The sequence below is a fragment of the Populus nigra genome, chromosome 5 (genome assembly GCF_951802175.1).
Source record: "Populus nigra chromosome 5, ddPopNigr1.1, whole genome shotgun sequence".
Classification (NCBI taxonomy): domain Eukaryota; kingdom Viridiplantae; phylum Streptophyta; class Magnoliopsida; order Malpighiales; family Salicaceae; genus Populus; species Populus nigra.
This window is the reverse complement of record NC_084856.1, coordinates 7,073,518-7,145,606: the sequence shown is the minus strand read 5'-3', so window position 1 is coordinate 7,145,606 and position 72,089 is coordinate 7,073,518. Positions and strand designations below refer to the sequence as shown.

General features: G+C 31.7%; 4 protein-coding genes across 8 annotated transcripts in view; 1 reads left to right on the top strand and 3 right to left on the bottom strand.

The window, feature by feature from the left end:
- The first annotated feature begins 5,052 nt into the window (after positions 1-5,052).
- On the top strand, positions 5,053-6,578 carry LOC133693976 (small ribosomal subunit protein uS13c-like). Its single transcript, XM_062115372.1, has 3 exons — positions 5,053-5,314; positions 5,829-6,053; positions 6,135-6,578. Exons 1-3 carry the CDS (start codon positions 5,201-5,203, stop codon positions 6,300-6,302), a joined length of 507 nt encoding a protein of 168 aa, XP_061971356.1. The 5' UTR covers positions 5,053-5,200; the 3' UTR covers positions 6,303-6,578.
- Positions 6,579-26,063: 19,485 nt separating this feature from the next.
- On the bottom strand, positions 26,064-30,977 carry LOC133694759 (phosphatidylinositol 4-phosphate 5-kinase 1-like). The gene is made up of 8 exons (XM_062116442.1): positions 29,399-30,977; positions 29,095-29,259; positions 28,691-28,856; positions 28,391-28,501; positions 28,106-28,299; positions 27,870-28,000; positions 27,692-27,785; positions 26,064-27,124 (listed from the first exon to the last, which is right to left on the bottom strand). The coding sequence occupies exons 1-8, from the start codon at positions 30,595-30,597 to the stop codon at positions 26,815-26,817; spliced, it is 2,370 nt and encodes a 789-aa protein (XP_061972426.1). The 5' UTR covers positions 30,598-30,977; the 3' UTR covers positions 26,064-26,814.
- A 12,980-nt stretch (positions 30,978-43,957) lies between these two features.
- LOC133694487 (oxysterol-binding protein-related protein 1C-like) lies at positions 43,958-53,713 on the bottom strand. Of its 2 annotated transcripts, XM_062116016.1 has the most exons (10): positions 52,684-53,713; positions 52,069-52,425; positions 49,306-49,411; positions 48,111-48,562; positions 46,459-46,614; positions 45,554-45,721; positions 45,350-45,490; positions 44,850-45,080; positions 44,554-44,667; positions 43,958-44,266 (listed from the first exon to the last, which is right to left on the bottom strand). In XM_062116016.1, exons 1-10 carry the CDS (start codon positions 53,230-53,232, stop codon positions 44,099-44,101), a joined length of 2,442 nt encoding a protein of 813 aa, XP_061972000.1. In that variant the 5' UTR covers positions 53,233-53,713; the 3' UTR covers positions 43,958-44,098. The 2 variants fall into 2 exon arrangements, with proteins under 2 accessions (XP_061972000.1, XP_061972001.1); XM_062116017.1 differs by lacking the exons at positions 52,069-52,425; positions 52,684-53,713 and adding an exon at positions 50,493-50,732.
- Positions 53,714-62,852: 9,139 nt separating this feature from the next.
- Positions 62,853-72,089, bottom strand: part of LOC133693685 (biotin--protein ligase 2-like) — a 9,583-nt gene continuing 346 nt past the window's right edge. Inside the window, exons 2-12 of one of the 4 annotated variants that reach the window (XR_009842154.1) lie at positions 71,948-72,089; positions 71,801-71,862; positions 71,572-71,720; positions 71,138-71,258; positions 70,815-70,970; positions 66,530-66,575; positions 65,359-65,425; positions 64,986-65,062; positions 64,329-64,466; positions 63,953-64,148; positions 62,853-63,782 (exon numbers count right to left, since the gene is read on the bottom strand). The exon at positions 71,948-72,089 is cut by the window's right edge and continues 135 nt beyond it. Coding sequence is in view for 2 of the 4 variants with exons in the window: in XM_062114952.1 (XP_061970936.1) it covers positions 64,732-64,807; positions 64,986-65,062; positions 65,359-65,425; positions 66,530-66,575; positions 70,815-70,970; positions 71,138-71,258; positions 71,572-71,720; positions 71,801-71,862; positions 71,948-72,089 (896 nt within the window). In the remaining 2 variants the exon portion in view is untranslated. Of the gene's footprint in view, positions 63,783-63,952; positions 64,149-64,328; positions 64,808-64,985; positions 65,063-65,358; positions 65,426-66,529; positions 66,576-70,814; positions 70,971-71,025; positions 71,059-71,137; positions 71,259-71,571; positions 71,721-71,800; positions 71,863-71,947 lie in introns of those variants that run through there. The other 3 variants (XR_009842153.1, XM_062114954.1, XM_062114952.1) reach the window with 3 other exon arrangements.

Below are 72,089 nucleotides of genomic sequence, written 5' to 3'. Positions count from 1 at the left end.
CGCAACTGTTCAATTTTACGACAACAATCATAATTCTCAATCCGATAGTTGGATCGGGCGAAAATTTTACGTGGAGTCTCCTGACATGTCATCCTACCTTGGGTTAAAATTTCAGGTCAATCAGAGTTCGGGAAGGCACCGCAATACTGGTCAACAGAGGCTGTATGAATTTTGTTATTTACTTCATTTTGACTTGTGAACTTTCTATTTGGCTAGGATTCTTTTTGTAAAAGGAAGTGACAGCTTGTTTCGGGAATTTTTTAGTTTTACAAAGATCTTTAATGGACTGTAATATAATTTCAAAGTGTGGCAAGGATTCATAAATGTTTAAGAATTCTTTTCTTACAAGGATTCCTTATTCATCCTAGCTACAACAAGGAAACAAGACTTCATAATTAATTCTACCTTTAAATCAGATTTTCTACTTTATTTGGGACTTCTTAAGGGTGACAAATTTGATTCTAGCATATTTAGGATGGTAATTTTAGGATTTTTATTATTTTTATTATTTTCTTCTTAGTCTTTGGGTTATTATTACTTATTTAGGTCAATTGTAAGGGGGCATCATATATGTCCACCTAAGGGGGGTCCATTAAGGTTTATTTAAATCTAGAATTAGTATAAATAAAGGCATAACCAGACATGTAAGTCAGACAATTCACATTAATAAAACTTCTTATTTGTCGTACTTTGTATGTGTGTGTGTGTGTGTATTGGTGAGATAATCTCCCTTCTATAGTTCTCTAAAGAACTGAAAATGACTTATCGAAGAACAATTGACTTCGTGGCGTCATTCTTATACTTCTCGTTTGCGAATCAATATTTGTTGAATGAGGGTTTTTCATTTCCAATAGTGCTAGTGCCTAGGTATAAGTTATATTTGTGTCACACTCCTATCAAACCTGATTTACTTGGCTTTCCAGGAATTGGTGTCTTTACGTGTGGGTTGCGTGATCACGAGGTTCGCAAACAGGGTGAGATTAAATATGTTTTTTATGCTAACAAGTCGATGACTGTACTTGTGTATAAAAAGGCTTATTTTAATGTTAACGATCTTGATTCTTATGTTTATAGTGTGGCTGTAAAGATATTCCAAGTGGATTACCACCAATTAGAGGAATTGAACATCAAATAGACCTTGTACTCAAAACCACAATTCCAAACCAAACAACCTGCTAAAGTAATCCTGATGAAACAAAGAAACTTTAAAGGCAAGTGAAAAGTTTATGTCAAAGGGGTACATACAGAAAAGCATGAGTCCAAGTGTTGTTTCGGTTTTACTTGTACCTAAAAAGGATGAAACTTGAAGGATATGTGATGATTATCATTTTATTAGCAACATAATGGTAAAGTATAGACATCTTATCCTTGTGTTTGATGACATTTAGATGAGTTGCATGGATCTTGTGTATTTTTGAAAATTGATTTGAAAAGTAAATGTCATCAAAATAGGATGAAATAATGTGATGAATGGAAAATCATGTTTTAAGACTAAATATGATTTATATGAGTGGTTAATCATACCTTTTGGACTTACAAACGCATCTAGTACATTTATACGATTGATGAATCATGTGTTGCATGTGTTTATAAGCAAATTCATAGTTGTGTGCTTTGATGATATCATAATTTATAGCAAGAACTTGATTGATCATGTTGAAACATTTATGCAATGTACTTGATGTGTTATGCTGAAAACAATTGCATGCTAATCTTAGGAAATGTACTTTTTTTATGAAAAACATTGTGTTTCTCAATTATGTTGTAAGTGTACAGGGTATTGAAATTGATAAGGAGAAAGATAAGGTTATCCGAGAATAGCTTACACCTAAATCAATCACTAAGGTAAGAAGCTTTCATAGCCTGGCTAGTTTTTATAAGTGTTTCGTTAAGGATTTTAGTACATTAGTTGTGTCTTTAACTGAAATTATAAAAAGGTCTATTAGATTTAAATAGAGAATTAAATAGGATAATGCATTTAATTTGTTAAAAGAAAAATTATGTTTTACATCTGGTTTATCTTTACCTGACTTTACAAAAGCTTTGAGAGTAAATGAATACATAAGGAATAAGTATTGGAGTTGTTTTAATGGATGATAGAAAGACATTGCCTACTTTAGCATAAAACTCAATGGTGCAACCTTGAACTACCCAATATATGATAAAAAACTTTATGTGCTGATTAGGACTTTAGAGACGTAGCAATATTATTTATGGCTAAGGAATTCATGATTCATTTGAATCATGAATCATTGAAGCATTTGAAATAGTAAGGTAAACTAAATCAGAGACATGTCAAATAGGTGTAATTTATTGAAACCTTCATACATAATCAAATACAAGTAAGGAGAGGAAAACATTGTGGTTAACACGCTATTATGAATGTATATTCTTCTATCTACTTTGAATACAAAAATATTAGAATTTGAGTTTGTGAAGGAATTGTATATAAATGATAGTGGTTTTGCTAATGTATATCATACATGTGAGAATTCATCTTTTGGTAAATTCTATATACTTTATGGATAACTTTATAAAGAGAATAGACTATGTGTGCCTATAGTTTTATCTATGAATTGCTTATTCGTGAAGCACATAAAAAGTGGTTTAATAGGGGGTTTTTAGTGTAACTAAGACTTTGGGTGTGTTGTATGAGCTTTTTTATTAATCCAATATGAAAAAAGATTGTATATTGTATATGTGATAAATATATTACAAGTAGAAAAACCAAGTCTAAGGTCTAATCATATGGTTTGCATACTCTTTTGTTTGTACCTAAAAACCTTGGTAAATATTTCAATAGACTTTGTTTCAGGATTATCTATGTCAAAAGAGGGAATTACACCTTGAATTAGGAGAGACTAAACATGCTAAAACGACATTGTTTCGAGCATGTATGAGGAGTCGGCACGTATGCACACTATTACTTTCTTACTTTCTTCTCTTTTTATAAATGTTATGGAGCAATTTTGAGTACCAATTTCTCTCTCTTACACATCCATTAAATGCTAAGAGACACACCCTTATCTTTACCTTCACTTATACTTCATTTTCAGTCGAAGACTTGCTGCATTGCATTCTTGAAATTGCTGAAAACACATGTCAAAGTAGTCAAATCAAACATGTTGTACAAAGTATGCAACAATGGTGGATGGTCAAGATCGACCAAAGGATTTCAATGAATGAGATTGTTCCACCTAGAAAGGTTTTAAGACCTTCATTCCTTCTTATAAATTGAGGAGCATGGTGAGAAAGAAAGACAACGATTCTAGAGAGAGAAAAACCTAAATTTGAGAAAGATAAAGGAAAAATAAGGTTTGAGCTTAAACCAACTTGCCTAGAGGGTAGAATGAAATGATTAGAAAAAGAAAAGAAAGGAAAAAAAAGAAAAAAAGAGAAAACCAACCCCAAAACCATTAAAACCCGAATAAAGTAGAGAGTGAAAGGTCAATTTTTAGGTTTTAGCGGAAAAGAAGGGATAAAATAGGAATAAAAGGAAGGGAAAAAAAAGAAATGGAAGAAAAAACTAAAGAGAAAAAGGAAATCCTATTCTAGAGAGAAAAAACCACCAAAACCCTTTACCACCACTAACCAACCATCATTGTTGCCATCAGGGACCACCACAACACCTCCCTATAGGCTAGAACCACCTTTAAGGTGAGTCGCAAACTCTCTTCCCTCTTTTTCTTTATTTAAGGTTTATGACAAAATAATGCAAAATAATACTTTATATACTTTTTATTTTTAAAATGCATTAATATAAAGCTCAAGATGGTATTTTTAGGCTATAGTTAGGTTTCATCTAGTTATTATATTATATCTTTAATCACAAAAATATGAAAATGTATGACTAAATTGGTGTTTAGGGTTTCTTAAAAAATGCATGAATGAAAAAAAAATGGTGTGTTTTAGTTTCTTTATTTAGGTTAATTTTAGATATTAGATGTTTCATAAAATTATATAAATTGTGGCTAAATATGTGTTTTTTATATATCTAAAAAATGCATGGATAAACTTAAAGTCTGGTTTATTTTAGGCTTATTTGTGTTTTATTTAGGTTTTGGTATGCCTTTCATTTTTTTATATAAAAAAAGAGTTAAAAGTTTAAATTTGTGGTTTTGAAAACAAATGCATGAATAAATCTTTAATTTTCATTAGGGTTTAGTTATGTTATGTCCAAAGAATGCTAATATTTGATGTTCACCTTCCAAGAAAGCATGTTAGCCTTTTAATTGGTGATGCATACCATAAACATGATAAACATGACAACCTAGAGTTTTTGGTCTTATGATTGTTGTAATTATTTCCATTCTATATTCATACTATAAAAAAATTAGTTAAAATTCTATGCATTTTAGCCGAGCCTCTCACACGTTAAAAATATTTTTATATCTAATTGGTATTCATGCAAGTTTTGTTAATCATTTTTGTCATTAAATATTTTTATCTTGCTTAAGCATGTTCTTATTTCTAAAAAAAATAAAAGCAAAAAAAATAATTGTCATATTACATATATATTAGATTTTATAACTTATTTATAAAACTTATTGAGATTTAACACATATTAAAAAGGCTTTTGTAGGTTGACATTCTAAAATCCCTTCAAAATAAAATTTTTAAAAAATAAAAATCATATAAAATTTAAATATTTTATTATTCACTAATACATGTATTCTTGTTTGAAGTTTGCTTATCTTTCGCTTGTAAGTTTACTAAAAGCACTTAATTTAATTTAAGAAAATGGATTTTATTGTATGGTTTCATTTGAATAATTAAACACTATACTGTTTATTGTAATCAAGTTATTCTTGGAAAATCAAAGGTAATAATCTTTTATGCAGACGGTGGTTCGAAATGTCTTCAGCATTACCATGGAAAATTATTTTTGTATCGTTAACATTACGTGGGCCTAATTGCTCACATTATGTGGGCCTATGTTACTGAGGAAAATAACTTTTGCTTCGGGCCAGATCAACCTTGAATTGTGGGCCTGGAGACATGTTATCCAAAGTGGCCCTTGATGAAGACGAGGGCCAATGTTTCTTCTACCTAAGCGAGTACGCTTATCATTCATCGTTTACAGGATAAGCAATCCAGCGACGCCTGGAGCTCATTGCACTCTGTTTGGCCACCTGGAAACTCCAGCTCCAGGAAAACAGAAACTCATCTCACTAGCAGTGTTTGACAGACAGAAACGAAAATGGCGCAAACACTGGCAATGCCTGTGGTACCCTCTCTTTCTGCAATATGCAACGGACTCAAGAATACTTCTCTCTCCAGCTCCATCTCTCCCCCTGTCTCAAACCCTCCTAAGGTAGCACTCCCATTTTTGTTTTTATTGTAGTTTCAGGTTTTTATTTGGATTTTTTCTGGAGAAGTATGTGTGAAAGGGGAGTGATTAGTTTTAGTAGAGGACTCAGAAGTTTGACTTTCTTTTTTCTCGGTATGTTTTTTTATTCTTCAATTTTCTTCACTCAGTTGTTACAGGTGTGCCAATTAATTAGTCTCATATGAACTTGGGTGAGCTAAGTAATAGTTGTTCGTCCCTTTCTAATTGGAGGCATCAGGCATAGATTGGGCAGGTCATTTATATTGAAGAAATATAACTTCTATGTTGTAATTATGTAATTCAATACTTAATTTCTCTCGTTGCAGTAGTGATTAGCTTAATCTCATCTGGGTTTTTTTCCCTCCTTGCAATGTCCTGTATAATAAAAAAAATCGAAGAATTAAAAACAATTTTTCCCTTTATGTTTTGCTGAGGAATTAAATGTGAGCTATTGCCTGGTGATTTATGTGTTGCTTTATTTCTCTCCTGTTATGTTTAGGTTTGCAGCCTCAGCATACGATGTGCCCGTGTTGGAGGAGTGGAGATTCCTAATAGCAAGCGAGTCCAATACTCTCTTCAGTACATTCATGGAATTGGCCGCTCTATAGCTCGCCAAATCCTTTCTGATCTCACCATGGAAAACAAAATCACTAAGGACTTATCGGAGGATGAGCTCATTACTCTTCGTGATGAAGTTTCCAAGTACATGATCGAAGGAGATTTGGTAATCTTTTTTTCTTTCATGTGCCTGATCTTTGATACTTGAGTGCAGCTTTTATAAGTAATTTGAGCCCGCATGTTGCAGAGGCGGTTTAATGCCCTCAATATAAGGAGGTTGAAGGAGATTCAGTGCTATAGAGGGGTCAGGCATATTCAGGGTTTGCCATGCAGGGGGCAGCGCACGAAGAACAATTGCCGGACCTTGAAGGGGAAGAGAGTTTCTATTCCAGGAAAGAAGAAAGCTCCTCGCTAATCAAGTGGGTTCTGTTGATCTTATTTAGTATTTTGTAATTTGCTATTTGAATTTTGTTCGGATCAATCTGCACTACTGATGCACTTACCTGAGTCAATCAGATTGAGTTTCTGATCCATGCAAGTGGTTTTGGCATGATTCAAGAATTTCCACTCAATTTCGATGTTCTGAAGGGTATGGTACTTGTGCTTCATCATTCTTTTGACATTAAAATTAATTTTTGTATGCAATAATCCTGGGTGCTTGAAAATATACATGATTTGATCCTTCTGGAAATTGTGAGCATGTCTAAATATCTGTGAAACTTTGAAACTAATATACCATAAAGCTACGTGTAATGATGGCATGTCCATTTCCAGAACTTCGTAGCATTCTTGCACAGTTAGCTCCAACAATCCCTTCGTCTGTCGTCCACTGTTATGATGGATGATGTTCGAAATCACGGCTCAAGCCTTGTTATTTTCGTATACATTTTTACACTTGGTGATGGCCTTGCTCGGTTTTCCCAGGAAAGTATCTCCTTGCTGTTTACCTGTGCTCATTTAGTCACTAACACTTGGGCAAATAATTTCTTAAACCATTTGATTTTGATTTACCCACAGACCAAGAATCTCAATAGGGATAAAAACCGTTGAGAGTTTCTTATTCAACCATAAGAGTATATTCTCCTATCAATTTACATGCTAATCTCTTTTTTGAGAAATTTTTTAGTTCTTTTTTGAGCTGTTTAAAGGACCCAATAAGTTTAAGGGCATTTATGACTCTCTTTTTTGCGTTTTAAAAATGGTTTTTTTTTAAATTTATTTTCTTATTTTTTTAAAACTATTTTTTTTATGTTTTTGAATTGTTATGTTAAAAATAATTTTTTAAAAATAAAAAAAATTATTTTAATATATTTTTAAATAAAATATATTTTAAAATGGTATTACATTTTAAATATCTCCTTATAATTTTATTTTATTTAGGTAGGTTTGAATTAAGAGGAAAGAAAGTAAATCCTCTTACCTACCCATCAATTTCTTATAATTGACAACCATAGAAAACGTAAAAAAGTAGATAACATAACAAAATAGAAGTGGAAGAAGGCATTTTTCAACATAAAATACTATTAAATTAATCATGGTCAATATTATTACAAAATCATTAATTAGTTTTAATACTATATATATATTAATTGATTTGTTTTTATATACTATAGAGAATGGACAGTTGTCAAGCCCAATGATCTGGGTCTTGACCGTACATTCGCGTTCTTATATGGTTACTTTGAATATGTTTAGTATTGTGGTAACTGTTATAGTTGTGATTTAAAAAAAAATTATTTTATAAAAGGTATTTTTAATTGAGGTTGGTTTGAAAAAATAAATGTTTGGTTAAAATTGTGATTGAAATTGAGGTTGAAAAAAAGTAGTTTAATGTATTTAGTTAATAATACTTTTGAAATTGAGGTTATAAAATAATTTTAAAAAATATATATTAATATTGATAGTTTTTAATTTAAATATTGTAGATTTAACTTTTGTTATTACATCATGAAATAAATAATACTTTATATAAAATATTTTTTATTGTTCCATTAAAATATCTACAATTACATCACGTATGAAATACATCCGACAAGGACTATAATTTTTTTGGTTTTTTAAGCGCGCAATAACATCAGGAAAAATATAATCAAGAACGAAATTGGGATTGTGATCAAATTCTGCAAATGTTACTTTATCAAGCGATCTCTATCTAATTTATATAGTATCATTAAATAATTTTAAATACTAGTTTTTTGAATAAAAAACAATTAAAAAATTAAAAATTATTTTTATTTTACTAGGTTGGACCTGGTTCAATGTATTTTAAACTTTGAACCAAAACCAGTTTGGCCGGAACCGGTCCGACCAGAACTGTATGCATGTGTACACTGTTCATGCTAATTAATTAGTATGAACAGTATAACATACATACAGTGTACAATGTATGCAAGTTACACGTACAATGTATGCAAGTTACATTGTGCATGCTAATTAATTAGCATGCACAGTGCGTAAATATGTGTTTCCTATTGTTTATTGTTAAAACAAAAGCAGCCTCCTGCTGCTTTGTAATTATTGAATTTGCAATACAGTAAAAGATGATATCCATGAATAGTTAACGACATTTTTTTTTTATAACCAAACATATATTTGCTGTGTTTTATTTCAACCGCAGCCACAATCACGTAAACAAATAAACCCAAAAAATCTGTCTGATAAATTGCCTTGTTAGTTTGCTTTATACATGGTACAGACTATAGAGAATAAATATTATATCTTTGCTAAATTGTCATCTTAAGACCTTAGAAAGCACGACACACAATAAATAATCAACAAAATTGATGGGGTTACAAACATGAAACTTTAAATTTATAATTTTATTTTTAAAAAATAAAATCTGCCTTTTAAAGAGAAGAGGTATGGAGGTATACAATATCTTTAAATATACTAGAAAACTAACCAATTTTAAGTAATAAAATCAGATTCCTAAAGCATAAAGAAAAATAACATAACTAATCTAAAAAAAAATCAATGAAAAATAGCAAAACATGAAATATATGTAGCAAATGGGTTTTTTTTTTTACTCTTATAATTCTAGATAGAGAAAAAAAAAACTAAAATATCTCTTGGTGGCCAGGGTTTTTGGTGGAAGAAATGAGGCTAGAGACTATATGTGAGAGAGCTAAGGATATGTTTCTTGTGTGGTGGCTCCCTCTTCACTGCAATTTATTTATTTATTTAAAACCCACAAATTTTATGATCTTTTTGTAGTTCCTTGGTCTCTAAAGAAAACAAAATTTTTGTTTTGGCCTCATTTTTTTTATTTTATACTTTAGCACAATTGATTTTTGTCATTTTTTTTTAATTATTTGATCTCCAAGCAACTCCATTTTATTTTGATCATTCATTTTTATTATTTTGCACTTTAACCCCTTGATCATTTGCCCCTCTATTTTATTTTATTCTTAATTTTCTTATTTTTTATATTTTTATTTTTCTCAAAAAACAATGCTAACATTAATTTAATAAGAAAAGTGATTAAGAAATACAAAGGGATACGAATGTGTCGAAAATATATTTCTTTGAATTTGATTTTTTGGTTGAAATGCATCGAAAACATATTTTATTGATTTATTTATTTTAATTTTTTGGATTTTTTAAAAATATTTTGGAATTGAAGATCAAAAATTGGGTTATGACATTTCTTAGACAACATTCTATCATTAATTCAAAAGTAAGTTTCAATTATAAAAAAAAAAACTTTATAAGAATTATAACGCGGGTGTATTAAAAAACATAAGAATAATATAATGATCGTACATTGCCAGGGGAGTTCTTTGGAAGTGTCATTAAACTAAGCCTAACAAATTAATCTCGAAACCTTATAACTCGACTCCTTACCTAACCTATGTATCATATTAAGAGCTTGTTTAGCATTGTAACAACTTTTTTTTTCTTTTTAAAGTGTTTTTTTAATTTTTTTTACATGAAAAGGCATCAAATTAATACTTTTAAGTGTTTTCGATGGTTTTGATATGCTAATTTAAAAAATAAAAAAAAATCATATAAAAAAATTATTTTAATGCATTTTGAATTTGAAAAGCACTTTGTAAGGGGTCTCATTCAAATGGGTGGGTCAAAGGGCAACTTATGCAACTATTAAAAACCCTGGATGACTTAAGAAAATTAAAGATGACATATTTTTTCTTAAATACTAAGATGATAATATCTTGAATCCACTCGAATCAATCCGGGTTAACTTACTAAACACAAGACTCAAGTCATGAACTAGATTGCGTTTAATAACTTTGTCTTCTAAAACTATTTTTTATTTAATTATTTGATAATAAAAATAGACAATGGAATCAAAGCAAGTAGATAAAATTAAAACAAAAACAATAATAGTGGGTTGTAAAAAAAATGCTTGTTAATTTATAAAAAGACTGCTATAATTTTATTTAAGAATAAAGTAAAAATATTTAATAAATAATATCTAAAACACATTCTTAATTAAATTTTAAAATTTAATAAAATAATACATTTGGTATATTTTAAATCAATTAATTTGAAAGAAAGTAAATTAAAATCAAAGGAAAAATCCCAAAAATCAAAAACAAAAAAAAAAAGCTGAATAAAAAGGCTAGCCATGCATGCCTAGGGTGCCCCATCACGCCTAACCAATAAAAAAATAAGCCCAAGCATGAGGGGCTGCCAAATTAGGTCTGCATGCCAAGGATCTTTTATTTTTTAAAATTTGTCGGATAATGTGTTGTTTGACAACCTTATTTTCACTGGAGAGATAGTTGAGAAATTGGACTAAAATGTTTTAAACCTAAAAAACTAATTTTAAAGTCGTATTCACATAAAAACACTTAAAAAACACTTTTATAACCCCCAATAAAATAATTCCTCAATCTAAAACAAATCTTAAAATCAGTTTAAAAGCACAAAATTAAACTAAAAAACAAAATCTCTCTCCACTCCAATTTAATTTTTCAAAACAAAAAACTTAATGGAACTCGTGTAGTTAAATAGAACTATTAACATATAAAACAATTTGTTTCATCGTTGAAATTCTAATACAATGTAGTTTAAAAAATATGAAATATGAAAGTGATTTTCAAGAAATAAATATAAAAAAATTTAGAAAGTGATTCTAATAAAAAATAAACACAATTGTAATTCTAATACAATGTAGTTTAAAAAATATGAAATTGTAGCCTAGCGGCAGAGGTAAGGTTTCCTTGTCTCTGTCACCTGGGTTCGAGTCTCAGCGTGTACGCCTGTCATCCCCGCGGTGTCTTACCTGTTTGCTGGGCTTGCAGGGTGCTTAGTGGGTCCGGAGATTAGTTGTGGTGCATGTAAGCTGATCCGAACACCTCGGGTTACAAAAAAAAAGAATATATATATATATATATATATGAAATAGATGATATTTGCATGTACAAAACGACATTTGACTGCAATACCAGCAGGTGCCAAAAAAAACATATGTATCGTTGTGTCAAATTGGGCCCTTGACTTGAGTAGTTGACTTGGGGCCTCTTAGGCTTGGGTTTTAAGCTGGGAATTTTGTGGCTTTGGTTTGGGCTCCACGGGTTTTGGGATTGCTTTTCTCTACTTTTGATTTTTTTTCAATCGTTGGCCGACAATTTTTGATAGTTTTTTTTCTTTTCCCAATTCTTTCAAGAAAATTCAAACCGAATAATATAAAATAAATTTTAAAAATTAAAGAATATGAATAATTAAAATGCTCATATGATACATAAGAATTAAATTTCCATAAAAAAAAATTGGTTACAAAACAAGGTGTCTAAAATGAGCACAAGTAGGATTATATACAATAGATATTAAATAATTAGATGCATCACTGAAATTATGCTAAATAATTTTAAAAACTCACACATAACATCAAATATTAAGAAATTAAAATGGGTGAAAATTTCTATTTTATCTTAAAATATAACATGAAGGATTAAATAAAAAAAAGTTTTATGTCCATTCTTGCAATTAAAGGTGAGTAAAAAAACCAAAAAACCGATTAAACTTTTGAAAAAACCAGAAAAAATAACCAAAGAACCGATTAAAATTTTGAAAAAACCGACTAGTTTAGTTTTATAAGCTTAAAACTAAAAAAACCGAACCAAACCTAAACCGAAAACACCGGAAAAAAACCGAGCCAAACCGGAAAAAACCGAGTCAAACTGGTTTGAATAGATTTTTGTCCTAAAAAATCAAATCGAACCGAAACTAGTCGGTTTGAAGCGGTTTCATTTTTTTTAAAAAATTTCAGTTTAGTTATTTTTTTTAAATAAAAACTGAACTGAGCAAAAAATGATCACCTCTTCTTGCAATCACCTCTGCGTACAAAATTATTTTATTTACTTAGTTGTAATTAAAAAGTGAAGCAACCATTACTTGAGGTCATTGTGCAACCTTGGAATTTATAATCTTCTAATAATTTCAATTTTTTTTTTTTTTTTTGCACGATGATATCAGCAAAGCTTATGAGTCTTCACCCAACCATTCTCTTGAACGAGGAAGGTAAAATTGTCCTTAATATTGCAGCGAACGTTTTCTTTCCTATTTTTTATTCTTAAATTACCTTGTTTTTTTTTTTTCAGTGGTAAGAAATTATTTTTGTTTATGAACGTTTTGGTAAAGCAAAGACAACCATCCTATTTTTTCTTTTGGTCGTTTCATTTGCCATCGGTGGGAGTGCATAGGGCCGGGCCCGGATTCATTCATTTACGCCACAAGTGTAATGGGCTGGACTATTGATTTAACCTGAAAATATAGAGAGAGTTAACTCGCTTGCTTGCTGTGTTTTTGTTTAATCTGTTTCTTTTCTTTTTGCGGGTTTTTCTTTCGATTGGAAGTAAGTTCAGAAATTAATAATTAGATTGAAGCACATATATATCAAGTTAATAGATTTTTATATTATTTTTTTTAAATTGGTTTTATATATATACGTTTTGATATACTTATGTAAAAATAATTTTAAAAAAATAAAAAATAATTATTTTAATATAAATTAAAAATAACCACTACAAAAACCTTAAACAACTTGAAAATTCATGTTCAGCTGATTAATACTGGAAGCATATCTCTCTCTCTCTCTCTCTCTCTCTCTATCTATATATATATATATATATATATATATATATATATATATATATATATATATAAAAGAGCAACGTTGTGATCCATGGTCCCTAGGCTTGGGGGGGCCTAGATAGCAAATGCAGTTGGAGGGGTCGGACTCGCCATTCATGTGATTGAGTTGGACTCATCAAGATAAGTGCTCAAAGCATGTCTTGTCAATTGATATTTAACATTTCAGCAATTTAAGAAAATGTCGTGCCTCCCTTTGTAGCTTGGAGCCTTCCTCTGTATATCCAAGCGAGCCCGACAGCACAATCTAATTGCACATGACCAACCGAAGCCCCATCACTCCTTTTTAGTTGATTGATCTTATTGTCCCCGCAAGATTTGGAGCATCTGCCGATCATCTGATTATCTGTAATGTTGTTATGCCAGAAGCATCACTTCAAACTGATATTGTCTCCAATGTTGATGGTTGCTTAGGCCGTTAGGGTGGGGTTTTTTGTTGTCATAATTAGAGACCTCATATTTAACCTCTGCCTTGCTACATGGAAAAGCAATGTGCTATAGTCTACACCATAGTTTTTAGACCCGGTCCAGTTTAAGGCTCGGGTTTTGAGTTTTGACCGAGTCACCGGATCGTCCGGGTTTTTTTTAAAATCAAAACGACATCATTATACTAAAAAAACAAAAATTAAAGGATTGCAACCGGGTTTTTAGTATAAATAATTTTTTATTATAAAGAAATATTTAATCCTAGACACTCACTGAGGATCCTTTCACTAAAAGGGAGCATGTGGGCTAAATACCATATCATAACTTGATAGATTTAGTCATACTTGTTTTTTACCTAATTTTCTTGATTGTTTTTGAAAAAATCATAAAAATAGAAGAAAACAACAAAATTTTTTGATGTATTTGCGCTATATGTTTTGCATTTCCAATGTCTTTTTAAAAGAATTAAAAATTCAAAAATTTACTTTCAACGCGTTTAATTTTTAACACGCTTATTGCAAAATCATTGATTTATTTTTCTCACCAAATCGATTTTAACATTGCTTTTAAAAAAATTTTAAAAAATAAAATATTTAGACAAGGAAACCAAAAATACAAAAAACAAATGAGGGACCAAAGTGATTATTGAGTTGCTTGGTCACCAAGCATGCTTGGAAACAAACAATTGGGAGAAAAAAAATTCATTTTGCAATGAAGAAATCTCACACATAAAATGAAGAATTATTTAGAGCAAAATAAAAAACAAACATTAATTCAACCAAAAAAAAAAAAAAATTCTAACACCACTAGCTAACTTTAGCTGCTTGCTAAGTGCATATTTAATATTGTAATAGTGATTATTTTTTAAAATATTTTTATTTAAAAATATATCTAAATAATATTTTTTTTATTTTTTAAAATTTTATTTTTAACATCAAAATAATTTAAAAATATTTTAAAAAAAATTAAAAAATAAAGCAGCAGCAGCATTCTCAAACTCAAACGCTTCCTCAATCCACAATGTGGAATTTTTAACTGAGTTGAAGGGCCTTGTGTCTTTATTTGAATAACTTTCAAAAGGGCCCGTCACACATGTATGGGGGGGCGGGAGAGACATGGATGGTGGAGGTGGGGTTTAAGATTAGGAGGGTACACGTGGGCTTCATAAAAGCTGCTTTTTGACCAATCAGCCTTGTGATAACATTATCTTTAATTGTTTTCGCGTTTGGTCAAGGGTATCCTCGTATAAATTGTCAAAAAGAGGAAGAAGCTGTTCTTGATCATGCATGTTTTAATAAGAAATACTGTCAGGTAAAAGAAGAGAGAAATATATTTGCTTCTCAATTTCAAATTGCAATGAAACCTAAAGATGGCCAAAAGTTCTCAGTACTGTCCGAGATGAAGCAAAAACATGGGAATAATAATAATAATAATAAAGTATAGAGATTTTAGTTAGGAGTATTACGCTATTATAATACGATTTCTAACATAATTTCCTCCCTTAGGTAAATGAGCTATAATTGATATGTCCAAGCATTTAATAATGGGGGATTGTTTGTCCCCCTTCCAACAAGCCTCATGCTGGGTATGATTGTGCCTTTTCCCCGACATATGGCCGCACCCTACTTATGAATTGGAGGCCAGACAACTCACTGGTTCTTATCGCTGTCGTTATGTCAGCTTAGATCATACAATTTCCAGTGTCAACGTACGTAACTTGGGCCCTATGAGAATAATACAAAACTCAAGCGTTTTTTTTAGTTCTCGCACAAATTTTAGCTCATTCTATATCATTTCCAGCACGCCCTATCACAACTTGCATATTTGAAATGAAGCCAACCGTATCTAGATCTTTCATGAAGTAGGCGAGACCGATTCAAGGTTTTGGTTGGTTAAGGCAGGTCCATTTCGAAGGGTTTTTTTAGCTTTAGGTATAGTCTCCGTCGCTCTTAACTCTCATTATTGCATGGAGGTTGCATGCTGGGTCCTCTCCACGGGAAGCTAGCTAGATGTGATTGTGAAATAACTTGCACACACACAGCTATTGCACACGGGATTTCTCTCATTTCATGGCTCAAAAGGAGGACACTCGGCTCTCCTACCGCCTAGAATGCGGTGGGTTTGACATCTAAGTACAACTTGGCCACACGTGCTCTCATAAATCCATTACATGCATCATTTAATTCCTGCCAACTCAACTTGTAGGATGTTATTTGAGCATGGATGCGAAAAAGTGGAATTAAGCATAGCTTACTGCACAATTATTTTTAGGATGAATGTTGCTATTGACCCAACTCCTAAACAAAATGTCGAGAGTAGATGAGAAAAGTTGGTATGCTTATGAAGCATATACAGATTTGAAATGTTTGTTCAATTTATCAGAATACAAATGTTTGTAAAATTTTATTAGCTTAGATTGATCTTCCTTTCCTGAAAACACCGCAAAAAAAGAGTTAAAAAGCCGAATAAACTACGAAAGATTGTTTATTGAATGATTAATTAATGAGTTTGGCTGAGTTTCAGTGCCTTTGCAAGCTAAATGAGAAGACATTCTGAAACAAACGTAATGAATGCTCTCAATCTGAATGTAATTATTCGACGCCAACACGTATATTTGCTTCTTCTCGAAAAAGATCGACCGGTTTTATTAACTACGTTGCTAAATTGTTCATAAAAGCCTCGTTAAGAACGTAAAATTTAAATGGCTCGATAAAAAATTAAGGAGCTTTAATGTATAACGAGCCACTAGTCTTAGATGATGTTCTTGAATAAAAAAATAGTGAATACATAACAAAACATGAAAATAAACATAAAATAAAATTTAATGTATAAAACACATTAAAAACATTTATTACAAGACAAGCATCATGATGAACAAACACTTATTCCACAACCAGAAAATTGATAAATACAAACAGAAATACCGAGAAAATATTTCTGTCGGTAAATTTCCGAGACATTTTACTGACAAAAATATTTCCTTGCTATATACCGAGAAAATTACAGTGAGAAAAAAAATTTAAAACAAAGCAAAAAAAAATGATGACATGTCATTTTTACCAACGAAATTACCGACAGAAATTGCATTGTTAATTCCTACCGAGAAAATAATTCTGTCGGTATTTTTCAAAGAGCTCCAGAACTGTTCACTTTCCAATTGCATTGTTAATTGTTGTTCTTTACAGACAAAATCACCGACGGATTGAAAAGTCGTCGGTGTTATTTGATGGTTTTCTGAAAAATTCAATTAATTTAAAATTTTCATTTAAATATTACAGACGGAATCACCGACGGATTAAAAAATCATCAGTGATTGTTGGCGGTTTCTGAAAACTTTTTATGAAATTGAAATTTTAAATTAAATATTATAGACAGAATTACCGACGGAATAATTAAAAAATATTAATATTTAATTATTCGTCGGTAAAACCGTCGCTAACGTGCCCCAATAAAAAGCTTGAATCCCCTTATTTCACAATAAACAGACTCATTTCTTATTCTTCTACTTCTTCTTCTTCTTCTTCTTCTTTTTCACTATATGTAAAAAATATCAATATCTATTTCTTTCTCTTCTCTTCTCTCATCATCTCCTTCTCTTCTCCTCCATGCTCGGGTATGTCTTCTTTTTCTTTCTTCTTTTATCCTCTTAATTTTTTTTTAATTAATATGCTTTACGAAATTTTTTCTCTCTCCTTAGCCTCACTTGTAACTACATTAAGGTAAGATTTTTTTTTTCTTCCTTTTTCATGATTTTTTTCACTATATTTGTTTTTTATTTTATTTTTAATTGTTTTTGCTCTTAATAATTGTATAAATGTTGTTGTGAGATTTTTTATATATATATGAAATCAATTTTTAGTTGATTTATTTATAGGATTTTTAAATTTTTCACAATTGTAACTTCATTTTTTTCATATGAATTTTTTTAGTTGAATTTATTTTTTCATTTTATTTATTTGTTGCAAATTTGTTTGAGTTGATTTTCTTATTCTTTTTTTCCAAGCATTTTGAGTATATATTATAGAGTGTTGGTTTATGTTAATTTAATTATTTTATAATTTTATAAAATGGATTTTTAAAAAATATTTTTAAATGATTACCGATGGTCTTTTTCGAGGGATATACCGATGAAATGAAGCAGGTAATTTTTTTTACGTGTCTGGTCCGTCAGTAAATTCGTCGTTAATAATATTTTTTTTATTACCAACGGATAAAAAATTACCAATGAAAGATTCATCGACGAAGCATTTTCGTCGGTGATTTCGTTGGTAAATTAATTATTGACGGAATGTGTGTCTTACGCCGACGAAAAAATTTCATCGGTAAAACTGTTAAATGTTGTAGTGTTCACCCTTATGATTTCAACAGTGAGAACAATCATTATATTTTGGATAAATCAAATTTGAACTCAATCCTCTCAACCCTATTTTCCATCCTCAAAGAATATTAATTCCTTGACAGCTTCATACCTTCGAGGTTGTCACGCAATGATGCGCACTTATAACACTTCATTTATTCACCAATATACGCAACAATCATAATATTATAAATCATTCAAAAAATAAATAAAGATTAATAATATTACAAATTATTTGGAAAAATAAAACAAAATCAATAATATTACAATTTATGAAAAAAAAAATCATATGTGTTAAGGTTCAAAAACAACCTTAGAAGCTACTAACATCGATCGAAAGTTACTAAAATCAAACCAAGTAATGACGGCACATGGCTTACATGCACGAGTGTGGAGAATGTGTTGGACAGTGATGGCACGTGTGTATCCTACAAGTTGGATATATTCTATAAAAAATACCATGAATAGGCATGATTTTGGGCTTATTTAATTGTTATTACTTTTAGGTTTGTTCGTGCTATGATTAAGGTGATTTTAAGGTTGATTAATGTTGATTTTTGACTAGTTTGGTGAGAAAAGGCTATGTTTTCTGGTTGTTTAATTGGGTGGATATTGAGGCCAATTTCAACAGAAGAAAGGTGGTTGTGGGTGACTATATTTGGCCAAATAGAGATCGTGGTCAATCAGGCAGTAGGGTTGTTCAATTTAGAAGATATTATCATGATGGTGCATGGTAGTTGTTGTGGAAATTAGGTGAGAGAGTTGGAGGTTGTGCAGGTGTTTTGGTGGACTTGTTATTGTCAAGTTTGGGATGATGAAGAGTGGGCTAGTTGTCGACACTTTTCCTTTGGGTTTGGAAGGAGATAAAGGGAAAGGGTGGTTAGGTTTTTGACTTAGAGAGAGAAGGAAGGAGATGAATAGGGTTTTTTTTTTATGAACTATTCTCTCTTTGCCTTTCTTTTTTAGCTAGACTTCTCTTTCTATCTATTTATATCTTTTTTTGTATCCCGAACTCCTATATATAGTGTTGAACCCCTGAAAAATAAAAATATGACAATTAATTAACACGTCTTTTTCCTTTTTATGAGAGATCTTGAATTTAGGAATTTTAAAGATTAATATTTTCATTCTTAACCATATAAGATCTTTTCATTTCCTTATTGATAATTATTTATGACAAACTAATGGTGTTGAGGAGATTATGCTCCCTATGATTAAAAATAAAGTTGTCATTGTCATGTTACATTTACTTTCTCTACTCAAATATAATTTTTCATTACTTGTTTCATTCAAGGAAGGTTATGTCAGGAAACATTTATAATTTCTCCTACAAAAATAGTTATAGACTTTATTAATTAGGGTTTTAGCAATAGGTTCAAGTAGATTTTTCATGTTGAATATTTTTTCATTAAACCTTTTGAGATATGTTTTGATGCTCTCATCTTCTTGTTGTTATATTATGGCACTAAGCTTACTGATTCTCTTTTTAACTGGTATGCTTGTGTTGAAATGATAAATAAATTTAGCATAGAGATCACCAAATTCATAGATGGAGTCAAGCTCTATGTTGTGTTACCACACTCAAGCAGATTCATTAAATGTTACTAGGAGGATTTTTCATATAGTGTTGTCTTGCCTTACAAACTTTAATACTTTGTTCATTTTGTAAATTCTTTCTAAGTTCTATAAGGCACATTGTAGTTATCTAAGTTGACTTTCATAGAGATGCAATTCTTAGAGAGAGGAGTTTGCAACACCTGACAACAAAGTGGAGAGTCTCTCAGTAGGTGGTGGTAATGTTCCTCAAGAACTTGTATAGTTGTTGATCTTGACTCATGTCAAGATTGTTTTTTACAAGGAGTAGATGAAGAAGGAGATTGATAGTGATAACTACTCATAGAATGTCCAATAGGAAAATGTTTTTTTTAAGTAGGAACGACTTTTTTAGAGAGTTGGAGTATAATTGTTCTCATGCCTACTTGTTTACACGTTCTGACATATTCCTTCAAGAACCTAAAGTTATCTATTTGCATCTATTTTTTTTTGTTCTTGTTAATCTTGTTGGATATGTTAAATGTGTTTTTACCTGTTGACATAAGATACTTTTATACCTCAAGTCTTATGAACTTACCTTATGGAGAGTGGAAATGCAAAAAGTGGCGTAGGCTTCTACATCATACAAGAGAGCAAGGTGCCCTTGTTATTGATGACAATTGTTAGTGTTTATTGGTGGAAAGATTGATGCTTGTAAGGTATTTTTTTGGGGAGACATGCTGGCAGGAGATAACCATTAGGGAGAAAAAAGGTGGCTCTATTTTGCACAAGAATTTGGTGTGCGCCATGAATACTAGTGGATGATTTTAGAGAAGCATTGAAAAAAAATTAGGTGTGTGTCGTGGGTGACATATGATGCCTTTCTAACTTTGAAGAATTTAAAAGGTGTATTAAAATGTGTTCTTGATAATGTATGCTCCGTTGGCATAAGTTAGTTTACGTGGATTAAGAATATATTCCAGTTAATACACACAGAAATTCAAATCTATTTAGTCTGAAAATTTAGTTCGCTTGGGCATGCAGCATGTATTCTATACATGCCAATGAGTAGGCACACCCACCTTATTTAGGCTGAGCACATGACACATTCTAATTATTGTTGATGATTTTTCCTTACGTTGTTGAATTCTTTTTGTTAAATTAAGTGTTAGCTTATTGAATTTATTTATGTAGTGTCTCTGATATCCCAAACTTTTTTTCTTTTTATCCATTTCTTTCCCACTCATGTCTAGGAATACGTGTATAGTCTCCTTTTTTTTTTCCTCCTCTCCTTTGCTTTTGTATTGCTCAGTCATTTAAATTCTTTCAAAAAAAATGTATATATGTCAGTCTTGTCCCTGTTTTTTATATTATATATCTCCATGTTTTGCATTTCAACTCCTTTTTTGCATTATATGGGATTTTTTAAATAATGAACATCAAGTTCATATACAACGATAATAAATTTGAGAGTTAGCGGGAACAAAAGAGCTAAGTTGACCTTCTTTTGACATGATAATCTTGTCATTGGGCTAAAGACGATATTGGTAATTGTTATCCCAGAATTGATACGAGTGAAAAATACAAGTGATCAATCACCCAACTTTCATGAAATGGCAGTAACATGCCTCGTTGAAGAAGTTGTGTTCTGTAAAAGATCACACTTCAATTGATTAGAAGAAAAGGAAGGATCCTTCTATCTTGTTATTTCCTGGGATTTTGTGAACCTCACCTTAATCATTTAATTTCTAGACATTGATTTTCATGTTATTCTAATTGGGACTTTCTTATGCATATTCCTCATAAATAAATTATTTTCAGAAGAAATCTCTAAAAGAAAGATTGTAATCTACAGCTAAGACATTCAAGTTTCTAGCTTATCGAACACACAGTACTATTATAATTATGTGTCACAGCATGGACATACAGAAGACAACTAGCCCAGCTAGGTGAGCGTAAATACTTGGACAAACAATAAGGTAGTGAAAATCAAAGACTAACACGTTACAACTAATGCATGTCTGCCACAGACGATGATTCTGTCTGAATTAACGTAGACAGGCACTTGGAGAGTACCATTTTATTAAATTCTTTCTACTATATATATGCATCTGCATCGGTGACATCTGACAACATAAGCCCATAAAACAAGCACTAGAGATTTCACTTAGATCCGTATTAGATTAAAGATCCATTCGTACCCTTTTTTGAGTAAATAAGCTTAATATTTATGCTTTTGAGGTAATGTGCATTGTGCAAAGCATCCCATCTGCGTTATACAACTGTAACTCTATTCTATACGTCAGTTTAATTTGAGAATTCTGCAGCTATGCTTCATCTGTTCCATCTTTAGCTGTTTGCTTGCAAACCAAATTTTGTTAGAGGAAATGGAAGAGTTGGAGTAATCATTAGGTGTTTTTCATCTGACGACTTTACAGAAGAAAATAAAAAACTGGAGGTGCCGTTAAAGTTTTTGAAAATCATCCCAAAACGAAGAACAATAATTTTCTTAGAGCAATAAATAAAGAATTTTTATTATGGCATCTGCATGTAAAATGAACTTCCTTTTCGAACTAGCTGGCTTACTGTAGCCTCATTAAATTAGTAGGAGACGAGGTAGAAACTCTAAATCCATGGGTGCCTAGTGTGAAGTAGATCAGTAGAGGCTTTTGTTTCAAAATATCGTGGCCAATATTTGTTACAAATTAAAAACTCTAAAAAAGCATCAATTACTCTAGTCTGCTAGCCAGGCATGCTTCTGGGATCATAATCAAAAGAAAAATATATATTAAACCAAGATCTTGTCTTAACTCACAAACTTCTTAAATATATAGCACATCTACTTATGAAATGGTATTGATTGAAGTATTCTGACTTCTTAAGCTTTGACCCGGTATGAATATTACGCAGATCATATGCCCATCTACATACGTGGGATATAAAATATATAATGCTACCAGTAGAATGTGTTATCCGTGAGCGTATATCTGCATCCATTTGTTAAAAAAAAATTAAAATTTGATTTCAAAGGCCCACTTCATCTCTATAAGTATTTTTTGTTTTAAATAATTATTTCAAAACTGGATTGTTGCAAACCAAGTCATCCAAGTATCTGGTTTCTAATGATAATTTACACGAACCATTAATAAAAAATCTTCTAAATCTTTTTAGAAGAGAGAGATTGTTATTCCTTAGAGTACTAGCTCTTTTGTTTTGTATTTTAGATATTTCTGTATTGTACTCTATTCACCTTATAAAATAAAAGGCATAATATTTTATTTATAAAAAAATTTAAAAACCCTATAAATAGTAAAATATCAATTTGCTCCTTAAATAATATTAAAAATATTATTTTAGACTAATTTTAAAAATTTATTCAATCAAGTCCATAATTATTTCTGAGTCTAGAATTATATTACTCTATATTAATTACATTCTAGTCCTCAATTACTAAAATTTATTTATAATCAAGTCACACTTGATTACCAATGATGGTTTTTATGTATATCACCCATTAGGTTCCCTAATAATTTGGCAAAAATATAAATCATAATTCTAAATAAAATAACAATAAATAAATTAAACAATTTAATTTATTATCAATTCAATAATTGATTAACTTATATTTCAAGATCAAGTACAATGTCTAGCAACTTGTCATGATCCTTCAAATATTAAAAAATTCATAAGTGGTTTAGCTTAACCTTTCAATGACTAGTTTATCAGTGTAATTATTATCCCTTCATCATGAATGTTCCGATCTAGATATTATAACATGGAATATGTCTACTTTGTTAAATCATGTTAGTTTTCAACATTATAATCATTGATTCTTTGAATAAAATTTTGAAACTCTTCTAAAGTCTTATTCTACCTTGATTAATAATTTTACAATAAATACTATTTGAGAACAGATGAAATATTTTCTCTAATTCACCTAAGGTGATGAATCATCTCTTAATCACTTAAATATCTTCATATAGTTTATGCTATACGCAATAGCTGTCCATGTATTACCTTGATTAAGACATGGTTAGGATCAAAACATAACAATTTCTATTTAAGATAACTTAATAATTTTAAGTCTAATAACCACTTACACAACTATCATGTGAGTTTTTCCATAGACAAGTGATCTCTTCATATAAAATTTTTTTACGGGTTAATTCAATGTACATGTCATCTCACAAGTACTTGCATATTAGTTGCAGGTATCCTTTATGAGAGCAACTATTTTCTTTCATAAAAAATGAACATAATATGCATGAGTCTCAACAACTCTAATTAATATCTAGTTTTAATAGAACATTATCTATTAACATTAAGGAATAATGTTTTGATGAAATAGAAATATCATAATTATAACAACTTTATAATTTTCTATGCAAGATATTTTTTTTATCTTTACTCTAGATTCATTAATCAAACATTAGATTCATTAATCAAATATAATTAAATATTAAAGAAAAAGAAAATATTTATTAATAATAAATATATTTTATATGAATAAAATCAGTATTACACATAATCAACTTATTAGTTACATGGCATTTCCACTAACAAGTTTTTCATGGCAAACTACCTTCATTCCTCATTTCTTTATTATCATATTAAGATAGTTGTCTTCTTGCTAAACCTGCTAAACCACATATATATATATATATATATATATATATATATATATATATATATAAAGACAAATAAAAGCACTACGATAGAATAATGAACAAACAATAGTTGTAAATACTTGAATTTGTAATAAAGAATAATGACATTTGTCTTAAAATGATTCTCTTAAAATGATTCTCTTTTACATAAATTTTTACATATTATTCCTCTACTTATTTGAAATTTGATTCCATAATCTTTTTTCAGGGAAAATATCATTACTTTCTAGTCAACTAAAAAGTTAAGAACCTAATTTTTTTTATATCATATATTGGTAAGTTGAAATGAAATGCATGTTGTGGAATTGAAAAAAAAAAACCCTATATATTAAAGATTGTTATAAAATAATATAAATCATATCTTGGAGTCTCACTTAACAGCTTAAGCTTTTGAGTTGATATGATTATTTGACATGGTATCAAAGTCTAATAACCTAATAATGAGTTTAAATCTCATCACTTCTATTATAATTAATAAACAAATATTAAATATAAACTAGTATGTGAGTCTTTGTAAGTTTTAAACCTAAATGACTTTCATTTGAAAGGATATATTAGAGAATAATATAAATTATATTTTAAAATTTCAATTAATAATTTAATCTTTTATTTTATTTAAAATGGTTCTTTAACAAAGTTAAATTAAAAGGAGATAGATGTGAAACCTAATAATGTTTTGCTAATTACAGCCTAGGTTTTAAAATTTATAAAGTACACATTGAACTTTGCATATGTGTATTCATTTAATGATTTTCATAAAAGGTTTCATTATTACGAAGAGAAACCCTAAAATACTTGGGAAAAATTTTGGGAAAAATTAAAGTCATTTGATTATGTAATTTTGATATCAAATCTAATGTAAATAATTGTAGATAATGTTTGGTTATTGTTTTGAAATATAAAAGATAAAGATAATTAAAATAAAAATTATATATCTTCATATGCTTTATGTTTTGAGAATATAAAAATTTATTTTATTATTATTTTAAAAATAAATTTATTTTATATTGTTGTTTCTTTGATGAAACACTTTTCTATCTTTTATGTATATATATATTTTTTATCATGTAACATTCACAAAATGCAAATTTAAAGTTTGTTCTAGTTTTTGTTTTAAGGCAAATGAAAATATTTAAGAATTATTTTAAAAAAATGTGAGAATAAATGCTCAAAAAATCTTATTATCTTGTGTTATAAAAAATTAATAAGATGGAAACAAATGTAAGATTGAATTTTTCCAGAAATCAAACGGCTATAAATCAATTGGATAATACCTTAATTAGCATGATGAACTTGAAAGCGGCACTTATCATCGAGAGATCAAGGCATGGCCCCAGGATTCACAGCGACACAGACCCGTGCCTTGGGTCTGAGTAATCAGATACGAGAAGGTCCCATAAAGAGAACCATAAGGTCAAAAGGAGCTACAAAACCCTATAGTTGTGGGGAGCGTTGGACCCCAGCTACAGCTAGGCTGGACTCCCTCCCTCTGCAACCCTCTTTGACCTCTCCAGTCCCCATGACCCCCCCTCTTTCATCCATCTCCAAGTGACTAAATTACCCTCCCAATCTTCCAGGAATAACAGTAAAAAAATGGGAGAGAGATTCTCAAATTCTGGATAAAAGACAAGGGGATCCAAGTTCAAGTAAATGTCTTTGCGCAGCAGCATAGTTGGATTCCTCCAAACAATGGACAGATTTGCATCCAGTAGCTTTTGTGGCAAGAGATAGAAGGGGAGAATTGTTCTGGGCAGAGCTTGGACATGCAAGGTGGCCTTAGGATTACAAGCTGAAGCTCTAGCGCGTAAAGAGACGGGCATCAAATTGGCTGCCGTTAAGGAATGCTACATGTGATTTTTGAATCAGATGCAAGAAGTGTGGTGTCTGCCATCAAATTGACTGCCATTAATTGCTAATGCAGAACAATGACCGTAGAATTCTTAGCTTGCCAAAAAAGCTATCTTTTTGCATGTACTTGTGATCGGGTAAAATTACCCTTCGCACAGAGAAGCCTTTGGAGCTGTGATATCCAGTCATGTAATGAGATTCAACGTTGATCAAAGAAAAAAAATACTCATTCTTCAAAAGTAGAAGTGTTGAATTTTTATTTTTTATTTCAATGTCTACAGTAAAAGAAGTAAAGGGGTAATAAACAAAGGATGCAAGAGCAAGAAAGGAGCAACAGCGAATCTTTCATGTGCTTTCTCTCCTTTTCATGTCTTAACTCTTCCTGCTCAATGGCCTCCCTTTCACTGCAAAAGTAAAGCAATGACCCCATTTCTATACTGCAGAGAGTGCCCGTTTATATACAAACAACAGTCCAAGGATGAGAGAGCGAGAGAACATGGGACCTCTCTAATGGGAGGTGTGATTTAAACAATTTTTTAAATATATAGCCCTCAAAAAAATCCCATAAACCATTCATCTTTTCTATAAGCTGTACACTTTTCTTATTCCAATGCCCCCTCCCGTTTTGAATCTTCTCTCTGTGGGGAAAAAATAACATTTCCCCGTTCCCTATACCTATCTTTCAAACCTTCACAAAATCCTTGGTCGCCACAAAAATCTCCGAGATATTTTAAAAAGGACATCAGAATCACACTTTCCCTCTCTCCCCTCTTCAACTTTATGGCTGATCTTCAAAATTCAGCCATAAAAGCACCACCTCAAAAACGGCCTGGCGAGCTATCTTCACCACAATCTGCAGTAGCTTGGTCTCTGCAACAAGCAGATTATTTGATCGAACCATTGCCCGCATCAGTTCCCCACGGAAAGGCGCAGTTCAAATTCAACCAACACTTTTTACTTGCAAGCATCCTTGGCCGCTGCTACCTGTCTTCTATAAATATTCTCCCAATGAAATCCCGGAACCTCTTTGAATAGAGTTTTGGATCTACAGCTGAGATTGAGGTAGGGTCTGCTTGCAAGGATTTGTAGGCATGCTCCAACTTCTTGCTAATATCATAGTCTTGTAAGATATCAATAATTCCAAAATAAAGGACCACTTCGTAGACTTCATCACTTCGAGAAGGGGTCAAATGGCTAAATCCACCAGGGGTATACTGATCAAAATCACTCCTCCTCACCATCCGCTCTGCCGTTGCTGGCATGTTTGCTCCCAATCTTATTAGAGATTTCCTGAAACAACAAGTTGGAATTTCAACACATTATTCACAGTTCATCAAATGTAAAAAAAGTTTACCAAAAAATCTTTTCATCATAATGAAATAAAAAACATGCGCAAATAAATATTTGCAAATCAAAACTTCCCAATATTTATCATGGAAGCAAAATTTATGCTCCAAATTTAAATGGCTTGAATAAGAATGGTTCGCACCATCATGAGCACAAAGCTTTCATTAATCCAAGTTAAAAGCTTTGCCAAAGAATGAAGACTTGTCTAATTCAGCAACACGGTTCAATGAAAGCATCGCTCTTATCTTGTAAATCATAGGATCATGTATGTGTCCCCACAAACAACTGTTGTTTACTGAATTACCCCCACAATTTCAGCCCATACATCATACTCCACATTCAATTATTCCATTGACAATAGCCAATTTCAATACCAGAAATTATTGGCCATCTTTAATGCTAAAAACAACACTCAACCACAAGCTCTTGCAAATATTTTATATACATATATTCACAAGACAGCAGTTGATAGTACAAAAACCATTTTTATTTCACAGACAAGAAATATACCTGCCAGATAGAACCCGATCCATGTCTTGAAGCTCTGCTTCAAGAAAGCGACACCCACGCATGAACTTTTCATTCCGATAAGAATCCTTCTTTCCTGCATGTAGCACATGTATTGATGAAAAAACTAAAGAAACATAAAAATCACAATCCTTTTAAAATTGATACGATGCTTGCTTACCAGAACGCAAAAGAAATGGTGACAGTCCCATTTTGTCATAATTATTGTCATCACGGAAGTGTAGACCAACCAAGAGACTATAATCCATGATTTTCTCAGCTTCCAAAAATTCACAATCACGATCAATTTGCCTGGTCATCATCAGATGGCATGTTATGAGCCACTCAACATAAGCCAACTGGAAATTCCAGTGAAGCAAATGCCTAACAGAAAATATACAGCATATTGAAACTTACTTGATAAGCTCCTGGAACCAATTCCGCTGTAGACGAAAAACAAAGTTGAGATCAAGGTCCTTGAGAGTTGTGGTTTCATCAATCTCACCCTCAGGCTTATCTGCTGTGCGGCCATGGGAGGATCCTTTCAGGTCAAATCTTCGATGTATTCTATACTCTGAACAGAAGAGATTGCCCATCACAATGAAACGGGTCTGGTTTCCAAATAAACGTTATGATCAGACATGGAAAAAAGTTCCATTAACGAGCAAAACAGTTGAAACAAAATATTTCTCTTCAACTTACCTTTGGTCCACCAATCGGTTTAACACAATGCACACCAAAGAACTTTGTCACCAGTGAATTTTCATACCGGCAAACATGTTGGTAATAACTGGGAAGCATCCTAATAAGCACCTGAACATGGATCACCAAACTTCAGAATCAATGCAACTGTCCCGCCTTTTGGTCGTGTAGTTAAGAAAAAATGTGAAAGCAAAGACATGAGCAATTTACCAATTGCCACTCACGCACCTTTGAAACTGTTTTCTACCATTACACAATTCAAAGTTAACAAGACAGAAGTAAATGAGGCGGACAACTAACCTTGACTTCTGATTTCTTTACTGTCTTTATCATAAACCTATCATCCTGAGTAAGATAAAAGAAGCTTCCACTCTTCCCCGGAGAAGAAAGCTCTCTAAGGGCATCATTGCCGCAAATAGCTAGCATGTAATCAGCAGGATCTACTTGAAAAAGCTCTCTCAAACGTCTGACACACCCAGGGGAAATAAAGGTCACCACCATAGCATAAAGAAAGAATAAAACATAAGCAAGTCGAAAAAACGTGTACAACCAATTGTAGAAGGCTCAAATTAATGAATATTGAATATCATATCAAGGGCGAAAGAAAACGCAATAGAGAGCATGGACGAACCTTAAAAGTTCCAAAATATAACGAGAAATAAAAATCACATGCTCGGGCAATTTCAAAGTAGAGAACGCAATACCTAAACACCACAGGGCAGTAATCCTTCCATCGAAAATCAGAAGACTGGTGTGGAGGTGTAATTTTTGATCCTTCGGGTGGAAACCTCGTCCAGAATTTCTCCTTGGGATCAAAATCACTTGGCTTCAAATCCCTCAAAATCTGGGCATGCTTCCCAACAGAATACCTAAATTAAATGCCCACCATTACAGAATCAAAACCCCCATCTCAACTCACAAAGACACAACATAAAAGCAACCAAACACAAAGCAAACGCCCACAGATTCATTCCATATAATAAAACAATATTTAAAAGAAAAACTTACCTAATACCCAATTGCAAATTAAGCATCAAATCATAATTCTTATGCCCTTTCGAGATGGGAAGGCCGGGTTTCTTAACCTCTCCACCACTAAAACAACAGGGGGCCCTTCTAAACTGTCTAATCCCATCTCGATCCAACCCTAAACCATCTCGATAAATCATCTCTGCTTCCACATTATCAACAATATCACAGGTAATATCACCAGCTTCCCCATCACTTTCCCAAATACAAATCCTAGGAAAATTCATCCCACTCCCTCGCCCTCCATCAACTGACGATCTCTTCCTCGTCGTTGTAGCGGTTAAAACCAAATCACTCTTGTTCCCTTTTAAACAACATTCCTTCCCATTCCCAGGATAAAATGTGCCATTCAATTGCTGTCCTTTTATATCCTTGCTATTATTATTCAAGTTCCCAATATAACAGCTCCCATCTGGCCATGTAAACACCCCATTCCCTTTCGGCACTCCATTTTCCCATTGCCCATCATATCTATTCCCATTAGCCCAAATCAAAACTCCTCTCCCTGAAATGACGCCGTTTTTCCACTCACCAACATACTCATTCCCATTTTTCCACACATACCTCCCTTGCCCGTCTTGAAAATTCTTCTTCCATGTCCCTTCATAGAAATCTCCATTCGCGTACCTTTTCTGCCCATGCCCATGTTTTCGATCGGAGCTCCATGACCCGCGGTACGTGTCCCCGTCGGATCCGATAAAAGTGCCGGATCCTTCCATCCGACCCGACTTAAATCCCCCTTCAAAAGTAGCTCCTGAAGGCCAAGAGAATTTCCCTTTCCCAGATGCTTTTCCGCGGCGCCACTCGCCTTCGTACATACACCCGTCGGTCCAGATGTACTTCCCGGATCCGTGTGGCGCGTGACCCGAGAATGATCCGATGTAGAGATCCCCGTTCGGGAGGTGCTTTTCTACAGTGGTGCCTGACGAGCTGCTGGCAGTGACGACCGTGGTGGCAGGAGTGACACGGCGGGTGGTGGATTGGGATCGAGCGCGGCTAACAACAATGGGTAGTGGTGGAATAGCTGCTTGTTTTGTGATATCTTGGTCTGCCACGAGTAGTATAACCTTATCTAGCTGCTTATTATTAGTAGTAGTATTGTCTAGCTCTCCTGATTTCTTCTTCTTTGTGGTTGAAACGACGCCGGTTACCTCATCAACGATAAGTCCTTCACGCATTTTGTAGCTCACATAAAAAAACACCCCTCACGCTCTTCTCTCCGCAAATTTCTCTCCTGCTTTAAACTCTCTTATTGTTATTTATGGCAGCATTTGTTGGGTTGGGCATTTGATGTTGTTTGGTGGTTATGAGGAAACGGAACCGGAGAGAAGGGCATTTCCCGGACCCGGAGAGTTATTGCACTAGTTTTTATAAATTTCTCTCTCTACAATTTTCTTTTGCTTTGGTTTTTGCTTAACTCTCTCTCTCTTTTTAATGCTCTGTGCTTATGGAGGAATCTTTACAAACGAAAACCATACGACGACGACACTGTAGTGAAGAAGAGAGAGAGTTATTTACTTATGTAGTACCTGTAAATAAAAAAAAAAAAAGCCTTGTGAAAAATGAAAAAGAGAGAGGGGCGGGGGGGACGAGTAATGAGCCGGCTTTTGCCTAGGGAACGTTGATAGTAGTACGTACTATGCAAGATATACTAAAAACCAGGTCAGCTTTTTTTTTTTCTTTCGTGTTTTCTTGAACGTTTATAATTTCTCAGGACAAATATGCCCTCCTCTTTGTCTAGTTTTTACAGATAAAAATGGAAACTTCACAGTATCTTTCTCTCTCATCCTCTCTGGTTTCATCGTGACGTGACGGAATAGCCTAAGAACCACACTAGAGTATCGACAGGTAATTTTCCTTACACCCTTGTTTGACCTCGTTGTTTTGATTTATTACGTAAGTGACATTTTCATTGGGTTTCATGCTCGTGGTCCACTGGCACAGTTTTAAAAAGTTTGTTGGTTTGATGTTTTTTAAAAGTATTTTTTTATTTAAAAATATATTTATTTTTTTATTTATTTTTTTATTATTATATCAAAATGATTAAAAATTATTTTAAAAAAATAATCTAAAACGAAAAAGAATTCAAAATGCAGCACCAAAATAGACTAAAGCTTTGATGATTCTCCTGTTTTTTGTTGTGTTTGTTTAACCTTAGTTTTTGTGTTTCCGGTGTAAAAAATATAATTAAGTATTTGTTAATATATCAAATTATGTTTTATATTATAGAGCCTATCAAAAAATTCAGTTTAAAATGTAATTTTGGTGAAGCAGTTTTACATGTTTTTTAACTAAGTTTCGTAAAACTCTGTTTGTTTTTGCATTTCAAATGCACTTTTTTTAAAATTTGAAATTTTTTTATTTTTTTCTTCACTTCAAATTTTTTTTTGTATTTTCAGATCATTTTGATGCGTTAATATTAAAAATAATTTTTAAAAAATAAAAAATATATATTTTGATATATTTCCAAGTAAAAAACATTTTTGAAAAGCAACCACAACTAAATATTTTATACATGTTTTTTTGCTACACATAAACTACAATCATAATTTTTATCAAATACATATCTAAATCCAACTAACCATATTTTTTTAAAACTTATTTTTTTAAAACTACAACCATAAAAACTATCTAAAAAATAAACACTCTCTTAATCTTTGAAAATGTATAGTTTTCAACAATTAGTGGTAATATATATATATATATATATATATATATATATATATATATATATATATATATATATATATATATCAGCCCTATGAGGAGTTAAAGGCTTCTGTATATATTGTAATCCCAGAATTATTTTTGGTAAGGTGAGAAAAGATAAAAATAAAAAATATTTGTATGGTGGATATTGAAATTCAAAACCATAAATATTGCCCTTAGCTGTCCGCGTCAAGGGGGAGAATATTATCTTGATTCTTCCGGTATAAATAAATCATAAATAAGTAAAAAGACTATTTTTTTTATATTTTAAAATATTTTAAAAAAATTAAAAAAAATTATTTTATTTTTATTTTAAATTAATATTTTTTTAATATTACCGAATTATTTTGATGTATTAATATTAAAAATAATTTAAAAAAATAAAACAAAACTTTTTAAAAAAACTTCTTTTAAAAAATATTAATTTAATATATTTTAAATAAAAAAATATTTTTAAAAACAATCACGAAACACATCCACCCGGCAAGTTAACGATAGCAAAGGCATAGTTTTACTTTTTGAGGTCCCGGGCGCAACCACAGCTTTTATTTTCATTTTATTTTTTTGTTTTATTTTGATGTATAGCTTTGGAAATGGTGGTGGTGCCATCGATAAAAACCATAAAGGGAGTGACCCGAATTACCTTTCTGTGGCCCACCATGAGGCCCATTCAATTTAGTGGGTTGTCCAAGTAGACATGCAGAGACCATTTGCCCATGCTTGGAGGTGTAAATGCGAGAGGCTGTGAAATGAGAGGGCATCATTTTCATCTTTAACATGGCTTTGGGTAGGGGGAGTATTGTTTTATACCACAACCTCCCTTCATTTGAACCCAGACAGACCTCAAACAAAAACAAAAGTGGGGGGAACAATTCCTTTTGTTTTACACTTGAATGCCCAGATTTCTCTAGGTGCCCCTGTTTGCTTGTCTCGGAGTGCGGTCTAAATGAAATCGATCTAAATTTTTTCTTTTTATATTTCTTTTATCATTTTGATATGATAATATTAGACGAACAAACAATTAATATACAATTATTATCTCCCGAGTAAAAAAGATTAAAAGAATTGCAAGATGGGAAATACAATTATTTAATTATTTGAAATTTGAATTGAAAATCAAGGAGACATGCAAACGAGTCAAAATGATCTTTCGAGAGTCCCTTGACCGCAAAAATATTGAATTGTATGCTCTGCGTTTTACGGAAAAGGGGAAGAAAATAAATAGAAAATATATTCCCTTTTGTACTTGCGAGAAGGATGATGGTAAGAAGTCAATCTTTTTTATATCGTAAAAGCATAAAGAATTTACACTTAGCAGTGTTGCTGCGCTGCAAGCCAAACCAATTACATACTTGTAACAAGACAAAAACAACTACATCAACATTTTCTTATTTAATATCTTTATTTAATATCATTGGTTTTTGTTTTGATAATTTATTTTAATTATATTAAATTAGCAAGGCAGGACCCATTTTGATAAAAAAATCGTAGAAACAAGTGCATGAATCGTCTTCAATACCATCTTATAACCAGGCCAATTTGCGTTCCTTTCTCTTCCATGTACGTACATGCATGCACGTGGTCACAAATAAATCTTATATTTTAACTATAAATTATTTTTTTTTTTAAGTATTGCTAGTTTAAGTTTAATAAACCTTAAATCAGTAGAAGATTCATGATTGTTAACTTTAAGATCCGTAAAATTAATCGAGATACGTGTAAATTGACTTGAACATTCACGTTAATAAAAAATAATTCTTGCATTTTTCATCTCTCATGCCTAATGCAAATATCAAATAAAATAAATGATTTCTCTTCGATCACTTCTTCAGTACAGCTCATATATAGACAATCTCTTCAGCTGCCGGTGCTGGTCTCGCGATGCATGTATGATCATAAATTCTAAATAAATTCACGACCCCTCTAATTAGTAAGGTCCCCCTTGATGACATTGCATGCATGGGGGCAAAGAATGAATTCCGACGTATGCTTTCAACTACGCCTTATTCAATTTACATCAGCTCCCCTTTTCTGCTTACATGGTCATGGCTGTCTTATGAAACTTGTTCTTTTTTTTTAAAAAAAAAAAAACAAGTTTAAAGTGAACTTTTGAACCAAATTGATTGTCTTATTCAAAGTAAAAAAAAAAAAATTGAAAGTAAATAAGATTTTGAGTTTTTCTGAAAAATAAAAGAATCAGTCAATCGGTTGAATTAAATGCATGAACGATCGACCAGTTAAGCTGATAAAATTATATTTTCTATTCAAATTAGGATTTTTTTAAGTAGTTTAATTTGTTATTTGTGTAGAATTTGAAACTTATAAATAGATTTTTAATCAAAAAGCCAATCTAGAAAAACAAAAACTCCGAAGCCTCAAGAGATTAATTAAAGATTGTTAAAAGAAGAGGAAAGAATAGAAGAGCAATTACACGATCTCCTGCAGCCTTGGAAGAACTCGACCAGACAAATTACTAGCGTGGCGTATCATGCACATATTACAATATGGAGGAGAGTCGCTGAGTTTTTTTGACCTTCAATATCTGTTTTCAAAATAATAATAACGAGATGTTGATTAAACAAATATTTCATGAAAGAAAAAATAATTGTATTGAAAAAATAACAAAATACACTAAAAAAAAGGAAAAAAATCATGTTAGAAATATTGTTTCATAATGTTTTGTGATGAAAGGTACAATGTTTCCCCACATGATTTAGCTTTATTTGTAATGACTTATAATTATAATTCTCAAATAACTCAATATTAAAAAAATTTGACAAAGATAATTTAAAAAAAATTATAAGTAAAAAAACCATGTGGAGAGACACTGTAGCAATCCACAATATTTTGTGAGGAAAGTTATAATGCTTTCCTCACATGATTAAGTTTTATTACAAAGTTAAATTCTAACCAACTCAATATGAAAAAAAAATCGACAAATATAATTTTGAAAAAAAATATTACAAAAAAAAAAGAAAACACGAAAGAAATTGGAAAAAAACTATGTGAGGAAAAACTGCATCAATCCATGGTGTTTTGCGAGGAAAAACTTGTATTTACTTGTAATTACAATTTTTAACCAGCTTAATATTTAAAAAATAAAATTGACAAAGACAATTTTAGAAAAAAAAAATAACAAAACAGAAAAAATCATATGGGAAAAAACGTTGTAGCAATACATAGTAATTTGCAAAGAAAGTTATAGTGTTTTCCTCACATATTGTAACTGTAATTTTTAACCAGCTCAATATTAAAAAATAAAATCAAAAAAGATAATTTTGGACAAAATCATTAAAAAAAAACCATGTGGAGAAACAATGTAGCAATCAACAATGTTTTAAAGAAAAAAATTACAAAACTAAATTCTTAATCAGCTCACAAATATAATTTTGAAAAATAAAAAAATAAAATAGAAAAACTATGTAGAAAAACACCACAGCAATCCACAGTATTTTAAAGAAAAAAATTACAAAACTAAATTCTTAATAAGCTTAATATTAAAAAAAATCGACAAATATAATTTTAAAAAATAAAATAAAATAAAATAAGGTATGTGGGAAAACACTGCAGCAATGCACAGTATTTTAAAGAAAACAAATTACAAAGCAGAATTTATAACCAGCTCAATATTTAAAAAGTAAAATCAACAAAAATAATTTTGGAAAAAAGAAAAAAATAAATGCAAAAAAAATATAAAAAGTTAAAAAAAATGAAAAAAGAGGGAAAAGTTGGAAAAAAAATGAAAAAAAAAACATACTATGAATTACTATTGTAGTTTATAGTGTTTTTTAATATAGAGAACAGTGATTTCCCCGTATCATTTAAAATTAATGTATAATAATAATAATGAAAACATGAGAATGACATTTTGAAACCAGCTCACCCATTTACACAAATTAAGTTATCCCAATATTACGACAGACCCCTCGCCAATATAGTCTACGCTTATCAACAACTTTCATTAACTAATAAAACCAAAATAGTTGGTGAATTGATATATATGTATGTATGAGCTGTTGGGGCATTGATTAGGCGTTGAAATGCTAATTTGCAAACTACATCCTACAATTGAATATTGATGTATTTTCTTTCATCATATAATTAATTATTTATTTTATTTTATTATTCAATCATGATAAAACAACCACTCTATGATAGGTCTTTCTTTATTATTGTTTTTAATTTATTAAAAGGGGACAACATGTCATCCATTTTTATTTTTTTTCAAATAGATGATATGTCATTTATTTTCTACAAAATTCAGCTATAAAAAATCACTAGAAAAATAAGACTTTGTTTTTTTTGCTTTGAAAACATATTTTCAATCAATTTTTAACTCAAAACACCATAAATACCTTGATAAACTTATTAATGATCTCAAAATATGGCTCAAAAAACCAAAATTAACTCGAACTCAAAAACATTCTCGTGGTTAGATTTGCCTCCTCGAGAAAGAAGAAGGAAACAAAACACCTAGGTAAAATTATCCTCATAAAATTGAATTCATTAACACTAATTTCAACCTTTTTGATGGCTTGAATCATCATTAACGATCACTTTCTTTTTCTATATTGGAATTTGGCATCCTTTTTCTCTCTCCTCTCACAAAAAAAAAAACTGAGAAATGAAGGAAATAAACTTTAGAATCAAAATTTAATTTCTGACAATTAAAGGGACCAATAACCTATAAACCGAAAATGAGGGCAATTAAAATAATTTTTTTGTTTGAAATTCAAAGCCACCACCTATTTTACCCATCATTTTTTACTTTGGTCCTTTGACTTTCAATTCAACCTTTCCTTCCAAAAAAAAATATGCAATTGAGTTTTAATTTGGATTTAGAAGAACTCAATTATTAAAATTAAATTGAAGATCAAATTAAAAAAAAATTCTATTACAATTCACAATGCTTAATGATAGAGGATCGATGAACAATATTTTGACACTTAGTTTATGTTATTTTACAAAATTTTATTTAAATTTATCACGATATAATTTTAAATTTTAATAGTATTGACCTTGGAACTAAGTCACCATGCATGAGATTGAGACCATCACGATGATCATCATAATCATCATTATCATCTTTGTCTTTGAAAAGGTGATCGAAATTAGGTTGATGCTACTATTGTAGAATTTTGTCTTTTCATTAGAATGGTCCACTAATTTGATAATTTTGGTGATCTTTGAGATGGCCTCCTTTTATTTTTTTTAATTTTTGGTATATGTCGAGAACAACAATTGATTATTACCGTTACTTGTATTTCTTAAAGTTATTAGCTCCCATTAAATGCAAGGAAAGAAACAGTTCTAATCGAATATTGAGATTTAAAAACATTTTATCTATTTATGTTAATATGAGTTGATTTTTGTAGCGTATTTTGAAAATATAAAGTTAAAAATTACGTAAAAAAATAATTTTCATTTTCAATTAACACGATTGATTTGTTGTTTAGGCTGATGTTTTTTAATTAACAATGTTGAAATTTCTTGATTATTTTAAACATATCACTCAATGTTTGATTTTATCTTGTTATAAAATTGATATCAATTCACAAGATTATTTTTTTAATTTCTTCTAACACACAATAACAAGCAGGGTTAATTAACTTGAAAGTTAACAATCAAAAAGGAAAATAAAACAACATAAAAATATTAGAATATCATGATAACATTAAAAGCTCAAATGTTATGATTATACTAGTCATCATGTTGTTGCCATAAATGATCGATCAAATCTTTTTCAATTTTAATTCATACAATCAATGCTTCCTAATATCCTTAAAAATCCACGATGCTCTCTATTTGATAATAATTAAGCAATATCAGTCTTGTTTGAAGCCATTAGATATCAATCACTAAAAACTTTTACAATTATTTTGATGAAAGCTCTAAAACTTTTTATCACAATGTTTTCCCCAATACAAAGATATTCATTAATAATATCTGCAAGAATACCATATGCAAGTATCTTATGAGTTACAGTTACTTTTAAAAGCAATATAAGCCAATAACACCAAGATCATCTAGCCTTTATTTGAAGTATAAATTCTAAGCTTTTAATACATTTACAATCGAAAGAAAACGATGATCACTCATCCTAAATATCTCTCAAAATTGGTTTTCAATGAATTTAGGATTTTCAACCATAGTTCACTCATTTCTATTATAATTAGTGACATTGTGATCAAGAATAAAATCACGGGACTCTATTCCCTGCCTTTGATGATTCAATTCTTTTCCAACAACCACTACAGCTAGAACTTGAAAGGTGAACATGGGAGTGTCATCATCAAAATAAAAGGCATTATAAAAATTGAAATTAGAATGATTTATAATGAACTGTTTAAGTATATAAACATATTTATAGATGTACCTTTTGTTTCAAATTTTGAAATCTTAAAATTTGAAATGTTAATGGTTATTTTTTCAAAGTTTCAATTTTGATCTTTTCAAAAAAAAATTAAAAATCAAAACTTTGGCGATGTAATATAAAATTGAAAATACTAGAGGTGAGCAAAAAAACCAAAAAACCGATTAAACCGAGAAAACCGGAAAAAAACTGAAAAAACTGAACCGAAAAAAACCCGATTAAACCGATTAAAATTTTAAAAAACTGGTCGGTTCGGTTCGGTTTTGGTTTTATAAGCATAAAACTGAAAAAACTGAACTGAACCGAAATCGAAAAAAACCGAGCCAAACCGAGCCAAAAACAGAAAAACTGAGCTAAATCGGTTTGAACCGATTTTTGCCCTAAAAAACCAAAACCGAACCGAAACCGGTCGGTTTGACCCGGTTTCGATTTTTTAAAAAAAATTCGGTTTGGTTATTTTTTTTTATAAAAACCGATCCGAATCGAAAATGATCACCCTTAGAAAATACTCATATAAATAAAATTTGATTTTAAAATTTTAAACTTTGAGCTCAAAATTATATCTTTTAACTATCATATTATTTCATTAATTTTATATTTAATTATAATAAATTATTCATATTAATTGTATAATTAATAACATGATTAATTAAATTAGTTACAAGTAAAAGTAGTTGTATATCAAATATGTTAAAATATAAATGAGTTGTTAAAATATCATAATTGGAGTGCACATAAGAGGAGAAAAAGGCATATTTATATTATTCAAAATACTATATTAACTATTTGGCTCTTTTAAGTTGCTTTTTTAGTGGAGATTCTCTAACTATCTTCGTGAGGAACAACTCGTAAAATTCTTCTAGTAAATAATTATAGTATAATATATAATGGATAAGTTAGAAAAGCGTATGATGAGATATTCATAAGAAATACCTTATTTTCATAAACTTAACATAAAGCAAGTCTATTGGAAAGTTGTGATTTTAGAGATTTTTCTAAATTAGCCTAGTAAATTAAAAATCTTCATAAAATAGCACAGTTTTAGCTTTTTGCAATTCCAAAACGCAACATCTTATAGATGCCATGGTTCTGAAGTATAATAATTTTCCCAGTTACAATTTAGAAACACCACAACTTACCCTATTGCGATTCAGAATCATAGCATGTTAAACACAACCTTTCTTCTTATCCCCTAATAGAAACAAATGCTCCCTACCTCTCTCTATCTAAAAACCTCACGGCCAACCCTCTTCTCTCCCTTAAAAATGTGGATCTCGCTATAAAACAACTAGAAATCGCACCCACTTCATGCAATTGAGTATCAAATTGAATTAGGATTGATTTCATGCAATTAGGATTGATTTCATGCAATTGAGTATGAAAATCACATGAATTAAATTGAGTTTTGATTAATTTTGCATCATGTGATTTCAAAGGAAGAGTATGCGATTTGATATATAGATATCATGTGTTAGGTCATCACATTAGACCTCAAGCAAGTGCGTCCACTAATAGATTTGCAATATGAGCAAAATGCATAACAGATTCAAAATATAGTAAGTCAATGTAACTTTTTAGATTTGATATATGTTGAATGATCTATTTTATTTATGGAACCTTTAATTTAATATATGTTTTTTGTCATAATCTATTTTTAGGTTATTCCTAAAAATTTACTTTTTTCTTTTAAAATAAAAAATAATAGATAAATAATAATAATAATAATAATAAGACTAACATTTTGAAAAAACCAGGCTAAGGAGTACCAAATATACAAAAAAAAATTGAGCTGAAATTTATTTGACAAATTAAGAGCCTAATTGTACCTTTTTGTACCAAAACTGGAGAAACAATGCGATTTCAGGTTAAGTTAAATGATTTCTTGACAAATCTGCATAAAAATTAAGTTTAGAGACATAATTAGATTTTAATATGCCAACTTAATTTAATCAGGGTCAAATTGAGAATTTAATTATATTTAAGATTTAATTTGGGTCCAATTAAAGAATTTAATTAGGTGCAAGAACTTAATTATACTTTAAATGGGCCAAATTACTTTTACTAAGGGTTTAATTGATGAAAAATTAAGTTTGGGAGCCCAATTTGGGTTTAATTGAGAAGATTGAAATTTTAGAAGACTTAATTTTATTTTTACAAAGTCAATTGGTTCAAATCAGGAAAATTAAAGTAAGGTCAATTAAGGACTAAATTAAAGAAATTCGCAGCCAAAGATATTAATATAAAAGGTATCAAACTATAGGGACAAAATTGAATGAATTCAGGGGTGAAAATTGAAGAAAATTAAAAGTTTAATGGTCAATTGAGGGTCAATTTGCATAAATCCAAGACTAAGGCCAAAATGAAAGAGGCGCTGAAATCCAGGGCTGAAATCAAAGTTCATCGAGAGCAAAATTACATAAAATTAAAAGTTTGAAGCCAATCAGGGATATAATTGAGAGAAATCACAAATCGAAGGGACTAAATTGAACATTACCAAAACAACAGCATTTTGGTTACTGTTCATCTTCTTCTTTAATTTTCACCGAAAAGAATGCTCAATGGGCTACTTTTCAGGGGCATTTAATGCTTCATCTTTCCACCAAATTTGACAAAACTTGTACGAAAATGATCATCTAACATCTAACAACACCCTGGTAGAGTCCTTTTTTGCTGATTAACACCATAACAGTCATGGTGCCGACCCAAAGATGTCAACTCAGGCAGCCTTCAACTATCAAATTTGACAGTTCATGATGCCCACTTTGAGCCAACGGTTGAGATCCTTTGGGGTTGAATCAAGGGTCAAGATTTGGCACCATTGAAGACAAAATATCCATCTTCCACCCTCTATAAATAAGGGTCGGTTCCATGCTCTGGGCAGGAAGAAAATCAAGTGCAAAAATTAAAAAAAATAACCAGCTTTCCCCCAAGTTTTTTTGTCCTTATTGTCTTCCCCCTTCTCTCTCCTTCGTGTTCTCAGACGCCACCACCCCAGCACCGTCGTAACCAAGTGCGACCAACCTCCTCCATTAACCCATCCTTTCACCTGCAACAAAGGCAGCCATCTTGAACTTCTTTCCCTTTACCACAAGCTTTCTCCCAGCAGACAACGCCAGCACCAATCGTTGACGCCTCCGCCCATAACTCCACCACTAGTCAACAATAAGACTAATTGGCCTCTCCTTCCATACCAGGTAATTCTCTTCTATCTCCTTTTCCTTCTTCTCCTTCCCTCGTCATGGTGCAAACTCTTGCATGCAGGGAATGAAATTAATTATCATGGTTGCTGGACCAGGCCAGCAACCATGTAGGCCATGGGCTGGATCGTTTGGCATAGCCTAGATGGTTGGGTCGAGTCTAACCCAGCAAAAAAAAGAGTGAGAAGCTTGTTAGGTGGCCAGTCGACCCAACTCGATATATTAAATAATGATTTAATAATATAATGATACAATAATATTTTTTAAAAAAACCAAATTTTTCTAAGGGTATTTTAAAGTGGGTCTCTCGCATGTTTTTCCAATAATTTTTTATAATATCGAGCTATAGAATTACATTGTAAAATACAGATCCTGTATAAACAATATTCAGTTTCCTTTGAATTAAAAAAATCATTTCGAAAAACCAAAATATTTTGTTTTTGTGCATACGACTAAATCCTAAAGTTTTCCAAACATATTCTCTAAAAGACAAAAATCATAATATTTTTATCATGATTTTTTTTTAAAAAAAATGGATATTGTAACTAGTTTATGATTATCCATTAAAGTTTGGTCAAAATATCAAAAACCCTTTACCAATCATTTTGTTCACTTTATATTTAAAGTGTTAGGGTTTAGCTGTAAATTTTAATACTTGAAGGTGTAAAACTACACGGTAGAATATACCTTTAGATATTAAATATATAAAAAAATAAAAAATAAAAAAATAAATGCAATGCTAAAATTTAGACTTTAAAGCGATTAAGATTTAACCCAATAAGGTAAAGACTCTTTCTAAAGAATTTAGCTGTAAACTTTAATATTTAAAGGTGTAAAACTATACAGTAGAATATACATTTAATATTAAATCTATTTATGCTATTTGGTCAAAAAATTTACGGTTATGTTATTTAACAAAGGTTTTTTTTTTTTTTTTTTTTTTTTTGGTTCCAGTATCCCAAAATATCCGATTTTAGAAAGAACCATCGCCGACAATCCAAAATAACAAGAATCTGATATTCTGATGTTAGGCAGGCTTGCATAAACCCCCTAAAATGTCGTCTTTTTTGTTGCGAGGCCGGCTGATTGGTTGGATTGGATAGGTTCAGAAGACGGGTCCTGTCTAAACGAGAGATTGAACGATCAAGATTGATTGGACGGTTAGATCATGCAGCAGGAATATAGGAGATGTTGGGTCACTTATCCACCCATCTAATCAATCTATCACGCAAGGAAAGCGGAGCAGAGAACTTCGGTTTGTGGCTGCTGTCTTATAGCATCGGAACACAACCCTAGTGGCGTCATCTCATAAGCTTTGAATCTGTCGGAGGCACCTTTTCCTGGAGAAAAGAGGAAGAGATTTCAGGTTTTATCCTCCTGGGTTGGGTTAGCAGCCAGACCCTTGCAAGATATCAAAGTGTTGACGGGTCAAAAGATTATAGATATTGTGATTGAAAAGTATTTTATAGATATTGTGATTATAGATATATTAATTTAAAATAAAAAAATAAAAAAAATTTAAATTTTTTTATTTTTTTATTTTAAATTAATATATTTTTATTTATGTTTTCAAATTATTTTGATATGCTAATGTTAAAAATAATTTTTTAAAAATAAAAAAAATATTATTTTAATATATTTTAAAATAAAAAACACTTTAAAAAGCAACTGTTATTACAATTTCAAACACCCTCAATAGTTCGGTAGAATGACCAAATACAAATGCAAATATGTTAGATGTTATTTTTAAAAATAATTTTCATTTGAAAACCTTAAATATCAATATATTATATCAAGATGATCTAAAATCACCTAAAAAATTAATTTAAAACATAAAAATTCAAAGTTCTAAAAAACATAATTAAACCACAAAAACAAACACATTTTAACCTGTTGGACTGTATCTATCACCCTGTTATTTAAAGGAATTGAATATCTCAAACCTTTCAACAGAAAAAAAGGTCAAGTTTCCAGCAACCACCCTAAAATCAACACATGAGTGGACATTAGGAGAATTCTGTGCCATGGATTTATTAAACAGAAACGAGAGCAATACAGGTACATTAAGAAGCTAATAGTGAGAAATTTAGCTGGTGGCACAACTCTATTAGACGCGTGTGACCAAATATGTGAAATGCGATCATAAAATACAGGGAACTAAATGTATAGCACAGACATGCATTCCCATTTTTAGGGGGCCAGGTTCCGCCCGGACCACCAGTGGCAGGATTTCGATTAGTGTATGATGGACGGGGGAAGTGACAAAAAAAAATCCTTTTATTGACTGGTTTTAATTTTTATTTGCAATGGAAATCTTGGGGGCAGCTGGACTGCGCACACCAGCATTCGTTCACTAGCTACACCAAAAAAAAAAATGAATCGAGAAGAGGCAATAGTGATTTAATCAAAGAGCTGATCGGTAGGAATCTGGCCAAATATATCAGGGCATGAATCCCAATTTCCCCAGCCTCTGGCCTCCCAATACCCGCCGACATAACGGTATGTATCACTTCCTTTATCCTTTGCAAACCACCGTGGTTTCCAGCCCCTATCCTGCATATTTCGGGCCTGGAATCCATATAAAAGAGTATTTCATCAAATTACCATCAAAACCACATCAAGAAAAAGCTGACAAAGCACATCAACAGATAAATGTAGAAAGACCCCCCCTGTATTTGATAAACCCTCTCAGAGAAGAAAAATTCCCTGGAAGGGAAAAAAAATCAAAACCAATCCCTGTAATATCAAAGCCTAGAACAGTCTATATGTCAAACAGTCCAACCTTAGGAATAATGCCTAATCATCCAAGTTCTTAGACAGAATCCTGGAATTGAAAAAAACAGCATGCAAGTTACCTGGCGTTGACGTTGCTCTAGTCGCAGTTTCTCTGAATTTGCCATATCAAATTCACCATTTTCCAAGTATCTTTGGTCAGGTCTAAGCCTTGAATCTGTAGGAGGCAGCTTTTCCTGCACATAAGATGAGATCAGGAATCAAAACCAATGAATTGGAAAAGTTAATAAAGAGGGGTTGAATCATGATTTAATGAGCATGTATGTTCAAGAGCACTGGAAGCTAGATTCTTCCCACTGTTGTGTTGCCAAACGAACAAGAAAACCAAGTACAGAATTGCTATTAACATAAAAACTACCTTAAGTCCATGGGTGAGCTCATTCAATGTCATGGCAAAGCGTGTTAAATTGTATCTGGTGGGAAATCTGGGGGGTTTACTTCGCCTCCACAGCATATGGGGTTCTTTCATAGACTCAAACCCCTTTCCCTTCCCAGAGAAATCATCATTCATGTAATACATGCTCTCATCCCATTTTCCAAAAAGAGTTGCCACTGTTCTACCACGCCTATCTTGAACCATTCCTTGTACCTGAAAATCAAGTTTGTTACTGATGATATTCCATGTTATAACTAATACCAACAAACATTGGCTACCACTAATAGATGATTTCATAAAAGCAAAAGAAAATTCATAAAGCAAAGTATGTGAAGCTATAAGTTCAATTTCCCAATAGCATCAGGCAGATTATTTTGCTTCAGGTTTATGGAGCCAACTAGGAAAAATTGTGGCAAAGTCATATACATATACATAACAGAAGATCTGGAACAATCATTTGAGAAAGATAAGAGAGCACGTACCTGGTGAGGATTTCGGTCTATAATAGACTGCTCCTTAAATTTCAGCTTGCATGAATACTCACGATTTCCTTCTATGCGCATTGTACCATAGTGATCACAGTACAGTTTTCCAAGTATAAGATTGTATATTGATGTTGTAACCTGAAATAAAATGACTATTTTCAAACAGGAACATAACAGGGAAAAAAAAGTCTTGACTTATACCTTACTCCACTGAAAGACTTCTCCATCGTCAAATTCCAAAGTCAAAACTCCAACAGGATCAAGCTGAATCGAGCGACCCCAAAATTTGCTTTTGAGATTGCTATCGCCCCAAAATTTCCATCCTGTACCCTCACAATGGCATGCAACAATCATGGGGTGATGACTGACCTAACATAAAAGTTACATAACAATAAGCTACTGGATACTTGACAATGAAAGAAGGAAAAGAATCACAGCCAAAATAATAAAATTTTCCCACTTGTGTGAAAGCGGTGATAAATAAGAATCTTCTAGGGGAGAGTGAGAAGATAGAGTGGAAAACCACAAGATCTAGTTCTTGCTCTTGCATCATAACAGATCTGTGCTAATTTTTTCCATCAAAAGTTAAGGCAACATCTACCATTTTCCTTTGAAACTCCCCCGATTATATTATGATACAGTCCTCCTGGTTAATTAACCATCATGAAGTCTACATATTTATTTTGTTTCTTTGCTCTAATAAGGTTCCTCATTATTGCCCAACATTTTCTCCATTGCACAAAAATAATAAAACCAGCACCCCCTGCACTCTGGACATGGTATCATCCTATTAAGTTCAAAGTGTTCCCCATTAGGGAGATTTGAACCCCCGGAACCCCACCTTCCCCTTGGTAATAATCCCTATAGTCTTATTGGTGCTGCGATATGAAGTCATTATACAGTAACTTGCTCAACATGCACCAAATAGCAGGTTAACCTTTTCTTCTTCTTCTTCTTTTTGTTTTTTTTTATGAGACCATCTTTGAATAAAAAATTTAGGATTTGTTGTGCTCATGCTATTATCATGTATATATGCACAAAGATTAGAAGAGAATATAGATCATGTCAAGCAGTTAATTTTGAACCTTCAGAAGTTGATAACAAACCTTCTCTGAGAAAAACCGGAGGCCCTTATCCGGATAGTCGGCCTCATATGTTTCCCCTAATAATGGATTAAATGGTTTGCAAATTCTTCCTTCAGTTGAAGCATATCCAGAAACAGCAAAAGCAGCCACGTTAAGAATCCTCATAAGACTATTACCCTGAAGACAGAAATTCAATGACCATGGGTTAAAAAGGTTAATGCTGAAGAGGTTTATCTTATAAGATGCAACCATTGAAGGCTACTATGGAATAAGTGTGAACACTAAGCACACAATGGATCAAAAAGGTAAGAGCCGCACAGGATTATCTCATAAAAAACATGAGACAACAATTGGAGACCAAGTGTGAACATGAAACTGAATGCAGCGGGTTCACAGTGAGAAAAACAAATCAGGAGGCCCATCTGTGCCAACCTTTTTTTTGTTGGGGGTGGGGGCATTGAATATCTAACATCTAAGAGAAGCACTCCACAGGATGCATTCTTGGATGTACAGGTCAAAGGGAAGTTCATACGTGTAATGAAATGATGGTTTGTAACCTATCCTACAAAAAGACATCAAGCAACGTGCATAGTCTCACCACAAACTGAAAAAACAAGCATGAGAATCTTCTTGACCCTGCTCCATTGAAGAGTCAATTGTAAATTTGAAAGGCAAACTCTTAAGCTGACAAAATCAGATTGCCACAATCCAGGATTGATCATAGTATGTTTGGGAATGCGGTGCAAACCGCGTTCCCTCAAATTTTGAAAAAAACAATTTTGCTATTTTTTTTTAGATCGTTTTGATATGGTGGTATCAAAAATAATTTTTTAAAAATAAAGAAAATATTATTTTGATGCATTTCTAAGCGAAAAAACACTTTGAACCGCAACTGCTACCACAATCTCAAACACACCCTCATAAGATTTTATATCCATGGTTCAACCAGCGGCGGAGGGTGAAGTAAATAGTTGGGGGAGTCAAATTAGAGTTATCATGAGATTTTATAAGTACTTAGAGATATTCTGAAAAATTTTTGGGGACCTATTAATAATTTCTAGGGGATTAACATGAAAACATGCATAAAATCAAGGGACTATATTGATGTTTTTAATTTTTTTTTTTTTTTGTAGGGTGGGGGGGGGGGGCACGGCCCCCTCAAAGAAGCTTAACCGCTGCCCCTGGGTTTAACCTATTTTCCAGGAAAATTATATCCACTCTAAGATGTTGAATCAGAGTTTTATGCAAAATCAATGGGTTTGTGAGATGGAAAGTAGGTAAAAAAAGTACCAACTACTGTAAATCTTAATGAGTCATGCGATTTATATCTAAAAATTAGATGAAAGGATATTCTATCATATGCCAAAATGCACATGATCCAATAATCCTCTTAGAATTCAAACTACATTACTTGAATTTTCCTTGTGTCGGGTAACTGAAAAATTAATTGCTGGAGGAAACAACAAATCATCTGAGAAATGTAACCTAAATTCGCAGAAGAAACAACAGCAACTTAAAATAATCAAAAGATAGATTTGCATCAAAGTGATATAGAAAAAACCAGGTGTCAAGTCCCACAGCTTTGTTAAAGTGACATGCATAACCAAGAATAAGACTGCCTACCTTTTTGTGGAGAAAAAAGAATAGCACAGAACTCCAATACTTAAACTTACCTGTTTTCCCCATTCATATGCCCGATCAAGAAGATATGAATATTCCAAATCTTCAAAGCATTTTTGTAGTGAAGAGAGAGGCTCATTGAAGTAAACAGGAAGACAAACTTTGGTTAGGTCCTTCCCAATGTTATCCTTAATCATCGACCATAGACTCACACCTTTTTCTTTTTCAATTGGATCAGGTAACTTCTTACGACGCTTAATGTAAGGATAGTTTGATCCAACAGACCTAATCAAAGGATCAATGCCATCTTCTGATTCAAGTGCAAAAAACCCTTCATCATCTGAAGAGAATGATGATGGCCGAAAATCAGACTCATTACTTTTGAAAGAACCTGATGATAGAAAATCACGAGTATCAAAGAACGCGTTCTCATCATCATCTGTTTCTTCTTCTGCACCATCAACTCTTTCATTATTATCATCATCGGATTCACTGACACTTGCTTCTGAAAAAAGAAAAAAATGAGAATAAAATTCCAAAGTATCCACAGGGCTAGGGAAGATGATAAATTAAAAAAAAAAAGACACAAACCAATTTCAAACATGATTAACACTAGAATTGAACCACCATAATGATGAAAGAGGAAAAGGAAAGGAAAAAACAAGCATTTCCGCATTCAGATTTCATACAGTACCAGCATTTACAATGTGTTGCACAAAAATGAAAAAAGAGAGAACCCATTGTTACAAGTTGACTTGGCATAATACCATGATACAAGCAATCATTATGTTCATAAGAAGAACATGACAGCCAGACCAGGAGGCTAGATGCTAAATGCTACCAATTACAGCTTATGTTGTTCAGTTTAGGAGGTAGAAATAATCCCAGATTCCAAGTCATAATATCATGACCTTCTGACAGAGGCTGTTGTGTCTTACAGGTTTTATTGTTGAGCAAATATTACTTTTCAGTCAGATACATGCCATAGAGTAGCTTGATGAGAAACAGATACCAAACCAGTCTTCAGATCTTTAGTACTAAGGCATGATATTCTCATGACAACCTCGTTCATATTCAGGTAATCAAGAAATGCTGAGCTCATTTATGTGGTAATAAAAGAATATACTGGACAACAACTGGAACTTCATGGCTGATTCTAAAAACCAATCAGGCATGGGCGCTTGGTATAAATCATAGTGGCTTACAAAATCAACTCTTTCTGTTAATTTTTTTTATTGCAGAACTTACCACTAAACTTGTATTGTCTCAGAATAGAAGAAGATGTTGTGCCTTGATCGTTCAACTGCCTTCGGCTCTCATCAACTACTGTATTCTCCAAGTCAACCTTCTCTGTCTACATAACACAATACAAAAGCAGTTCCCTGGTTAAACATGGAAATGTATAAGATGGATAACTGTGTAACAGAATCAGACATGCTCATTAAAAACTTGCATAATCACTAACTGAAAAAAAATCATTGTGTAATAGAACACTATAATTTAAAATCATCAACCAATTCATCAAATAGAAACAAATATTCATATTGCATGCAAGGGAACAGAAAGCAAATCAGCAATTCAAGCATCAGAGAGGTGTATGCACCTCACAGCTGTTTACATAGTAAGCATGGATCCTTATGGAAACAGTGGTATGATATTAAAAAAAAAAGGGATAAGATGATATTGCCCATATTAAGCAATCAGTCCTTAGCTTCAGATATAACATCAAATCTGTCAGATGCATAAAATGTTAAAAAACCCTCAAATCAAGTTCTAAGCACTTTGCAGTCTTACATTTAGGATAATAATCTCATGATGGGAGAGAAAACAACAAATATTGAAATTTGATCTCTCCTTCCTACCACAATAGGTTGAGCAATTCTCTACCCCATACCTCCCAGTAAACAACAGAGAAAATGTGGGATTTAGGATGATAATCTCATGATGGGAGAGAAAACAACAAATATAGAACTTTGATCTCTCCTTCCTACTGCAATAAGTTGAGAAATTCTCTGCCCCATACCTCCCAGTAAATAACAGAATGTGTGATCCAGCTTTTATTTTTATTTTTCTCCTATAATCAGAGCAGTCCTTAACATGAAAATCTGCTCTTTTTTGTAACCAGTAAAATTATTTAGAAAAGATACAAAAAGATGAAGCAGCTTGCTTTTCCAAAGGGGGATGTAGCATTTAAGTTGTTCAAATTCAAGGAAATCTCTAATAGAACACAACAAGGCCTGACAGAATCTAATGCAATAAAATGCCTTTTAAAATACGCAAGGTTAGACTTACAAAAAATTAAAAATCCCATCACTGCAGATATATAATTTAGCAAGAAACGTCGCAAATTCAATTATATGACTTCAGAAATACTGGAAAGTTGCACTACGATCCTCACTGAGTGGAAAATGAAAGCAATCCTTCAAAAATGTAACCTTAGATATAGATTTTGAAGTCGTAAAAATCTTCCTAGCAGTCATTGTGATTGAAGTTTGCTGGTGGGACTACAAGTTGCAACACTCACCAGCTTCAATAGCATCTGTCATACAATGCCGAGTTTAGAAAAAAAAGGTAGCATAAAAGTTGGACAGCTCATTGAGGAAGTGAACTTAAGGATAATTTTTCTATAGGCTGAGCGATGATGACAATAGTTAATTTGCAGGAGCCACTCCTGCAGACCTCACTGCCAAACCCAAAACTTCAATAATATTTTCCTGAAGAAAAAGTTAAGTAATGATTGGCATGTATCTGTGCAGCAATACAAAATGCATACCCTATGCACAAAGACTGCATGGATAAACAAGTCCCCAGCCTATGTTGTGCATGTATATTGTCAGAACTAAATAAATTGCTTAAAAACTCAGCTCAGTGGAAAGAAAAATCTCTAGACTGGACAAACTGACTCGGGTCAAATATTATAGCACTTGGTGAAGACATTCTCATCACATGTATTTGCTTCTCGGACTTCCAAAACAACCAGTAAAAATGACACCATTACAAACACAATCTGCCCTGAGACAATCACCTGATCCCCAAACATCACTGTTTCTTTTACCATTTTTAATGTTGTCAAAGCAACCATATTGAAATAACTTCCTAAAAACTTCTGCTGCTAAACTGAAAATCTAATATACTAGTATTTTTTATTTTTTTTTGAGACATTAATTACAGTCAGGTAAAAATAAGATGGTGGTCTCTAAAAGAGCATATTGGCAAAGGTACCTCGTTACATTTGTGAAAAACAAATAGAAATTAACTTAAAAATATAAAATTTATTTTAAAATGTAACTATGGGCATCTATAAAAGTTTGCAATCATTAAGAGACCCAAATTACATATATACAATAAAAACTAAAAAACAATTTGAACTATAAAATGCACATTCAAAAAGACAATACACTGGATGTATAAATCATGTTAAAAACAAATCAAACTCAATATAAATGGTTAGCATACATGACTTTGTACTCAGTAAAATATGTTCTCAGGAAAGGACTCTGCTACTAAGTAATTAATGGTGTGCCTCGTTTCATTTTAACCATTATGGTAAGTTCACGGGCCGTGACCAAAAAGACACATGATAAGGAGACTTCTATACTATCTGGTAGATTATAATGGAAAACCTGAACTATAAAAACAAGAATTGTGTATGTAATTTCCAATCTAGCATTTTCACATTAAATCCTAATCAAATCTTTTTTCCAGAAGGAATAAAAAATAATTGATTATTGCTTGAAACAATGCACAAAGGTTGAGAAATAAAACCTCTACAAATGAACTTCTATACAGAATAATCATGTAAAAGAATCAACAAAGTAAATCTCTACATACCAACACAGACGCAAAAGAAATCACAAAAACACCCCCACCTTCTATAGATAATTTACTTCTATAATCTAGAGAAATCAAATGGAATTTGCACAACTCTGCAGGGTAGAAGAAACTGTAAAAGCAGAAGTTGAATTACGAATTTGAATGCCATTTTCTTTTTCCACTTTTCAATACATGTACCTCTAAGTGGCGAAGTGTGTCAATGAGAAGCCATTGCTTCTGCTTGAGCAGCACTATCTGGTTCTGCAGCGCGGCAAACTCACTCCTCATGATCTGCTCACTGTCCAGTATCAACTCCTCACTCACTCCCTCTTCTTGAAGCCGCTGCCTGAGCTTCTCAGTTGAGACTGCCACACTGTCCAAAGGACCCATTAGTTCACTGTTAGACATACGAGGGAACATATCCTTCACAGCCTGCAATGCTTCCATCCATGCCAAGCGATCCTCACGTGTCTCTGCTCTCAGGTGCAGCCTCTTTGTGCCGGTAAATATTGAGAACCTCTTGTCATCTGATCTGCTCTCCCGGATCGAAGATACCTAACAACACCAATCAAAAAGGAAAAAACCATAAAAAAAAAAGACAATCATAGTCGCAATTTCTATTGAAAGTAAAATCCAGTAATCTAACACTAAACACCCAAAATTCCACTCAATTTTCATTGAAAGTAAGATTTTCCCAGTAAGAATAATTGACAATTCAAATCCAAAAGGCAAATGATGATGATGATGATGATGATGATGATGATTAAGAAAAAAGTCATATATTGAAAGTTGATTGGATAACCAATGAAAAACCTTAAGGTGAATTTCACCAACAGGCTTACGCCTATTCTGCGAATTCCCATTCTTAGGCCTAGAAATCCGTCTCATGGATTCTTCACCGATAATTTTGGATCCTTTCTCAGTCTCTTGATTAACAAGAATCTTGTCAGGTCCGTGAATTTTATAATACGACAACACTCCATCTTGCAAAACAAACCATCTCGGCCGCCAGCCTTTCCCATAATTCACCCACTTATATAAAATCCCCGAAATTCCATTCCCTACTATATCATTTATCTTCACATCCACCTGTATAAGTGGTTGCTCCCTTGCAGACGAAACTCTCTGGTGACTCATCCTGTTATTTTTGTTACAATCCGTTCCATTATTGCTGCTGCAGTAGCTGGCGGTGCTGTGATTATGGTGGTGGTGATTTGAGAAATGACTAGTGTTGTTGTGGTTTTGGTTTTGTGGTTCAACGGTGGTTGATCCGGGATCCGGGTTGGATCTGACGGTGACTGCCATGGATAGATTCGCCGGTGAGTTATCGGACACGGTGGAGATGCAGCAAAGTGGGTGCATGGGGAAACTTCTCAACACAAAACAACGGACACCCCGGCGATTATGGGAGAAATGGTGACTTGGCGGCGGCGGATGGTGGTGGAAGTGAGAAGAAGGCTATTATTATTCATGGCGGTTATTTTTAACCAGAGAAAACCGGAGATTTTGTTACCAAAACGGTTGCAGAGAATGTCGATAAAAGGACGGATATCAATTTCGTAGGCAGTAAGGATTTGTAATCAAATGCGATAAATTTTAGAGAGAGAAAGCGACCGCCTATAAAAAAAAATTGCCTTGAAGAAGCAACAAAAATAAGATTTGCGCACAGGCAAAAGAAATTTAAATATAAAGCGGTTGGTTACTGAATTATGACTCTCCGACTCTTCTTTTGGAATGGTCTCGTTTCTATGCGGTAAGATGCAGGGGAAACAAGTAAAGGTCGCCGCCGGGCTGTACAGGTCGTGTTGTGAAGTATTTTATGTTGACAAGTGGAGTAAATGCACTGTGACACGTGTGGTGTGGTTGCTTGACGGGACTTGTAGAAGGAGAACGGGTTTAATACTTGGTTATGAGATAGCATGTTTTAAATTTTATTTTATAAAATATTTTTTATTTAAAAAATATATTAAAATATTTTATTATTTTTTAAATTTTATTTTTAATATAATCATATCAGAATAATTAAAAAACACTAAAATTAAATCAACCACAAATTTCAAACCTAGGTATATAAGATTATTAACGACACAAATTTTTTATCACATGATTAAATAAATATATTAACTTTCTTTACTCTTTATATAAATATTAAAGTATTATGAGAAATTTTAGTTCTTTTAGAGTTACAGATAATACTTCAAGTTTTTGTAAAAAAAAATAAAGTAAAAAACAAAACTTAAATTTAATATTCAAAAATCATATTATTCCATCCAAAAAATTGAAAATTATTAGATTTATACTGAATTGAAAACAAATATTTTACAGGTTTTTCATAGTTTTCCCATTCAAGTTTTTTATTGTTTTTCAAATGAAAAAAATAAACAATACAATTTTTTCCTTTTATATACAAGCATTTTTACCAATGTAATATATTAAAAATTATTTTTTATATTTTCATATTTAGTTAGTGTTGTAAATTTAATTTTTATTATAAATAGAGATGAATATTTTTTAAGTAAATAATATCACTTTTTCATGATATTTTTTAGCTTGAATGAAATAAAAATAATATTTTACTATTAATATGATTATTGTAAATTATAATTAATATAGTTGCCTCCTTCTGTTTTTTTCAACTAGACAATAAACAACCATGTCATAGGAGCTTACGAGTGGGAAGTGAGCTCGTACGTGATGATTTACAATAATTATATTAATATAAAATAAACTACACTGTGAACAGCACAAAAGTCTTGGGAATTGGAGGAGAGATTGCGAATGTCATCTGCACCTGCAAGGCGTTATGTGAGCTCGTACGTGTGGATGGCTCCTGAATCGAGGAAAGAAAATCTGTGAGCCCAAAGTTGAAAGCCGTACTAGTTGTGATCCATAGAACCTTCCTTGCCTGTGTTTTGCCCAATTCAGTGCAGAAATTGTTCTTGGACGCGTAGCATAATTTGGCTACATCTCCTGCAAAATTGAAATTGATTCTGTGGCGGGTGGGTGAGATAAAAATAAATTGTTGGTTATTTCTTAAAGTATTTTTTGTATTAAAATAATATTTTTTGTATTTTTTACAATATTATTTTTAAAATCAACGCATTAAAAAAAATTAATTTTTAACAAAAAAAATATTTTTTTATGGAACAAACGATGCCTTCATTTTTTATTTGTACGTAGCAAGTTTAGATGAACATTTTAAGGCTTCAAAATAATCATATGGTAATTCAGAATTGTGATTGAATGAAAAACAAAATTAAAATGATGAGCAATCTTCTGGACATTAACTCTATTCCTGAAATAAACAATGGGCATAGAATAGTCCCAATTTGATATTTAAACTCCGGTTTAGAAATGTGGTTGCGGTTGTTTTTCAAAGTGTTTTTTATTTTGAAATGTATTAAAATAATATTTTTTTTATTTTTAAAATCATCGACGATTTAAAACATATAAAAAATTTAAATTTTTTAAAAATAAAAATTAACCCACATTTTTAAATACTCACTTAGACGCTTTGTAAGCCTTTGTTTTTGAAGCTAGCATCTTGAGTCAACAACTTTTTAACTTAATCGTGAATGGACTGGAGTTAATGAAATTTCCTCCTCCTCTTTCCTTTTCTTGTTCTTGTTCTTATTCTTATTCTTATTCTTATTTTGAACCATACAGGGAAGGCATGATCCTTGTACTCTAATATATCATGTGCTTATGTCAAATATTTATGACGTAATCCAGACCAAATAATAACAAAATTTATTATAACTTAAAAATTTTAAAGATCAATAATATTATAACTATGATAAGTCTCATTTTTCATATGATTATTATAACTTTTTATATAGAAAATTAAAAAAAAAACCTTTATTAATACCAAATAAGAAAAGAACAATAAAAAATTATTTCATTCAAATAAAAAAACTTGAAAAGATTAATAATACTAAATAGAAAAAAGAAATTAATTACAAAATTTATTTATTTTTTCAAAAAAACTCATAATTTGTCTTTCTGAGTTGGAAGGAACTTGTTCTCGAATTCAGATCTTAATCATAAAACTACAATTCACTATATACATCATTTTATATATGGTCCACCTCATTATAGATTCTTAATATTTTTATATGAATTGTCTCATCGTGGATCCCACCACTAAAACTTCCAATGATAGCAACTAATGCAAATACAAACAACACATTATTTTCAAAATATTTGTTTTTTAAGGATTCCCTCGACCTCTAACCAAAGCTATTAGAAATTAATGAGTTCTGGTATTAAAACTAACGCATGCAAGAGCAAAGGACAACGAGTTCAATATAAATCAAAATTTTCAAGAACAACATTTAAAATATTTAAATTTTATTTATTCAAATCTCACTTGTTAAAACACTGTTACAACCTTTTATATACATAAAAAATAGAATTGAAAAAGAAGATAAGAAAATATTATCTTCAAATAAAAAAAATAGAAATATCTAATAATATTAAATAGAAAAATAAAATAAAATCAACTAATTTTTTTTTAAAAAAATCTCCCGCATTAGCTCACTAATTGCATGCTTATCAGAAGGCTTACGAAGAAGAAGAAAAAGAATAAGAGCTAATATAAAAGAAATATAGCAGCAAAGGCAAATTAAGACTATATATATATATATATATATATATATATATATATATATATATATTAAGTAAAAGAAATCAATGAAAGAGTCGTGTGGACGCCGGTTAATTACAGCCATAAAAGATAATAATGATCTATTTGGAAACATAGAACAACTTGTATTTCTAAAAAAAATTAATTTTTTTTATATTTTTGAATCATGTGTTAAGTTTAAAAATAATTTTTTAAAAATTAAAAAATATTATTTAAATATATTTTTAAATAAAACACACTTTAAACTACAACTCCATTCACAATTCAAACAATTAATATCATCTCAGGCATTGAAAGCACAAAACTGGCTTTATAACTCTATAAGAAATGGCGTGGTCAGCATGCTCGGCTCCAGTCCAGTTATCTGGCTAATAATTGTGTGGAAGAGATTTGATGAATTTTCGTTGGGTATGTGTAGGAGCGACCGATGGGAAGTACAGTTCCCAGCAATCTCTCGGGGCAAGGGCACGCCATGTTGATAGTCAACGGTCAAGCGAACATCTCCATGCGGTAGCAGAACCTTTCCTCCTGGTTTGTTGAATAATCAGAGCCAGGCCATTTGAAACAAGACATTAAGTTGGAAAATGTCTAATTATGTAAACTGAATATTTTGCTGACTTGGTAAAGACAGTAGTTTAGGTGCGTGGTCCAATTGTTTTTTTTTAATTCTAAATTTTATTTTGTTTCAAAATAATTTTTTTAAGTATTTTTAATAGTTTTGAAATGCTAAAATCAAAAATAAATTTTAAAAATAATAAAATATTATTTTAATATATTTTCAAATAAAAATTATTAACCGTAAACTGTTATTGTTATTGTCTCTGTCAATTTTATCTGGCTCCTCTTTCTCTTCTTTCGAACACTTGTTTGCAGCTAGTCCTTCTACTTAGCCACCAAAACTATCTTTATATTCCTTAATTAATCATGGGATGTGAACAACACTTGTTAAATCTTTCATTAATCAGCGTTTTAGTATTCATAATAAGTGTCGGCTGCCTTAATTAAGTTTGCAGCTAGTCCTTCTACTTAGCCACCAAAACTATCTTTATATTCCTTAATTAATCATGGGATGTGAACAACACTTGTTAAATCTTTCATTAATCAGCGTTTTAGTATTCATAATAAGTGTCGGCTGCCTTAATTAATCACGGGACGTGTACAACACTTGCTAAACAGTATTTATTATTCTTTAGATAAAACAAGAACTAAGAAACTATAATAATGTTGATCAGAGAAAATAAAATAAAAACAGAACATTAAAGTAATGATTTTCTAATTAAATAAGAAACAACTAATTCTAGAAAAAAAAATCAATTATTAAAGAATGATTACAATAAAAATAATTGTGTTCGGAATTATAGAAATCACGCCCCACATCATATCCATTAATTTGATGTAATCACGTAAATTTTATTATACTAAAAACTAAAAACATGTTTGTTTTTATGTTTTAATTAAAAGTTTTTTAAAAAAATTGAAATTTTTTATTTTTTATTTACTTTAAATTAATATTTATTTTATATTTTCATATATTTTAATATACTAATATTAAAAAAAATTATTATAAATTTTTTAAATAAAAAAATATTTTATAAAACAATTACTTCACCATCCAAACCCAAACTCAAACTCGGTAGGGCGAAACTCTTACAATTTTAGCTGAGCTTCCCTCGGCGCCGACAAGAAAAAAAGATTACTCATGATGGACAGCACAGTGGTCATCAACAGGTTACGAGATGTAAATTATTCGGCTGGGTGGAAGTGGTTTTTGTCGATTGATGAGCAGTCGGAAAGTTTCGTTTTTGTTTTCGGAGTTGACATTTGCGGCGTCATGTATACTTCCATTTTAGGAAATTCCACGTCCTCAGCACTATTTTCATGTTTTGTACGTTCAAGGACAGATTACTTACTGGTAGCAAAACAATTAAAACAAACAAGATGGTTTTCCATTTTTGTCAGGTATTTTGTGCAGTGGATGATGCATGCTCTGCGGCAAGGAATCTTTGCATAGATTTTTTCAAGCGGATGCTCAACTTCTTCGTATATCCTTTCTCTTATAGCATGTCTAGAGATACAGTTTAAATCGTGTTTTTAAAAAAATTAAATTTTTTTATTAAAATTTAATATGATTTGTACATTTTAGATCATTTTGATATGTTGATATCAAAAATAATTTTTTAAAAATGAAAAAATATCATTAGCATGTATTTTAACACGAAAAGTTATTTAAAAAATACTCGTAATTACACTGTCAAACAAGCTCTTAGCATGGTTGCTTGGTGGAAGACAGTCCATTTGACACCTTTTTCTTCCTTTCCTTCTTCCTTTTTGTCTTTTCCGTGAATAACACATTGGATGATCTAGGATAAAGTAATTATTAGTGAGTATGCTTTATCGTAGGTGGATTACTTACGTGATTGTAAATCACTTAAAATATACTTATTATTAATAAATATTTATTATTTTTAATATTTATTTATATTTGATTAATGAATCTAGAGTAATAATAAAGTCTATTGAACAAAAATATTTTGCAAAGAAAATTATAAAATTGTAATAATTATAAGATTCTTATTGCATTAAAATATTGTTCTTAAATGTTATTAGTCAATATTCTATTAAAACTGGATATTAATTAGAGTTATTAAGACCGATAAATATTATATTTATTTCTTTATATAAAAAAGCAACTACTCTGGTGAGCCGAGATATAAGGGATACTTGAAATTAATATGCATGTGCTTGTTAGATGACATTTACATTGAACTGGCCTGCAAGAGGATCTCATATGGAGAGATCACTTATGTCTATGGAAAGACTCGCGTGATAGTTGTGTAAGTGATTCTTATACTAGACATTACTAAGTTATTCTATATATGGAATGTTATGCTTTGATCTGATTATATATTATCTTAATCAAGGGTAGCAAATGAACATATATTAAGTATAATATAAACTATATGAATGTATTTGAGTAATCAAAAGAGGATTCATCATCCTAGGTGAATTATGAAAATATCTCTTTTGTTCTTAAATAGTATTGATTGTGAAATCATTAGTTAATGTGAAATGAGATTTAAAAAGAATTTCAAACATTATTCTAAGAATTAATGACTACAATGTTGAGAATAAAACAAACATATTTCATGCTATAATATCTAAATCAAGATATTTTTGATGAAATTATAATAATTACACTAAGTAACTAATCATTAAAAGGTTAAGTCAAACAACTTATAAGTTTTTCAATATTTGTGGGATCATGATAAGTTGTTAGATATTGTATTTGATTTTCAAATATAAATCAATCAATTATTGAATTGATAATAAATTAAATAATTTTATTTTATTTTATTTAGAATTATAATTTATATTTGAGGCAGTTTATTAAGGAACCTAATAGGTCATACACATAAGAACCATTGATCAAAATTTAAAATGGGATGATTAATCAAGTATGACTTAATTGTAAATAAGTTTTAGAAATTATAGACTATAATAAAAGTAATACATGGGATTACAATCTAGACTTAGAAAACAAATCAAGTACAAACTTGATTGAATAAATTTATAAAATTATTTTGAAATAATATATGTAATATTATTTAAGCAATAAATTGATATTTTTTCATTGATAAGGTTTTCATGTTTTCCAATAAATATAATGTTATGCCTCTTATTTTCTATATAGAGAAAAACTATGTTAGTTACACAAACACCTGAAACACAAAAGAAAAGAGCTAGTGCTCAAAGGTATAACAATCATTTTCTCCTAAAAGGATTTAGGAGATTTCTTAATTGTGATTCATGTGAATTACTGTTAAAGGCCGGACAATTAGATGACTTGTAGGTTGCGATAATCTAGTCTTAAAGTAATTACTCAAAGTAAAAAAGAATATATGATCTTTAGATAATCTTTGTATAAACCTTAAAGGACTATGATTTTATCTAACAAGATCCTTGGGACTCTTAAAATAATTAAATTTATCATTTTCACTGTATATATGTCTTTCGAGAAACCTGACAGTAATAACCACTAAATCTTATGCATTTGAGTTGTGTATGCGTCGAGATTAACAACTTCGATCCAAAAAATCATCTTAATTGTGACTTCTTTGATGATCTTTATATGTTTTATTTTTCACTTTGTACATGACATATTCATAACAAAAAAATAAAAAAGAAGAAGAAGAAACATAAAACAATATGTATAAGAAAAACCAATCAAATCAGTAACTTTATAATTTGATCTCAATATGTTTTTTCTTTTTATTCTTACTTGGTATAGAAAAAAAATAACTATTGAAGGAAAATCTTAGAAGATCATACATTCCAAAACCTAAATTTTTTTAAAATTAAGGAAATAATACAATAAAAATAATTATAAAAAATAATGAAAAAAGTGCCCTACGTCGGTCCTCTCTACTTGCAAAAATACTCGCTCTTAGGTTAATTGTCATAAATTGAACTCGACTATGCTAAAAAAATAGATAATTCAAATGTAACATTGTCATAAATTTATGCACAAGATAGCTTGCTCCAAATATTTTAAATCTAATTTTAGCAAATATATATTTATGTAAACTTTTTGAATCTATACAAAACTCCTTGAGACCTAAAAAATCAAGATCACATCACATGAAACCATTTTTTGAGATGATGAGAACTTTAATTGATGTGTTTGGTTATCCCCAGTAACAATTTCTTGACCACTAGTTGAATTGGTGATTTTTGAATATTGATCCAACATAAATACATTTGGTTTAGACAACACATTCACACTTAATTCCTCTTTGACCCAAAACCAAATTAATCGAGTTGACCTGAAATCATTGGTTTGACCATGAACTAACCCTAAAACTTTGGTTTAACTAAAAAACAAAACCAAAACAAAGTGAATATGCAAAAATAGACTCAACTAAAAAAAACATGAAAAACATAAAATTCTTTGACAAAAACATATAAAAAAAAAGAAGAAGAACACGATGAATATTCTTTGCGAACCCAGAAAACTTAACTCTCATCACATATAAAATATAACAAAACTAAGGGCATAAAGAGATTATAAATCATGCAAGGATCAATAATATGACACTTATTCACTTTGATTATCACTAAATCAATACGAATTGACCAAGAAAGGTTTCAATTTGAAACAAAAACCTTAAGATTAAAACTATGAAACACATGTTATTAACGCAAAAAAAATCTAGATTATTAGCTAAGGGTGTCATGCAAAGTGGGTTAATACAAGGAAATGAATCAAAATTGGTCCAAATCATATACCCAAGAACATTGCCCCAAAAAATATAGAAACCTCAGAAAAAACTCAGAAATGACCTCATCCCAGAAACAAAACTAGAACTCAGAAAAAACAACCTAAACCTAGCAACCAAGGCTTTGACTTATTCCTATAATTGCTTTAAAAAACATTTTTAACCCTTCACACTAAAATATATCATTCAAATTTCTAATTCTATACCATACAAAACTTTATAATATATTTATCTTGTTCTCAATAGTTGTAGCTTCAATGGAAAATTAGTTAAACATATTATGAGAATACACAAACTGACATGATGACTTTTATTAACACATAAAAGAAGAAGAAACACACATAAAAAAGAAGAAGATTTGGCTCACACGATGGTCAAAAACATGGTTTAGCTTTAGCCCATGTTTAATATTGTGTTCCGAACAAAAGTTGGATAAAATTTGAAATTTTTTTATATTTTTAAATCGTTTTAATATGTTGTTATTAAAAATAATTTTTAAAAATAAAAAAATATTATTTAATATTTTTTTTAAAAAATACTTTTAAAATAAAATTATTATCACATTTACAAATATTCAAGCTATAGAAACTTCCTATCCTATTACCATAACAACAACTGATAAAAAAAAAAGCAAACGGGAAAATGCAAATGTACAAGGAATGTGAATAAAGCATAACGCGTCCAAGAGAATACCATTACCACCCTTCAATTTAATTTTTTATTAGAGAAACGGAGACAAGAAAGACGGTATCACCCAATACAACAGCGTAACATAACCCGGATTTGAGTATAATTATATTCGACCGCATCTACTTTTGAGCAGCTGGTGCCATCTCTTTTGACCGATCTTCTTCGTTATTCGCTAGGGATTAATTATTCGTCACCGGAGTCGAGCATACCTTTGGATGCCGGCAAGCACTAAAATTTTATCGGTAGTTCTTCATAATGTTGATTTTTATAAAATTGTGGAATCAAAGAAAGCATGGACCAGAGCCCCAAAAAAATACAAAAGAGTTGAATACTCATTAAACCATATAGATAAAGGGATCTAAAGCTATGTCTTTGAGGGAAAAATTGCAAGATTAAACTCAAGAGGGAGTTTTACAATATTTATTGTCTTGGTCAGATTTTTAAACTCTTATGGCTTTTGTAATTATATAATAGCTCAGCCTATCGCTGAAGTTTACTAAAACAATTACGAGAGGCAATTATATTGCTTCTTCTTACCACACGAATACTATTAATATAATTTAGATAAAAACGAAGGTGCCAAAAGAGAATGAAAACTCGTGCAGGATCGATCACTTTTACGTTGATGGCCTGTAGACAAGAAAATCTTAATTGCACCAAAGGAGGGCAGAGGCACGACACGCTAGCAGACAATAAAAGCTACAACGCACTACTAAACGCCGAGCTGCTGCTGTTTTGAAGAACTCTACTTGCGGATGAGAAGGGAACTCGAGCAATTTCTACACCACTCCAACTTGCAGCATCTTTTTTCCTTATTCCACGTGCTAACCTCGTTTTATTTGATTCTATCTCCCACTCACCAGGTCCACCATGCCTGCTGGTCATGTGATTGTGCATTTGACCGATCCTCTTCTTCTTTTTTTCCCACTCGAAACACAAAGACCTCCCTGTACATCTTCACAAATGCCCCTTTCACACTTCTTTATGCATGAGAGAGTGTGAGTGAAATATAAACAATGGAATATGGAACACAGGATATCAATTCTGAGCCGAAGGATTTTGTAGATGATTGGCGAATCCTGCTCTTGGAATTATAAATAACTAGCCTTGAGTTTTTAGGACCTAGATTCTTGACCTTGAATTATATAAAAATATTAATTTATTTACCCAGATTTGAAAGAGCTTTATCTTTACTTGCTCATTTGCAGCCTCTTGAAGAAGACTTTATCTTTACTTGCTCATTTGCAGCCTCTTGAAGAAGACTAAACCTCAATATAATTCCATTGTAATGACGACAAAGTCTGCCACATGGTCCCCATAAAGGGTTACGGCCACCCCAAAAATATATATATGAGGTTAGACCATCTTGTTCCATGCAGAAGCTAGTGTTTATGAGGGTGAAGGGTCGTTTTCTTTTCCTTCTAAAACAAAATGCATAGAGAGAAAAGGGGAGAGAAAGAGAGAAATTCACCTCGATCATAGGTCGTACCAGTGTCTGAGTCTCAGACCGCACTAACAGTCGAGGTATCTATTCTCTAGTGATGAGCCACATACCAAATCAATTATGGAGTTGTTCATTCGTATCATTCCACTGATGGCACAGAAGTGTCCAGGTTTCTAACAAATGATTGATTATTGCTATACATCTTGGCCTGCTCTCCGCAAAGCTACAAAAACGATTTAAAATTAAATATTTGGTGAAGGAATATGACCTAATCAATAAGTAAAGAAAGAATTGCACCTCCAGGGGAAAAAAAGGAACTAAAGAAAAACCTGTATAAGTTTTACCAAAATCTCAATTAAACAAAGCAATTTCAAGATAAATATGGGCAAAGTAGTTTAATTACATGAAAGTAAGAGATACAGTTCATAAAACATCTTCAGCTACGCTGCCGTTCCAACATGACTTTTGCCTCTGGTGGAAGGTGCCTGGGAATCTTCTTTATTCAATTTTTCTTCTAACCAGTCCTTTGAAAAAGTCGAAACTGTAGCCAATGAGAAAAAAATAAAAAAAATATTGCGATTACTTACATTACGAGGATAACGAGGCAAGTTCTCTGTATGGAACCAAATCATCTGAAATGTAAAACTACATGATACTAAACCTAGCATATTTTAGTCAAAGTAGGGAAGATGACAGCAGATAGTAACAATCAGAAGCAGATCGTTTCCCATTGTTTTTTATTTGATGACCAGAAAAATTCAGAAACATGGAAAGTTGTCGCTGGCCCATTCAAATTTGCAACCAAGTCAAGGACTCAAGACATCTGGGTTGAGAAAAACATAATGGCCACTCTGACGCACATGGATCCATGGAAAACTTGTACTACAAGAGAATAGGATAGATCAATACATTAATGATGCACTATGCTTTTGTTGAATAAGTACTACTCATGCACAACTGAGCACCACACAAACCCATTCATTCTCTTCGAATTCAACTTCAAAAAAGTGTAGATTTTAATAAACAAGAATATATATTTTGGAAGGTAACACCAATCTACCTATTGCCATCAGGATGAAGTTCACACATTTGATTGTCTTCACCAATAGCTAGCAAATAACCAGAAGGTGTCAAGCCCTGCAAATAAAAGAATTAGCTAAACACTTTAGAACGCGTCATTTCAGGTTCTAGCACAAGCAGCATGGCACTTCCTCTTATTTAGCACCTGTTGCTAAAGGTCTATCATATCAAGGGGCTTAAGGAACTAAAATTTGCATCATCAATGAAACTGAAATTATAAAATCAGATTGTGGAATTTTCAGTTAGCAATATGTAGCGGGATAAAACTCTCCACAGGTTTACTAGGAGCAAAATGTGAATTCAAATCAGAAGGTAGCACGTTATCTAGGAAATCAACCTTAGCAAGGTCATACCTGAATAGTGACCACGTTCTCCACTACTTGGTTCTCATTCTTCTCCTGGATGATAACTCTCTGCCCGCTGCATGAACATCTAAAAATAAATCATAGCTATACACACAAAAGATGACAAATGCATCGCAGATCATGATAAGTGAATCCAAGAGTTCAGTACTGGATAAAGAACATAACCAAGGTTCCAAGATACCACATATAGCCTCCGAAGTTCCAATAAGAAAAGCACATGGATAAATATTTGAAAATTTGTAATTCAATACTAGGGAAAGGTGTGCCCAGAAAACAAATATCTAAAACATGCTTGTCTGAATGATATAAACAAGTCCGATCAGCTGTCTTATAGGCAATAGCATACAAAGTTGAGCAGTTGTCTAGTTGTGAGGACTTTTTAAAGCGAAGCGAACATCAATTTGGTGATCCATATGCAGTAATATAAACAAAACACGAATCAGTATTCAACAAGTGAAAAGCATGTGCAAGCAGTGTCTATATATATATATATAAAAGAATTGGGAATCAACATGCTTGTCAGAATATTGAGTTGGACATTAGAAAACAATTGACTGAAATGATTTGTGGAAATCAAGTTACACTCATAAGCTGAAGGCATCCAAAGGGAATCGATAATGTGAGCAGCTGAAACAAGGATATGCCTAAGAAGCTAGCTAATGACCCATTGATTTGAACAACATATCATCCTAGATGAAGCAAAGTGTGTGAAACAATATTCTTTTCTGTATGGAACTAGAAGGTTTATTTTTTTCTTTTGTTTTTAATTTCAGTCAAATTGTTTTTAGGTTTGCCAAGCACCATGCTCGGTTGTGAGAAATTCATAACGACAGCAATTTAAAATTTCAACGGACCTCGATACTTTTCATGGCTACAGAACATGAACATGATGGATCTCCTTTGTTATGCATCTTGAAGATTATCTACTTCATAACTTGTTTGGACATAAACTTTCAAAAGGAGTGATGAAATGACAAACCAATAAACCATCTTTGATTTGAATCGACATCAACCTTAACCAATTATAAACATTACCAGTGCCCTTTACATTCAAAAAAGTAAACAAGCACACACAGAAAAGGAAAGCAATAACACAACAACAGAGTTGCAAAGAGGAAATCATGTGAAATACTGGAGAGTATTGAAAAGTACATCTCACCTATGCAGCCATGTTTTATAGTAAAGCTCCTCAAGAGTTTGAAATCCTGGATGCCATGCCAAAAAAAATTCAGAGAGAGAGAGAGAGACGAATGTGGCATCATCATCATCATTATTACTACTACATGTAATGTGGTTAGTTTGGAAATAAAAATGACATTATCAATAGAAACAAATTGCTATTTGTAAAGAAATTTCTGATGCAGCTATCATACGAGAAAAGGAAATGACATTATTACAATTTAACACAGCCTTTGATGAAAAGGAAGAAACCAGCTAAACTATAGAGAAAAATATGATTTAATAACATTGAATATCAATAATTCTTTAACTATTTTGAAAAATAAATTAGATAACCATTTATATTAGTTCTAGACTTAAATCTTAATCCTCATAGGAAAAGGAATCCTTATTGATAGTTATATGGTTAATATAGAATCCAACTAGCATCGAGATTTCTAAACTAAATAAAAAAAGAAAAATAACAAGAAAAATAAAAAAATTTATAAAAAAGCAACTTCCAGACCTAATTTGAGCATGAAAACGACCTCAACTAGTTATAACTTGTTGACTTTCTAGCTCTTGTAGGTGATTACATTGAGTCAGCCTTTGAAATTCAGCATTATATTTATGGATACATTTATTTCATTGCAAACAGTACTGATATCACTGAAATAATAATGATCATAATCCATAGGAAGGAACTTGTCTTGCATCCATGATCTAACAAATGCCCTGCCCTCTCTTTTGCTTATATCCATTTGTAGTTTCCATCAAGAAAAAGCTCCACCTTTCAACTTGTATGTGGTCAATTTCACTATCATCTCCTCTGAGGTATTCATGCATTCCTTAAGCCTGTCGCATTTAGTAATCCAGTCAAAGAATTTTTCTATGTCCATATCTACATTGAAGCTAGGGCGGGTTCATTCGTCTCATGCTAATGTTTAGTAGGCCTATGCCTATCATAATAGGCAAAACCCATGCAACCTCAATCAATCTTGTCCTCTTCAAATTCCTCCAAATGGATAGGTTGTCCATGTAAGATTGGAGGAACAACTTTGGGATTTGATCCACTCTTAGATAAGCCTTTGGGCACGCCCCTTCTTTCAACACCATCCTTGTTTATGCCTTCCCCTGGTAGTTGATCTAACTGCTCAGCTATGTCTACTACTGAACGTTCTAATCAATCAAATCTTTGCAATAAGATTCTATATGGTGCCTGCAATAAGATTCTATATGGTGCCTCTTGAGTCCTCACAACGCTTCTATGGCTTCAACTCCTTGATTTACATTGCAAGGTAGGATGATGTTGTCAATGTCTCTATCCATCGAGCAAGCTAACCAGCTCTGATATTAATTGACACAACATGTTTAGCAAAAAGGAAGAAATCAGGGTTTTACAAACCCTAAAATTGTAGCTAAACATCTAATTTAATGATTCTAAATGTTAATAATTCTTAATTATTATGAAAAATAACTAGACAACTCTATTTATACTACTCCTAGACCATATCCTATTCCTTATAGGAAAATGAACCCTTATGCCCGCTATAGAATCTAATTGGCATTAGAATTCCTAAACTAAATAAGAAAAGTAAAATAACAAGGACAATTAAAAAAATATGAAACAATTCCAGTTCTAATTTGGACATGTAAATGATCTCAATTGGTTGTAAGAAGAACGTGCTTGCAAAATTTCAGCTTGATCCAATGATAAAATTGAAAATCATATTGTTTTTGCTAACAAGCTCCTTTAACTTGTTCGGACTTTTTCTTAGGTCTGGACTTGTTGATATGATCATGATTGTACTTGTTGGATGTTCAACATCACAATTAGAGCAATCCTAACCTGTAACAAGTCATTGGACTTTATGTTATTGAGAACCAACCGAACAAAAACCTTAACCTCATAGGGTATCTTGCCCTAGTAAGAGACAAATGAGTAGAGTTTGGAGCTTAAAAAAAAATCCAATCAAATCAAATCTTCACTTTTTTGGCTTTCAAACTTCACAATTCACATCAATAAAACCATATAAATCTTAATCCATTGTCTTACCATTCTAAAATTCCCTAAAAGCTGATTCAAGCATAACTACATGAAGTGTTTAGTTAAGAGTTAAAATATGCCTTCCTTAAGTGATTGGAAAGTATCAAATCAACACCTTTCAGTCTATTTTAGATAACTAATAAGAGCTAGTCATTGAAATGCTTTATGGATTCTGAATGAAGTCAATTCCAGTTGGTGCTTTACTAGACTAGGAGACGACAAACAAATATCTGGAAGAAATTTGAAGCAAGCCCCTAAACACCACAATATGTAAGTTAAGAAGAGCTCAAAACAACACAAACCATGTATAGGACCCTCAAATAGAATCCATTCATCTCATGCTAACGTTTAGCGGGCCTTTGCCTATTGTAATAGGCAAAACCCTTGTAACCTCCATCAATCTCGTCCACTTCAAATTCTTCCAAATAGATAGGTTATCTATAAAAGATTGTAGAACAACTTCGGGGTTTGGTCTACTTGAGATAAGTCTCTAGGCACGTTCCTCCTTTCACCACGATCCCTGTTTATACCTTGCCCTAGTAGCTAATCTAACTGCTCAACTATGTCTGCTACTGAACATTCCAACCAATCAAATCTTTGTAATAAGATTCTATAAGGTGCCTCTTGAGTCCTCACAACACTTTAGATGGCTTCAACTCCTTGATCTTCATTGCAGGGTAGGATGATGTTGCTAATGTCTCCATCCATTAAACAAGCTAACCACATTAATTGATGCAACATGTTTATTTAAAATGAAGAAACTAAGGTTTCACAAACCTTAAAATTGCAAATAAACATCTGATTTAATAACTTTGAATGTTAATAATTCTTAATTGTTATGAAAAATAACTAGACAACCTTATTTATACTAGTTCTAGACCATATCCTATTCCTTATAGGAAAACGAATCCTTATTGAAAGTTATATGCCTAATATAGAATCCAACTAGTATTAGAATTCCTAAACTAAATAAGAAAAGTAAAATAACAAGGAAAAAAATATATTCTAAAACAACAATTATTGGACCTATTTTGGACATGTAAACGATATCAATTGGTTGCATGAAGAACGCGCTCGCAAAATTTCAGCTTGATTTAATGGTCAAATTAAAAGTTATGTTATTTCCGCCAACAAGCTCCTTTAACTTGTTCGGACTTCTTTTTAGGTCTGGACTTGGTAATCTGATCATGAATGTACCTGTTAGACGTTCCACATCACAATTAAGGCAATCCTAACTTGTAACAAGTCATTGGACTTTATGTTATTGAGAACCATCCGAACAAAAACCTTAACCTCATAAGGTATCTTGCCCTAGCAAGAGACAAATGAGTAGAAGATTAAAATAAAAATCCAATCAAATCTTCACTTTTTTGCTTGCAAACTTTACCATTCACATCAATAAAACCATAAAATTTCAATCCATTGTCTTACCATTCTAAAATTTCCTAAGAGTTGATTTAGGCAGAACTACAAGAAGTATTTGGTTGAGAGTTAAAATATGCCTTCCTTAACTGATTGGAAAGTATCAAATCAGCATCTTTCAATCTATCTTAGATAACTTAATAAGAGCTTGCTTATTGAAATGCTTTATGGATTCTGAATGAAGTCAATTCCAGCTGTTGCTTTACTAGACTAGGAGATAGCAAACCAATACCTGGAAGAAATATGAAGCAAACCCCTAAACGCCACAATATGTAAGTCAACAAGAACTCAAAATGGCACAAACACACTAGCCTGCTAGTATCCAAGAGGAAGAACCCCAAAAAGTTTAACAACGAGCTAATATTGTAAAGTATTCCACAAATGCAATGGAAGAAGGAAAGGGATGAAGCCTAGCTATAAATAAATCTCAAACAATTATTTGAGCTTCAGTAATGAAGTTCATTCTCCTCAAAAGTTGGACCAACAGGTATTGAAATTTCCATGATAGCCACTTTTTATTTCATCCTATATTGAATAACCTTTAAGTTTCAGCCACCTCGGTGTTATTTCTCTTCCTTTTATGATGTCAAGTGGCAAGCAAATAATAAGAATAACCATCCATAGCCATATATGCCTTTTACCGTTTTTTGGAAATAAACTCAGTTAATTACCATGATGATGATATTTTTGACTTTTGACGTAATAAAACCAAAGAAGGCTAGCATGTTTGGATGGAAATTCTACAGGATGATTGATAAGTGAAATGGCATATTTGATGATGGAAATGTCTTTTTAATAAGTTAAAGAATTTACTCACCTCCATTTATGAAAAGATCATAAAGTTTTTCAAACTTATTTAGAAAGGCTGCAACAATATCTTCTCTTCTTAATGCACATGCAGCACCAGCCAACTCTCTAAAGACTGCATTCAAGCATGTTGTTGGTTTCTCATTATCGACATTCAAGCCTATACCTGCAATATTGGAATGCTAGTTTGCTCGTATCATAAATACAAATTTAGAACCAACCTTCTGTATAATTTGGATTACAGAGAATGGGTGCTAAACAAAGTAGCCAGTTAGCTATATGTAAGTGTGAAAATCAGAAACCATTCGCAAACCACAGAAGAATCATTTTTACCGGCACTGATATTGAACTTCTTTGATCTGTATGTTGAGGTGCAGAGAATGCCTCCAACTTTAACACCATTTAAATAAAGATCATTTGGCCATTTTATTTTAACGTCAATATGTGGTAAGCCCTGAAATAAATCATGTACCCCCAAAATGCGTGAATCGACGTCTAAACCTCAAACTCACATACTTGCTGACTGAAAATTTGCAATAAGAAAATCATGTATAGCATTAATGGGTAAAGCAGCCTAGAGTCATCGTTCAATCAGACACTGTCAGGTGTCATGCCTTAAAAACTTGTGTTTTTCACACACCATCTTATGTTATCTGGTTAAAGAAAAAATCACCAAGGAAGCGATATTCAGATATCAAATAAGAAATGAGAAGGTTATAACTAGGTAATGGCTGGCAACGCACTTCAATTAAAAAACAAAAACTAACATTTTCGTCACAAAGATCCTTAATTGCCTCTGTAACAGCAAGAGACACTACGTATTGCAGCAAAGGCACAACTTGCCCATCCTCCATTTGAATGGTAAATGAAAACATCAAGCAACCTGCTGGAGATTCCCACACATTCTTCGATCGGCCTGCACAGTCAAACAAAATAACATACATACAGATATATTCGACTTTTCTAAACTCACAGCATGACATTCCTTTCACAAACCTCGCCCTTTATATTGAACGTCAGCAATGCAAACAGCACCAATTGGAAGCTCGCCAAAATTGCTGCCAGAATTTCTTTTAAAAAAAACATAACAATAATAATTAAACAGCACACGAAAATCGCAAGATTAAATTTGGAGATGCTTACTTGGAAACAAGATCATGAGTTGAAGGCAATAGCGGAGACCAAATGAGTAATCTACCGAATAGATTAGTTGAAAGAGAATTCATAAACCGTGAAAGAGAGAAAGATTCTTCATTTTGCTGCGGCTCATCAAGAATCTCCGAGT

Bases quoted from the DNA above. Each gene is read 5' to 3' on its own strand.
- LOC133693976 (XM_062115372.1), top strand. From the start codon at position 5,201: ATGGCGCAAACACTGGCAATGCCTGTGGTACCCTCTCTTTCTGCAATA. The intron at 5,315-5,828 runs GTAGCACTCCCA...TGTTATGTTTAG, and splicing joins CTGTCTCAAACCCTCCTAAG to GTTTGCAGCCTCAGCATACG. The intron at 6,054-6,134 runs GTAATCTTTTTT...CGCATGTTGCAG, and splicing joins ACATGATCGAAGGAGATTTG to AGGCGGTTTAATGCCCTCAA.
- LOC133694759 (XM_062116442.1), bottom strand. From the start codon at position 30,597: ATGCGTGAAGGACTTATCGTTGATGAGGTAACCGGCGTCGTTTCAACC. The intron at 29,260-29,398 runs GTAAGTTTTTCT...CATTTAATTTAG, and splicing joins AATTTGCAATTGGGTATTAG to GTATTCTGTTGGGAAGCATG. The intron at 27,125-27,691 runs GTATATTTCTTG...TTGTTGTTTCAG, and splicing joins GATCGGGTTCTATCTGGCAG to GAAATCTCTAATAAGATTGG.
- LOC133694487 (XM_062116016.1), bottom strand. From the start codon at position 53,232: ATGCACCCACTTTGCTGCATCTCCACCGTGTCCGATAACTCACCGGCG. The intron at 49,412-52,068 runs GTACATGTATTG...TGTGTTATGTAG, and splicing joins ACACACTTCGCCACTTAGAG to ACAGAGAAGGTTGACTTGGA. The intron at 45,491-45,553 runs GTATAAGTCAAG...ATTTTATTTCAG, and splicing joins AAGTCTTTCAGTGGAGTAAG to GTTACAACATCAATATACAA.